The sequence below is a fragment of the Hevea brasiliensis genome, chromosome 13 (assembly GCF_030052815.1).
Source record: "Hevea brasiliensis isolate MT/VB/25A 57/8 chromosome 13, ASM3005281v1, whole genome shotgun sequence".
Lineage (NCBI taxonomy): Eukaryota > Viridiplantae > Streptophyta > Magnoliopsida > Malpighiales > Euphorbiaceae > Hevea > Hevea brasiliensis.
In genome coordinates, this window is record NC_079505.1 from 78,007,239 (window position 1) to 78,079,327 (window position 72,089).

At 32.8% G+C, this 72,089-nt stretch overlaps 6 protein-coding genes across 10 annotated transcripts; 3 read left to right on the forward strand and 3 right to left on the reverse strand.

The window, feature by feature from the left end:
• Positions 1 to 1,039: 1,039 nt before the first annotated feature.
• LOC110642253 (AP2/ERF and B3 domain-containing transcription factor RAV1) lies at positions 1,040 to 2,563 on the reverse strand. The gene has a single exon (XM_021794236.2). It carries the CDS (start codon positions 2,344 to 2,346, stop codon positions 1,249 to 1,251), a length of 1,098 nt encoding a protein of 365 aa, XP_021649928.1. The 5' UTR covers positions 2,347 to 2,563; the 3' UTR covers positions 1,040 to 1,248.
• A 9,858-nt stretch (positions 2,564 to 12,421) lies between these two features.
• Positions 12,422 to 23,011, reverse strand: LOC110642249 (receptor-like protein 4). Of its 2 annotated transcripts, none has more exons than XM_058132315.1 (9): positions 22,595 to 23,000; positions 21,450 to 22,493; positions 20,792 to 20,942; positions 20,552 to 20,623; positions 19,824 to 19,892; positions 19,321 to 19,389; positions 16,941 to 17,018; positions 15,305 to 15,510; positions 12,422 to 13,038 (listed from the first exon to the last, which is right to left on the reverse strand). In XM_058132315.1, exons 1-9 carry the CDS (start codon positions 22,659 to 22,661, stop codon positions 12,932 to 12,934), a joined length of 1,863 nt encoding a protein of 620 aa, XP_057988298.1. In that variant the 5' UTR covers positions 22,662 to 23,000; the 3' UTR covers positions 12,422 to 12,931. The 2 variants fall into 2 exon arrangements, with proteins under 2 accessions (XP_057988298.1, XP_057988299.1); XM_058132316.1 differs by lacking the exon at positions 12,422 to 13,038 and adding an exon at positions 14,230 to 15,048 and having other exon boundaries at positions 22,595 to 23,011.
• Positions 23,012 to 24,081: 1,070 nt separating this feature from the next.
• On the forward strand, positions 24,082 to 25,907 carry LOC110642251 (probable galacturonosyltransferase-like 3). Its single transcript, XM_058132317.1, has one exon. It carries the CDS (start codon positions 24,192 to 24,194, stop codon positions 25,257 to 25,259), a length of 1,068 nt encoding a protein of 355 aa, XP_057988300.1. The 5' UTR covers positions 24,082 to 24,191; the 3' UTR covers positions 25,260 to 25,907.
• A 3,485-nt stretch (positions 25,908 to 29,392) lies between these two features.
• On the forward strand, positions 29,393 to 34,907 carry LOC110642250 (serine/threonine-protein kinase STN7, chloroplastic). 4 transcript variants are annotated; one of them, XM_058132318.1, is made up of 11 exons: positions 29,393 to 30,001; positions 30,084 to 30,170; positions 30,932 to 31,054; positions 31,202 to 31,300; positions 31,646 to 31,814; positions 31,910 to 32,003; positions 32,777 to 32,870; positions 32,969 to 33,025; positions 33,754 to 34,167; positions 34,255 to 34,424; positions 34,647 to 34,907. In XM_058132318.1, exons 1-10 carry the CDS (start codon positions 29,582 to 29,584, stop codon positions 34,417 to 34,419), a joined length of 1,722 nt encoding a protein of 573 aa, XP_057988301.1. In that variant the 5' UTR covers positions 29,393 to 29,581; the 3' UTR covers positions 34,420 to 34,424; positions 34,647 to 34,907. The 4 variants fall into 4 exon arrangements, with proteins under 4 accessions (XP_057988301.1, XP_057988302.1, XP_021649919.2 ...); XM_058132319.1 differs by having other exon boundaries at positions 34,650 to 34,907; XM_021794227.2 differs by lacking the exon at positions 34,647 to 34,907 and having other exon boundaries at positions 34,255 to 34,629.
• Positions 34,908 to 37,855: 2,948 nt separating this feature from the next.
• LOC110642244 (small polypeptide DEVIL 4-like) lies at positions 37,856 to 38,249 on the forward strand. The gene has a single exon (XM_058132320.1). It carries the CDS (start codon positions 37,927 to 37,929, stop codon positions 38,071 to 38,073), a length of 147 nt encoding a protein of 48 aa, XP_057988303.1. The 5' UTR covers positions 37,856 to 37,926; the 3' UTR covers positions 38,074 to 38,249.
• Positions 38,250 to 41,276: 3,027 nt separating this feature from the next.
• Positions 41,277 to 48,700, reverse strand: LOC110642252 (SUPPRESSOR OF GAMMA RESPONSE 1). Its single transcript, XM_058132321.1, has 6 exons — positions 48,435 to 48,700; positions 46,808 to 46,940; positions 43,013 to 43,199; positions 42,421 to 42,926; positions 41,775 to 42,176; positions 41,277 to 41,671 (listed from the first exon to the last, which is right to left on the reverse strand). The coding sequence occupies exons 1-6, from the start codon at positions 48,440 to 48,442 to the stop codon at positions 41,612 to 41,614; spliced, it is 1,296 nt and encodes a 431-aa protein (XP_057988304.1). The 5' UTR covers positions 48,443 to 48,700; the 3' UTR covers positions 41,277 to 41,611.
• Between the last annotated feature and the right edge of the window lie 23,389 nt (positions 48,701 to 72,089).

Sequence of the window (72,089 nt, forward strand, 5' to 3'; positions counted from 1 at the left end):
ATGTATTATCATCATTTACCATTCAAAATTAATGGATGTGTTAGGTTGTTGTTGTTGAGAGCACAGATCAATAATTGATATATACTGGTTCCTAATTAAATAAAATTTGTGATTTATTTCTTTTTTAATGGATTTATTCAACTCGATTTTACTTATTAAATAATATGCCTTTAGGCAGTCTAATTAGATGAAGTTACACTAATTGATCAATCAATTACACCTATTTGTGTATATATATATATATATAAAAAGACACCTATTTATGTAACTATGAATAATATTTTTCACTGAATTTGCCTTGCCCACTTGCCAGCTTGCAGTGTACTTGGTGAGCAAACCTTATTGGCCAAAACCCAGTGACCTCTAACGTCATTTGATCAAAGATAGCTCACCTTCCCCTAGTTAGTGACACCAATCTCATCACATCTACATCAACCCATCTCACATGGTTTAAATCAGGCCAAAAAGTAGAGTTGAGGAACTAAATTAAATTAAATTAAATAATTATAATTAAATTTATAAATGTTAATAATTAAATTAAAATGATAAGAAAATTAAACTGATTTAATTAAATTTAGTTTGAATCAATCTATTTAAGTTTTTAATAATTTTTTTTATTTAAAAATGATTCTTATCTTATTTCGTGATTTTTATTTAATTTGAACTTAATTTTTACTTAATTTTTTTTAAGTCAAAATAATAAAAAATCTTAAAAATTAAAAGCAAACCTAATAAAATTAGCCAATTAAATTTGTCAGAATAGAACCTATAGTGCTCAGCCCTACCAAAAAAAGTGTGCCAACATGCAATGAAGCATAATGCACTTCCTTATTTAGACAATGGACAAGTGACGACCATAATCCAATTAACGTAAACACGTTTTTGAAAAATATATATGGTTTAGTGTCCTTCCATCCATACCTACCCCTCACACTCTCCCTCTCTCTCACACGAGGATAAATTTGTCAACTTAAGAGGTATTTGGGGGAACATGAGGATATGAAACAAGTGATCTCAAAGTACATATGAACAGAACAAATTGACAGTTAATTATTTTTTCTATTTTTTTCATTTAAATTGTTGCACCTAATTTTTCAGCTTTTTTAGTTGTCTTGTAATATACAATTCACCTTTTGCAACTTGCAGCCAACACCACCTGCCTGCCTGCCCGCCCTTCTCTCATCCTCCGTCTGGAAACCCTTTAACAAAATACCCAAAAAAAAAAAAAAAAAGGAAAATTACAAAATGTTACAAAGCCCCAATTATCCTCTGTTTCTTAATACATTCTAATGATAACAGTTCCATTTCCCTCGTTCTCTTCCCATTACACCCACCAGCTCCTTCCGCCACACCACTGTTTCCAGGTACTTTAAAAATGTTGACCCCGAACAATCTCAGTATCTGAACCGGTTTGACCGAGCAAACCAACGAGTTCGACCCGGTTTTCACTTTCCAATCTATGTAAAGCTGCTTATCTGGTCCGGTCGACCTTTGAAAGCTGACAATGTCACCGGCTTTTAAGTTCTTCTCTTTGACGAACCGGCTCCACCCTTTTGTTAATACGTAGCTCTGGCTACTGTTCCAATAAGAGTAGCGAAATCTCCACACTTTGCCTGTAATATCCTCGAAATTTAACAGCACCCCTTTTGTGCTATTGCTTCCGCTCTGTAAAGGGAAGTATTTTTCTGCGTGTTGTTTGGGTATAACCAAGCGGTTCAGTTTCCCAACGTCGCTCGGGGTCACCGCTTTCTCGAAAAGCTGTTCACGTTCTTTCAGAACGCGTCCCGACCCAGAGAGTGCAACATTATTGGCGCCTGGGTTTCGATGCTGCTTTCCTTGCCCATCAATTCTGTAGTTTCGCTTGCTCTGTTCCAGTTCATCGTTGTACGTGTGTTTCCTGAGCATATCAACGACTTCAGCTTTGGAATGGGAGTTCAAGAAGGCGGTTTCGATATCGTCGTCCTCGATTTCGGCACCTTGAGGCTTGAAGTTAGTGATGGCATCGCGGCCACGGAATCTCTGGGCAGCGATGTCATAGGCTCTGGCAGCCTCGTCTTCCTCATTGAAAGTACCAAGCCAGACACGCTGATGCTTCTCGTAAATCTGGGCACCCCAGCGGCCGTTGGGTTGAGGGACAACGCCTTTATATTTAGAGGAGGGGAGTTTACGGGACTCAGCTTCGACGCCGGATTCAGAGTCGAGAATAACGCTAGAGCCGCTGCCAACACGGCAAAGAGGAGACTCGGGAAATTTAGTTGGCGGAGGAAAGGGAGAGACGGCGGACGTGGGGGAAATGGATATGGAGTCACTAGTAGCAGTACTCTCATCTGTGCAGCTTCCGTCCATATTTTTCTTTTCTGTTCTCTTCTCGTAGCTGATGCGGTTGGTTTAAAAGAAGAAGAAGGAGATGAGGTGTGTTTGTTGACCAATATCGTACAAGAACAAGAAAGAGAGGTATGAATTGGGTTGTGTTTGAGGAACGGGAGACTTACATATATATAAATAGATAGACAGTAGATAGGTATATAGAGGAAAACTAGGCCAAGTTGATGATGAAATATATAATTAAAATATATATATATATATATATACACATAAAAATAATATGTGGTTTTTAAAAAAAAATGGTAAAATATTAATGTAGAAGAGAAGGAAAGATATGGGGATGTGGGAGTGGTGGGTCAACCCAAAGAGGAAGGAAAGGGGGGATGGTAAGTAACTAGGAAGATTCACGGAGTGGGAAGGGTTGAGGTTGAGGGTCATAGTATGCGTGAGTTGTGGGCTGTGTATGTGAGGTGGGACCCATAACCAAAACAAGTTGATGGGGTTCACATGACTGTGGACCGTGTTTTAGTTAAGTTCATCCCCCCTGAGCTTTGCTGCTACTGCTGACCACCAGCAGGCCCTCATCTTCCGTCTCTCTCTTTACATTTGTCACAACATAACCCCAACCCAACTGTTTGTGAATAATTTAATAATATTATTTTTTTTACACGGAATATGTAAGGTCTTATCATCAAAATCTACTCTATTGTTTGTTGTCGCTTTTATCACTCCAATTAGAATCCAGATAAACATTGAGATACATATAGGGTAGGTGTTTGTGTTTCACTTCCCACTGGGGATGGGTAGTGGGGCCTTATAAGGAAGGAGATTTAATTAGAGGGCCAACGCCAAGGTCATGGATAGACATCAAAGATAGAGCCATGTCCAACTAGGAAAATTCCCGGATCATACCTGGCTTCATTTCATTCGTCCTCCTCTCACTCCCACCTTAGTTAATTTGTCTTTTTGGCCAGGTTCACGTTCGTTTCTCCCCAATCAATTCATTTCAATATTAATCCATTTTTTTTTCCCCTTAAATATCATCATTTCATTATTTTGCCCAACCAGCATTTGACAATTTCTGTCCCCCTCAAGTGGGTATTCCATTCCATCTCTTGTTTTTTTAACCTCTCGAGAATCTACTCATTCATGCACTCAACCCATTTCTAATTAATAGTAACACTTGCCCATGTTTTAATCTACACCATTGGATCACCCAAGGGTTTGTTCGGATTAGTTTCTCTCCATATCTTTTTGTGAGACCCAGATCTTTAAAAACAATCTCTACTATTTTCTTTTGTGGGCAGGAGAATCTAGTTAGCATTATCCTCCCTCTCTATATATCGTACACAACGGCGGGGGAAAAAAGAAAAACATGCAGTGATATTATAATAGTAGGTGAATTTGTACGGACGAGTCCTCGGTCTTTGAAGGGCCCACATGCCATGTTGTTCAAAAAACCCGGGCGTTCCTCAAAACGCGGTTTAGCCTTCTCTTTATTTCTTTGCATTGGCCTGTGGGTTTTTGGTTTCTTGCTTAGTACGTGGGTCCCTTTCAGAGATTCTACATTTTCACTTTTTTTTTTCCTTTTATTTTATTATTTACTAATAGTAATCAAATTTTATTTGTGAAATTAAATCTATTGTTAAATTTTAATTATAGATTATATATTATTTTTTCTATTCTAAAAAAGAAAAAACAAAGTAGATGCACGTTATTAGTGTATACGGCAAAGCTGTCTATATTGCCAATCCTTACAAGTGGGAACGCGTGATATTTTACTTTTATTTGTAGCAGAGAGAAATAGATAATTAATTGTTAATTAAATAAATTTAAATGGCTTTGATAATATTTGAGTAATGATATTTAAATTTAAAAAATATATTTCATTTATGATAAATTTCAATTGAAATTTAAAACGATTAGAAATTTAATTAATTTTAAATTTAAATGAAGTGATTTTCGCTTATATACACCAACTCTGTCATACATGCCATTATCCCAAATTTTTTTTAATTTCAAATATAAATATTTATTTTTTAAAAAAAAATAAATTTCTATTGTTAGGTCACCATTCAATACATTGATCCAATAAATGGTAATGGTGTGGTCTCTTCGATCCATAGTTGCCTAAACAATGACATGATTGCTTGTAAAATTTCAAAGACAAATGAATTCATTTCTTGGAGTTGGATAAACATAACAAAAAAAAAAAAAAAAAGTAAGAAGGTTCATTAATTTGCATGATTGACAGTGGCATACCCTCACTCCATGATGTTGCAATTTCAATAGAACTCTGGCATGATTAACTACTTGTCGTCTAGCTAACAAACTATTCAATCTCATATTATATGGTATCTCAAAATTTCATAAAAATTTGGTGCATTTTCAGGTTTTATTTCCTTGTTTTTATTAATAATGGAAATTTTCTTGATTATTATATTCAAATTTACAGCCACCCCACTTCTTGAAAAATAATCAAGATTAGCTTATAATTTGCTAAAACCTTTTTTTTTTTTTAATAGAAGCGACAGAGAAAGTTTTAATATGATGACTTTACTTATTTGTAACAAATTAATAATTAAGAATTTGAACCCCGTGATTAACAAGTGGCTAATTCATTAATTATGATTTATGCATTTAAACAATACTATATTCTGAAATCTTTATCTCTTAATTATATTCGTCATCTCCAAGATACATATCCAGATTGATTTTGTTTATTGACGTTTGTGATCTTACATTATCTCCATTCCACAAATACGATCAGCTGCCTTACTCAAAGAAAGACTACTTGCCAAAATGATGTAAAATATATACATATAAACAAAGATCTATATAGACACAAAATGCCCATCAACATACATTATACATACATACTATCATGTTAACCTGTTGAGATTAATCTATGTTATCTTGGATTAATAATACAATAAAATAATTGAATGGTGAATTTTTCTATCATGTATTATCTCTTAGGTTATGCGGCCGTCATACTTGTCCCTTTCTTTTCACTTGGATAAGCTAGCATGCATTCCAATTCTTTATAATTAATTACGTGTTAATTAATTCCCTAAGTCATATGCATTTTTTCACTCTTTCCACTAAAGAAACTTAAATTAATCATTTTTAAAAGATATTGCTAATTGCTTTCTTTGTATACGTCACATCCTTATCCTAAAATAACCAAATATAATTTGTCGAGGTTAATTAAATTAATGATAATGAAGAGAATTAAGGCAAGCAATTAAATTTGAGATGATACATGTCAGCAATCCCAATTTTATGAGTTAGTGCTTTGTTCTGTGCATCTCAAAGGCAAAAGCATGTGTTTATCTTTTCTTTTCCCACTAATATATAAAATAAATTTTAAAAAAAATAAAAATAAAAATAAAAAGGCAATACACAGATAGATGTGGTGATGTACATGATTTTCCCACTCTCCAGGGCAGTTAGTTGGAGATGACTTAACCTGTGACTTAAGATTGTGTATGCCACGTCGCACCCACCGACGCGATGCCATGTCACATTTACCATAATTAAAAAATAAAAAAAAATAAAAAATAAAGAAAGATGATACACGCTTGTGACGAAATTGGAATCTTTAATTTGGAAGGGTCTTGGTTTGGAGATTTGGGATTACATTAATAAAATAATTTGTTTTATAAGATTGGCTTTCAATAGCCATTCATTTCAGATCTTATAAAGCTAAAGATCAGCAAGGCTTCACTTTTGTATCGCTTTAAGAAGATTTCTTTCTAGTATTTTTATGACCCTACCACCTCCCATCGCCTTTCAAAATTTATGTCATTTGTTTTTTTTTTTTTAATATTTTATTTAATAATATTAATTATTTTAATAACTATCAATAATTTTATTAATTATTAACTATTTGTATAGTAATTTAATTCATTTTTCAACATTTATTTTTATTTAATTAAACAATACAATTAGTTATAAATATTAAAAAATAGGATTAAGATAGAGAAAGATTAATTAGGAGATAATTAAGTAGGTATGGGCGGACAAATTGCAAGAGAATAATTTTTGTTAATGTGGGATAGTGGAGAAGAAAAGTAGGTAAAAATATAATGTTAGTACTAAGATTCCAGCTCCAGGTGGAGGCGTCTGCTTTTATAAGAGGATAAGATAAGTTTAGTGTAGGTGAAACAATATGACTTGATGCATACGTGTGTGATATATATTTCCACGTTGCATTAGAGCCTGGTGGGTCTCTCTCTGGATCCAACAACTCTCTCTTACTCTAATCCAACTTCTTTTTTTTTATCCCACATCCTTAAAAATAAAAAATATATATATAATAATAATAATTTAAAATTATAATTGTATTATTAAAAAAATTAAATTATTAATTTTTTATATAATCATTAATTACCATCAAATGTATCATTGTCATGTGATGTGCCTAAAAGTGAATGAAGTAATGGAATGGGCATTTGGAAGTGTGGAAGTTTCTGCTATGTGAACAACACGCATAATTCCTTTCCTTAGCTCTTTTTTGTTTGTTTCTTATCCTCCAACTGCTTTCTTCAAACTTTCACACGCAACCACGTACCCACCAAATTGTTTTATTTTTATTTTTTATTAATTTATAAAAAAAAACCTTAATTGAAACGTAAATCCCTAATTTTTAGAAATTTTTCAATTTTTTTTATTTTTTAAATCATTTTATAAACATTTTTTTATAATTTAAAAATAAATTATTTTATGAAAAATAAGTTTATTAAATACATTTATATCATATTTTGACTGTGGCTCCATCTTCTACGTTCTTCCGACGTGGACAGTGACCTGTGACCCTTCCTTTCGCGTCAAACCACGTGACTAAATCAACCCTACCATTTATTTTATTATTGTGATTATTTGTTTTTTTTTAATATAAAAATCAATTATTAACAACCAAAACAAATACTAATCATAATTTTAACAAAAAATTATTTAATTTCAATACCGTTTCAGATCTCTTAGTTAACTTTTTTTTTTAAATAAATAAATTAATAAATAAAATTATAAGAATATCAATTTTTAATATGTGCAATCTAAATATTTTCAAAATAATTTGTTTAGTATTATTTAAATTTGTTTTTTAAAAGTCAAAATATATAAGGTGGATAACAAAACAAGAGCCAGCGCCTAACATGAATTGGTCAAAAACGTATTTATTCAATTATTCCAAGACTTCATTTGTCGTTGTAGTTAGGAAGCCAAAATTAAAAAATATATATATTAAAAAAATAATATAATAAAAATATTTAATTATTTTAAAATTTTATAATTGAAATAGTCAATTAATTTTATTGAAATTATGTCAAATAGAAATTAATTCTGCAGACTTATTCTAGAGAGAATAAATGAAAAGATTCTAGTGCACTAATTAAGTAAAACCAAACAACAAGTAGTGAGCGAAAACAAAGAAGCCCAAAATAAATAAAATATATATAATAGCAGCAGCTAGCTAAGATGGGCTGGAAAGTAGGGTCATCCACACCAGAAGCTGCTTTTGTTGACCATATTACACAGCCATCCCTCCAATTGGTCACCCCCTATGGGACCCACCATCTTCTGCTTGCCACATAGCTCTTCCAGTTGGTTGAGATGTGGTCGCCGCCTGGAGTGGGGAATATTGTAACATTGTTTCAGACTCTTTTATTAAAAAACACATGCTCTTTTGCAACACAGCAAAGAATACATCTTACATGATTGGTGCATGCACACACACACTTAGGATATTTAAGTTTAACTTGTGATTATTAGAGTTTATAAATTTTAAATTAAAATATTTTATAAATAATTTATATATCTAATAAAAATTAATTTTTAAGTATATTTATTTTTAATATAATTAAAAATTATTAAATTGTTTTTTAAATAATAAATTATATTAACTCAATATTTTATTATACTATTATTAAAATTTGAATTGCATTGCAATATAATTAATTTAAAAATTATTAAACAAATATTTTATTAAAATTAATAAAAAAATATTTTTAAATTTATGCAAAGTATAATTTATTTAAATTATAATAGAATAATGATTTTTTTAATGTGAATATGAGAATAAATACAATAAAAATATATAATGAAATTATAAAATTATATGAAAATAATATAATAAGATTCTTTTTCAATTTAAAATCTCAGCTCATAAGTATCAAATTGAAAACCTTCCACTCTTTTTTTTTTCCTTGTAAGCAAATTTATAAGTTTTAAAAATATTTTAAACAAATATGTCAATTTAAAATTATAATTTATAAATTAATTTAATTATTCAATAATTTAATGATTCTATGTATGAAGAACATTTGAAATGATGAACCATTGAACATACAGGTCAACATAGTTATTAGAAAACAAAAATTATTAGGTACTTTTTTCTCTTGGTTTTCACTTTCTTATTTACAAACTCTCATATTTATAAAAAAATATATATATATTATTTACTTATTTCGTTTAAGTACTATTATTTTAATAATCTTAGAATTATTTTTAAAACTATTTAAATTTTGATTAGACTCACAATGTTTATTTAGTATTATTATTAAAATTATTATCAAAAAAATTAATTTTATAATTATATTAATTAAAGAGTATTAAAAATAATTTAAAATTATATTTAATAAATTTTAATTATAAAAATATTAAAATAATAAAATAATTTTTTAAAATAATTTTTTAATAATATTTAAAATAATATTTCTATTTAAAAAAATAATTTAAACCGTCAAATCTCAATGCAAAATAAGCTCTAAGACAAAAAGGAAAGGCCATTATTAGCAATTGGCAAGTTGTGTTGGATTAATAATAATAATAATGCGAAACAGTTAACGTTGTTAAGCAGGATTATTAATCACATGCATAAAAACGAAGCAGTGATGTGATGGTAAGCTAATTACGCAATCTCCAACGCAAAAATGGGTCCCATCCCAGTGGAAAATTCAACCATTCTATGGATATGTTGCCGACATGGCACGCATAAACTGTGCATGTATTTCAAAGTCACAATTTCTTTTTTCTTTTTTTTTTTTTGAAAAAAGAAAAATAATTAGACCACTTAGAGTGTTGTTGTTGGCTACCAATAGCAATAGCGAAGACTTATTATTAGTATTATTATTATTATTTTTTTTTTCTTTTCTTCTGTTGGAGATAAGCATTTATCTTCCTCACCCAATACTCAATTGCCACATCCCATCACTATCAACTATATCTATATAATTAAATTTAAAAATATATAATTTATATATAGCATATTTCATAATTATAAGTATTATTTATTTTTTATTAATTATCATATAAATTCAGATTTGAGTCTAATTAAAATAAAAAAAAATCATTTTTTTTTAAATTGAGTTGTGATTTTATATGTATGTAAGATAATAAGAAAATTAAGTAATGAATAGGGAGAAGATTTGATGCATGGATTTGGAGGTCAACCAAGTCAATGAATTAGCCTGTAAATTTGTTAAAGGTTGACAAAGACCTGTTGATGGGCTAGAGTTCACACTGCAAAAATTAAAGGAAAAGCAATGAGATGGCAGTTGGAAATTGGATTAAAATCCATGATTTTATCTTTTAATTAATATAAACCAATTACAGTAATTAATATTCTAAACGTACTTGTGGCCAATATAAATTTTAATTAATAGAGAAAAAAAAGAGGAAGTGACGTGGCTTATGTTATCTTTAAGCAACAGAACAATCAAAAGGTAATGGAGGTATGTGAGGATCTAGGCAACCAGTGGGACGGTGACTGGTGGTGGTGAGGGGGCTTCGTCATCATATGGGCCCATGCCTTTTTGTTGTTATTTTAATTTTTTTAAAGTTAATTAATTAAAATGTTCTTATTTTACTTGCGATCAGGAATTTTACAGAGTTTTTTCATTTAATTTTCATGGATTATTGGGGGGCTCACCAAATACATAGAGGTTTGCTATATTCAATGTGCTTAGCAACTGGTATTTGCAATTTGCAAAAAGATTAAGTGAACCCAAGTTGTCTTTTGTATTAATTTTTATTATTATTTTGGTTAAATAAAGTGGAAAGTTGCAGAGTGACTTGCCATGCCAATGAACAAGATTGGTTCGAATCAAGATAAGGATTTAGAGCTTCTCAAAGGAAATGTTTTGTCACACTAAAAATGGCTAATTCAATTAGGTTTAAATCAAATCAATTTAATTTTTATAGGGTAATTTCATTTTTAAAAAACAGAGATGCAGACAGTGAGAAAATATTTGATTATGGAACCAGAAGCAGCTTATCCATAATAAATCTTGATTGAGGCTGTAACCAAGATAATTAGTTTCTCTAATTAGTGTTCTAAAAGCCTACGTGGCTCCACTTAGGCCCTGTATTAAACATATATATATTAGTAACTTTATATCCATCATAACTTGAAACTTCGTTACTAATCAAGAGATTAAAGATCAATAAATTCAAGTTCGAGTTTTTCTCTATAAATTTTTTATTAAATAAAAAAATTATAATAATTAAACAAATTAAATTTTAGCATTTTTTAGAACTTAGTTTCTGAACTGAGTTAACTAAACAAGGATTTTAATTTCGATGGAAACTGTTTATATTAATTTAGAAAAATTAAATAAATAAGAAAAAGGAGAGATCTCATCATCTGGGTCTGTTTGAATTATTTGAGGGGATTGCATCTAGAAACATTTTGAGGCAGATAATTAAGCTGTTTTGAAGCAGTCAAGAAAAAGGAACTGTGATGGAAATTGACAAGCAAGTGAACACTATGTTGTGGCTCACTAGATCAAGATTTCAAAGACATGGGGGGTCTTGGTTTTTGGCCATATGATTGATAATTCACCATTCCGTGTTGGAGATGGTACAAAAGAAATTTTTACTTTGTGAAATTTTCAAAGTCAAGAGTTAGGGCTTTTTGACATTTATAGGCAAACCAGATGTGAAACCATTGAATAATGATTTTCAACAACACACCCACCGCAACAGCAGCACGACTTCTGCTGTCACAGACTTCCAACAGAGCTCAAGTTAATTAATGACCACCGACGCTTTTGAATAACTACAGTGATTTCAACCCAAATCCATGGTTATATATGATCAATTTAGAGAGTGGGGACATTTTTTTTTATCAAAGAGGAGAAATATTTTTCCTTTTCCACCGCTTTAAGGACAATTTTTCTTTTAATATCGTTAAACAGAGTAGGAAAAGAAATGAGAATGGAAAAAGAAAGTGGTCTAAAATAACAAAAGTAAAATATTTACAAGTTTTTGATATTGATACAGGTTTAGCATCTAATAGAGCTAAACGGTGAAAAAAAAAATATATATTTAATGGATTTCAAGTAGTTTGAAATGATGGTTTAATATTTTTAAATATAAAATTATAAAAAATAATTAGTTTTTTTATTTTCATGAAAATGGCCTAAATCGACTATAAAATAAAAGATATTTTGAAATTAAGTAAAATTAAAAGTTTTTTTTAAGGCAATTTTGAACTAATTTTAGTCTTTATTGCTCCAATTTGAGAAATTATGAGAAGTAGACTATCCAGTACAAGGACAACATTCCAGTTGCTTACCTCAATTTTTGAAATGGTCATAAAATTCAAATTTTCAGTAAGGGTTTTCCAGATTCGACAATAATGGAACAGGTGTGTTTCATGACTAGTGCTTAATTACTTTTCGAAATAAATCCCACCTTTATTACACTACCATGCACTTTTTTTATATGATTATTTTTTTAATGTCAAAATCATATGAAACATTAATTAATTTTGACTCCATAGTCAGCAAAAATATGGTGTGAAAACTTTGAGGTCGGAATTTGCAATTATTGGCAGACAAGTAACATGATCTCAGTTTGAAGAACAGATAAAGCCTGGTGAAAGAGGAGTGTGGATTATGCCACTCGCATTTCACAATGTGTGCAAATTATTCCTTTTAAGCCCTGTAAGATAAAACTACCATTAACAACAGTGGTTTTTAAGGGGAAAGAGTACGCATTTGTTTTAAGTTTTCTAGTAGATGTACAGCAAGAAAACAATTAAAATGAGGCAAGCATTAATATCCCATGAAAAAAGTATGAAGAAAGAGCCTTGGAGAATACTTACGAATAGTTTCATGAAATTTTGTTTTAGATAGTACAGAAAACCTACAAGTAAAGAAATCATAGCAAAGTGTTTTGAAATAATCAGCCAAACGTTTAGCATACATCAATAATGGACCTGGGACCGCAGTGCCGAAATGCAAAAATGCCCCTTTTTATAAACTGAGGTGAATTCACAGGATATATTCATAAAATGCCACATAATGAGTATGATACATCAGGAAGGCTGGCTAATCCTGTTTCTTTGTCAGTGAGAATAAACATGTGATACATTGCATTTTCTATAGACAGTGTGACTTCTGAAGACCCCATCTTTGTTTTGATTATCAAAAGATTCCAAATCCATTTAGTCTCTATCTTTGCGAAGCACTTATGCAGCTCACATCCTATCTATGCATATTGTGTTAAGTCACATTACGTGTCCCCTCTCTATGCAGCTATGCCCTCTCGGTGCAATGAAGACTATCAAGATTAGTACTATACTTTTTCAAGAAGACTGTCAATGGGGACCAGAAGATGATGGCAATGCTTTCGCATGTTGGCTCTCCATTTCAAGAAGCATCAAGGACTTCTGCCTCTGATATCTGTTTCTCTTAGCAGCCATTGCTGATCAAAATATAATTACACACTAAGATTGCAATTCAATAAATACTTCCACACAATATTAACGTATGAATCATGGTTGTACATCAAAAGAACATCCAAACAAGTCCAAAGAAGATTGAGACAAGCACAGAAACCTAGGATGATGTGAACTGCAACAACAGAACAATTAATAATAATAATAATAATAAAGCAGAAAGTAGGATAGATTCTTGAAATGCAATTGCTTTGTATTTAAGGCTTGCTTGTTTCACAGAAAGTACATTGCCAGTGAATATTTAGGCTCTGTTTCACAGAAAATATTTTCTTGGAAGATATTTCTTGTATTTTCTAGTGTTGGGGCATTCAGAAAAATTAATTAATGAAAAATATTTTCCTGATCAAAGAGAAAACGAATTCATTTTTAAGGAAAATAACTTCTATTTTTCAACAGAAGAAGTCATTTTTCATTTTTAAACTTTGATAATCTTATTAAATTGTAAATACACTTATATTTACATGAAATAAATACATATAATTAATTTAATATTACAATCAAACAAAGGAAAATATTTTTATTTCCATATACATGTTATTTTCTGTAAAATAAACGAAGCCTTAACGTAAAAATAATCTTTTGAAAAAAATTATTTTCTATTGCGTGGTTGCAACACTCGATATCAAAAGGAAATTACTTAGAATTTTAGATTATATTTAAAAGTTAATTTCTTTCTATAAACTAGGCTCTGGTTGGACCTATTTCTTTCTCTTTTTTTATTATTTTTTATTTTTTTATTTATAGTTGAATAAAGGAGAAAATTACATTGAAAAGGGTCAAATGTGGTGGTCACGGGCATTTGGCAAGGAATGACAGTGTGCAGCCATGACAGCCCACTGCTGCCAGTGAACCAGCTGTTAAGTATTTGCATGATTTCTTTTATAGATTCCTTCCCCGTGTGAGTTTCTGAAGATCAGAAATGGCTTGGGAAATGATTTCCATTTTTAAAAGGGAAGCTATTTTTCCAAAATGGCAGTGATTCCTTTGATAAAAAAAGAGATCTTCATTGTCCAATTTTCCCATACACCTAAACACCAAAGAATGAAGAACAATATTTTCTAGGAAAATGCTATTTGCGCCAAAAACAATAGAGCCCAAATTCTCAAATACCACTATGACCTATTTGAAGATAACTAACTTCCATTTTTTGCCTCTCATTTCAGCTATATACGAAATTTGAATTCAAATTAAACTGTGTTTTAAATAGTGAAACGCAATGGAGAAAGGCTTCTATTACAGCTTTTACAGCCAAAGCTGAAGACACTACTAAGGAGTAACAACAGTGACTATATAAGCAAAAGATGTTTTCTACCCAGATTCGAACAGGAGCTACATGGATGCAATACAGAAACAATTTGTGTGTTGGGAAGAAACACAGATGAAGAGATAACAGATCACCAACAAGACAGACAATTTCTTCTGAGATTTATCTGGAAGAAGACTCCATATGGATTCTAATGTTGGGTGTTCTGTCTGGAATATTGGGCTTGAAAGGTTTGAAGATAAGAAGCATATGCTTTCACAAAATATTTTTGGTGAGCACAACTTTTTCACTCATCGACTCTAGGCATAAACAAATGTAACAAATATGACAACTACCACCACCATCTAGCAATGAAAATTAGTGGAGCTCAAATGCTAAACTGTTGCCGTCAATGCCAACCTTGAGCCATGACAATACTGTTGGATGATATGAGTATAACAATTGAGTGTATGCAACATTCTCCAATATGCAGGCCTGAGCGATATAATTTTACTCCCACTACTCATTAAGCACTTGTTTTTCACGTAGCATAGCTTGTATTAACCACTTCCATTTATGAAGTAGCCTCTTCTGGTTTCCAACTCTAATTTCAAGATCTTCTGGAGTTCAATTAGCCACAGTTGCTTTTAGGCATATGCACAAAGGATACAGTATTAAGCCTACACCCCAATTCTTCAAATATTCTCGCCTCCAGGGGATTAGTGTAGGAACTCTAGCAATATGTAGCATGAGGAAATGAAGATTCTAAAGGAATGGAATTACAATAAGGTCTCCCTAAAATGGTGCTCTTCCATTCAAAACTATATCTTATACAATGATATGTCAGGCGTGTGCTTTAATGCATGAATTTAAATGACATAATATTCAAGATGATAAAGCACACAAGCAGTTATCATGATATGCAGTGTAGCACAGAACTAAAACCGAAGACAAAAGACAAACTTGAACTTCTTCTAAATCATACTTACACATTAAATCATGAGGGGGAGCAAAGGCATAATCATTTCTACTCCTCTTGATGTATATGCATACCACCAATAGAAGCACAGAGACAACAACAAGACATGATAGGGCTATCACAACTTTACCACTTGTGGACAAATGCCCATTTTCCCAAAATAATGAGCATTGTGGCAAAGAGGGAACTCCACACAAACCTTTGTTACCAGAAAGGCTGCAAGACAAATGTAAAAATTTCATTAGGTAAGAAATAACAAAATGATTAAATTCCTGAAACTGTATATGCAGTAACTAGCTAATTGTTCAGCAAAGCTCATAAAATAATTATTTATTAGAATTTTTTGATGAAACAAATTGTTGATTCATTTAGTATTTATAAATCTAGAGAAGGCACATGATAGTCCCTAGGAGGATTTACTGTGGTTTTGAAACACACAAAAAAAAAAGTATATTAATACTCAAAAAGTGTTGAAGGACATGAATGGAGGGGTAACCACTAGTGTTTCAATGATTGAGGTAATATGAGAGATTTCACTATTGTAGAAAAAGAACAATGGAAACATGGAAGTGAATTAGATCTCCATAAAATTAAAGCAAGCTAAAGGAGAACTGTGAAGTCCTATGTGATTGCAAATACCAGCAAAGATGAAGGGGAAGTTGTAAAGACCATTAAACTAGCTATAATGTATGGCAATAAATGATTGCAATGAAGATATATGCTTACCAATTAGCATACAGTAACGAGGACGCTAAGATGGATATGCATAAATATAAAGACAGATCAAATAAAGCAAGGATAGAGATGGCACCCGTTAAAAAAGATTCGAGAGAAAGGCGGTTAAGATGGTTTGAATATGTGCATTTTAAACTAGCAAATGCACCAATGTGGAATGTTGAACAAATTAAAGGTGCAGTAAAGTGAGGGGTAGACCTAGTTTGATGTTGGAAAAGTAGTGAAAAAGGATTTAGAGGCTCTAGATCCTTATGAAGTTATACCTGTAAAATGGGTAAAGTAAGAGGAAAATGATCCACATTGTTGATGCCCTATCTAGTTTGCAATTAATGCTTAATTGAGTACTATTTACACTCGTGACAATACTGGCTCTTAAAATTTCCAGTCAGTTCTCTACAGCACTAAACTTGCTGCTTAGTTCTTTTTGGTTCACTACAACTTACAAGTTGTGATATTCTATCCTCCTACAAAACTTTAAGCATTGGCTTTCATGAACTTTTTCAAACCAGTATTTTACCATTGGCAACTTGGATAAATCAATTAGACAATTTTACTCTAGAAGTTGTGGGACAGGTTTATAGCATCGTAGCAAAGAAAGCAATTTGAGCAATCAGTTGGTCATCAATCTCAAAACAAAAAGGGGGGAAAACTTTTAAGTTGTCAGTTGTTTCACAAACTTTACACAGTTTCAGCCTGTAAAGTTTTGTTATTTTCGGAACTTCTCAAAAATTAGAGGATATAAATTGCTAAAGGGGTATACATACTTCAATAGAATACACAAATAGAAAAAGGAGATTGTTGCACACAATAGCTAAAAGGAAAAGAAGGTATATGTCCAAAGATTTTATGGCTCAAAAATTGAAAAAAATAAACTAAACAAAGACTTATGATAGTTAGAAGAAAGGACATACTCGATAGTCCCACCATGCACACCAATTGAATAAAGCTCCTCTTGGACTGGTCCTACCAACAAGTTATTATTCAATAACCTGAAAAATTAGAAAGGAATAAAGATATTTCTGTGAAAAGACAATAACAATCACTTATAAAAAAAAATACATATCAAGAGGAGCCCCAAAAAAATTGCTTGGAAAACAATTAAGCTATCAATGAGAATCATTAATCAATTCAAGTTTGCACTGTATGTGCAGGACTCTGCTATACTTGGGTAGTGCACCCTTGGTGTATCTTCTAAAGGATTATAATGTTCACTTTTATCAATATGCAAAATGGGTAAAATCAGTTCCTTTTGAGAATTAAGTAAGGGCAAAGTATCCAATGAGGTTCATGGAACAACTCCAATAGTTGATGCTTTTCTTCTGGTTGATTTGTTTTTCATGTATGGAATCCAGACAATAATTTTTTCCTTTTTTTTAATTTTAAAAAGAATTTAGAATTCAGTATACTCGTGCATCTATGGTTGTTAAATCTTAGTTGCAATCCTTATCATGCAATTAAGCCCCATTGTCTACCTGCTAACAACTTGCCTAAACTGGCCTGTACAGACCAAACATATGAAACTAATACAGCAAAAACAATGTTGGCATGCTATGACTATAAATGAAAGGGGGAGAAAAAGAGGCAGAAGGAGGGGGAGGGGGGGTGTAGGTGGGGGAGGAGGAGAGGATTCTGCCTTTTGATACAATGTTTACATGAATCTGTTGCTTGTTATCACAAGGTACTGTTAAGAGCTATCATCTTAGTAGCATCAGCACCTGGATAGATGGAAACATGCATCCTTTTGATAATAAGCAACGAGGAAATCAAAAGGATACCAATTCTATCATGTTTTCTAATAACTGCATCCCATCTGGGAATAAAATTGAGTGATGGCCTTTTCATTGCCAATTGCTCATTTGCATTCCCTTCCATCGTGGCCTCATTCTTTATGACCAGATGGAACTCTTAATGGCAAAGTGGATATTACACTACAAGATGATATCAAATATACAAGGAATCTAATAATATATTCAGTCTATCCATAGAAAACTAATACAATTATTTTTTACAAGAAGATATCCAATCAAAATGTTTTTCTCCATGAATACACACTTCAGTTGATGCAGAATACAGAGCAGAAATTTGCAAATATAAATGAGTTCACATGCAATGCACATGAGCATGATTTCAAGTAGGGGTTACTTGTTACAAATCATAAAGCAAAATTTTGATTGTTTCACTCAACATTAATTTAAAGAGAACTTCAAGAGTTATAATTTGATTTCTTTTTTTCTTTGTGAAAGTAGTTTCATTCAACTAGTAGAGTATAGCTTATGCAGGCATCTGTCCTTGATGTATGTTGAATGGATATTTTAAAAGTTTAATAAATTATTGTCAAAACCCAATATAACGGTAGTAGTTTTAGGAATTTCACAAATTATAAACTTAAAAGGATGTTTTACACAATCCCACAAAAAGAGAGAGAGTGAGAGAGAGAGAGAGGGAGGGAGAGAATATTTTGCAATACATTTAGATATATGGGTTACCCAAATCAATATTATGTATAAAAGTAGCTAAATATCTGACACCTTAACCCACTTTATCAAACACAATGGTCCATAAACCTCAACAAGAATTTGGATCGTAGAAAATCCATGGAAGAAACTTAGATTAAGAGGAAAATAGGAAGAACTCCGTTCAATTCCTGATACCTGATATGGTAAACAACCATATGCATACAATTCTTTTCTGCAAATCCAAGACATGCTTACATGGGGGAGTAAAAATTGGAATGGACTTAGCACGGCCAGATGCATAAATCAAAAGATTGAATCTGCAGCCCCACTTATTTCTTTAGATACACACACACACACACACACACACACACACACACACACACATATTATGTTTACCACCACTGAATTTTTTAATTTGTCCCAAAAGTAATCTTGCTCCATTAACACCATCCGTTTCTTTAGATATTTCACTTTTATGGTATTTTGTTCCACTAAAATTTAAGTTTGCCCAATTGAATTTTTAAATTTGCTCCCAAAGTAATCTTACTCCTACTAAATCCATCAATTTCTTTAGACATTTCACTTTCTTAGTATTTTATCCCACTAAAATTTTAGATTTGCCCCCACTGAATTCTAAATTATCCCAAAGTAATTGATATTATGTGAATAAATACAATCACTCGTACATATTGCTCCACTGACAAATATTTTCAAATCCGCCACTCGATTGAATGATCATAGCGAGTGCTTGTGTGCGTGAATAAATATATACCACAATTTAAATTCTAGATCTATACATCAAACAAACATATGATAATGAAAGCAAACTACTTACACAAGCTGCAGACTTGAAGATGCTAGACTTTCTGGTATAGGTCCAGAGAACTGATTGTTTGATAAATCCCTACAAGGGACAAATAAAAAAAAAATATGGTAAATAGTTACACTGTGGAATTACAACACAAAAATTTATGGATTCCTAAGTCAGAAAGCACATGGGATATTACATTTGAACTTTAAAAAAAATGGCATATTTATAGAAATCATATCAGAGCTTCCTCATGGGTGAAATTGAGATATTTATACAACAGAATAGAATGAAGGATCTCCAACCTCAAAGAATGGATTGCCAACATCTAAGTACAAAAATTTATATAGCATAAATCAAGAAAATAGAGTAAAAGCAATCGTGATGAAATCCAACACTGCTAATGCACACATCCACATCTTGTGAAAATTATCTTTTAAGCATATCATGAAATGGAAAATCTAATGCATAAAACAATTAAATCAGGGCAATAATCGACACAGTATATCAATTCCATATATAGTACTTACAGCTGCACAAGTGATTTATGACCTAGTCCTGATGGAAGTGTTCCTACTAATGAATTAGAACTCAAATTCCTGCAAATTTAAGAGAAAGTTATGCTAACTTGTAACAGCAAAAAAAAAAAAGTACAAGATTACAAGAAACTAAAGAAGCAAATACACTTTTGCAGTTGTAGCCTATATGCTGAACGATGTGTACCAAATTTTAGAGAAATTTACAAATGTAAAATAAATGATAGAATGCAAGAACAACTATGCAGGCCCAATACAGTTTTGAACATAGACAATTTATTGCTACAAATAGCATGAGGTCAACAGAAGGGGTGACAAGTGAATTCATAATTTGATCATTGAACCATGAACTCTTTGAATTGGCAACAGAAAGTGTCCCAGGACAGTAGTCCTCAAATTTACGATGGTAATTTGTTTTAATTGAAATTGGTTGGTTATATCAATGAAATCAGTTTGCAATGGCAGGAGGCATATAGTTCTAGTCAAGGGCCCAACATGGATAAATGCCAAAACAATTTGCGAAGAGTCCATGCGACATGGTGATGGTTGCCAGCAACTTAACTGCTGTGTACTGTATGCCCCAGGATATAATTGAATGGAAAGGAAGGATCCATATACTCATTCGTGGCATGCATCCAACTTAATTACAATATGTGAATCACTATCTGAAATAAAACATGAAATGTCTGTGATGCATGAAAAAAATGGCAGTTGATACTTACAGGCTTACCAAGTTTGACAGAAAACTAATCTGATCACTCAAGTAACCTTTGAAGCCTTGGCTTCCAAGATCTCTGCAAACAAAAATAAGAAATTAAATATGGTTTAAATCTCTTCTAAAAATCCAACATTCCTGAAGAAAAGATATGGTATAACACAATTTTTCTACAATGACACATTTAGAATGCAATACAAGAACAGCTTGTCCTGTATGCAAAAGAAAGGAACAAGACAGTGCTTACATTTGAGATATAACCATGGCAGTTCCATCTTTGTTGGAATGGCAGGTAATACCTTCCCAAGCATCCCATTTAGTAGGAGCACAAGGATCACCATTCCAACCCATTCTACCAGGAACATGAAGAGACTCTTTCAATGCTCTCATAGCAGCAACTGCAAAAGGAAGTATTAATTAGTGCACAGCTCCATTGTGGAAACAAGCAGCCTCATCCATCAACAACATTATTAACTTCCATTTCTTGCTTATTTCTCAACCAGAAAACACATGGGCTTCTTTGGACCAAATCATTTGCAAGAAAATAATTCAATTGAATTCTCACACAATCATGATTCATTTTATTTTTTTTTAAATGAATTTTTTGAAGTTAAAAAGAATTGAATTCTTTGGTTTCTAATTTTTAATTCGAGACTGAGAGAAAATATAAAAGACTGTAGCTCCTCTGTTTTCCAATGTGTCAAGCAAATCATAAAAGGCAGGTAATACATTAACTTCTCAAAAAAAGGCACTTTTTTTTTTCTTTTCATACAATTGCCGAAACCAAATAATGCTGAAATATCAAAAGATAGTGATTATTGGAACCCAAATAAGATAAATGCATACACATAGATAGTACATATGTGATAAAGATGGTTAAAATCACAATCCTTAATTCTGCATACCTTGCTCAGGAGCGGTGGCTATATCGTTCGAAACCAGAGCATAATTTTCAATTCCACTAATCAGTGGCGCCCCCGTTACCGGCATTAACTTCACAGTCAATGCAGTACTGCTCAGATTGTGCACCATATACTGTAAGCTATAGGCCGCGAAGCTCCCAACCTGCGCATAAATATCAACTCTACTAACGTTTTTGTCATTCACCAACACATCAAAAACTCTCTGCCCCTTCTTCGTCACTGTCGAATCAATCTCAGCGAAATGAAACCACAAGAAGTAATCCAATTTCGCATCCACCGTTAATTCGTACTCCAAAACTCCTTTTCCCGCAACCGCAGTCTGGTAAAGCTTCATTGGGAAGTAATTCGGGGCCTGACCCGTGCCGGTTATTTTTTCTCGGGTGGAGAAGGAATGGAATTTGTTTGAGGTGCTTGGAGATCGAAATTCCGAATCGGACTGCCAGGAGCGGCCGAAGTCATCGGTATCGTTGCTTAACCCTGGTCCCCATTGTTCGGAGCCGCAGGATAAACGGCCATAGTTGACGAGGATGAAATTGTTGCCGATTTTGGCAGAATCATACGACAGCGGATTGATTTGACGGATTTCGAGAGAGCCGATCACAGGAGGATCAGTGGCAATGCTGTAAAAACAGATATCCACCTCTCCATCTTTAACAAACCCGAATAAATCAGAGTAAACGCCGTCACGAGCGAGATTCTCGGGCCAGGGGGAGCGCCAGGAGAAAACAAGAGTACCTTCAACGGAGACTTCGAAACTCGGAGAATGAGACTTACCGTCGTAGTTATCATAGACGGTGAAAGTACGGATGTAGTAACGGCCATTTGGAAGTGGAAGAATGTAGCAGTTCTTCTTGCCAGAGGAGAGAGGGAAGAAACGGAGGGTCTTCTCTTGAGGGAAGCGGAAGTGGAGGGGCTCAGAGACGACGGAAGTGAGGCCGCCAGTGAAGAAGCGGTCTGAGAGCCAGGTGGTGTTGAAGTGGTCGATAGATTTAGTGGAGCCGCCGCAGTCTATGTAGTAAGAAGTATCTACAAAGAGAAGGAAAGAAAGACATGCAGTTAAATAAAGACCGTTAAAAAGTTAGTTAAATTAGTTATAGAGAAGGCGAGAAGAGGAAGAGCAGTAGTACCATATGGGAGGGAAAGAGTAGAGGAGAGAAGGAGAAAGAAGAAGAGAGAGAGGAAGAAGAAAGACATGTTTGGTCATGGAAGAACAGAGCATGCTGTACTACGGTTGTTGTGAAATCATTTTCACTTGAGCAGACAAAAATAAATTCGATGATTTTTAGTTGGATTGGGATTCAATGAGAAAAGGAAACAGAAACCGAAACTGATTGATTTTTAGTTGGCCAATAAATTTTCCTTTTGGTATCTAATTGAATGCAAAGGTTTTCTCCGGGGGACTTCCCAGCTACCTTCACAAGCACCATTGAAATTGAAATTCGTCTGCGATGAAAAGAAGGCCTCTATCAATCTGAGAGAGTGTGTGTGATGTGTACTTTGGCATTAATTAATATGGTTAAGTGAGTATTAGATTAATTAATTTAATCCTCATGGTTGATAACTAATTCTTCAATAATGGATTAAATGATAGTTTGTTTTGGCAGTGGTGGTGGTAGGTTCTTACGCCCGTGAACCTGCAAACGTTAATTTTTTTGTACGTTTGCTTTTGATCGAGTACACCATCTGACAGGGAATATAAATTATATAATTCAACCTAGAGAGACGTAGGGAGAGCATATTTTTATTTAAATAAAAAATTAGATTGAGTTGAGTTAATTAATTTAATTTTAAAATTTAATTAATTTAATTTAATTTATAATTTTTGATAAATTTAATTAATTGATTTAATTTAATTATTTTTATAAAAAATTAAATTGAATTAAAATTATTGATATATATATTAAAGAAATTGAAAAAAAAAATGAATTGAATTTTAAAATTTTTAATTTTTTATATTTTTATTATTTAAATTTAATATTAAAAATATAAAATTTTATAAAATTTCATTTAATCAGTTTAAAATTAAATCAATATTTATCGATTTAATTTTTTTTATTAATTAATTTAATTTTTAAAATTTTTAATTTTTTATTTTATCGATTCGATTTAAAATCAAATTGATCATTTACACACCCTTAAAGAGACGCACTATTTAGTCAAATTCATTACTCAAAATTTAATTTTTAAAATCAACAATTAACAAAATTCTAATTAGTGGCCAAAATAGGCACTAAGCTTTTGAGAAATTAAAAATGAAAAGTAATATTTAATATTATTATAGCAACATATTTTAAAATACATAAAAACAATTTAAAAAATGTTTTATTAGATTTTTAAAATAATTTTAGATATTATTCATTGAATAATTTGTTTTTAAACCAAACTTGAAATATAGAATTTCTAAACCTTCCAATCCAAATTAGTCAATTTCATCAACTTGTAGACTGGGTTTCGCTGTGGTGCAGCAAAAGAAGTACCGCAACACCAAATCGTCAGGTGTAATCACCGCCACACGAGCACATTCCCACATCATCCCTCGATCATCACAAACGAAAAGACACGTCTTTGCTGCCAGCCTGGCTTCCACATATTCTTTCTCTATCTCAAAAAATAAAAAATATATAAAAAAAATCCAAAAATTATTTCCGGTTTAATATTCAGCTTCTTTTTATCTTCCCCTCCTACGTAGGCTGTAATCATTAACACACTCACACCCTCCCTCCCATGCCTCCAAAATTCCGGCCTCGCTTCTTTATCATTCTACTTCTAGCCACCGCCGCCACCATTTCCGTACACAGTTTATCAAATGCGCTGAATTTTGAGCGGCTTCCGTTGTTTCGAGAAGCGCCGGCGTTTCGAAACGGCCGGGAATGTCCCCAAGTCACCTGGTCATCCATCATCAATGGACAGTCCCGCCATGACCCTTCTTCGATTATCCACATTGCAATGACTCTCGACTCCACATACCTCCGTGGCTCCGTTGCCGGCATCTTATCCGTATTGCAGCATGCCACTTGCCCCGAGAACATCGTCTTCCACTTCATCGCCACGCACCGCCGCGCCGAGCTCCGCCGCACCGTTACGGTGACGTTTCCGTACCTCAACTTCCACCTCTATCACTTCGACGCCGATTTAGTCAAAGGAAAGATCTCTTCCTCCATTCGCCGAGCTCTGGATCAACCGTTGAATTACGCGAGATTTTTCCTCGCCGATCTGTTACCCGCTAGTGTAAGTAGGATCATATACTTCGATTCTGATCTAATTGTGGTTGATGACGTGGCTAAATTATGGAACATCAATTTGGGAGCCCACGTTTTGGGTGCACCCGAGTACTGCCACGCTAACTTCACGAACTACTTCAATTCAAGATTTTGGTCGAACCCGGCGTATGCGGCGTCCTTTAGAGGGAGTAAGCCTTGTTATTTTAACACAGGGGTGATGGTGATAGACCTGGTGAAATGGCGAGATGGGAAGTACACACAGAAACTGGAATACTGGATGAGGATACAAAAGAAGTATAGAATCTATGAATTGGGTTCTTTACCGCCATTCTTGCTCGTCTTCGCTGGGAATGTGGAAGGGGTCGAGCATAGATGGAACCAACATGGGCTTGGTGGCGATAATCTTCATGGGTTGTGTAGAGATCTACATCCTGGTCCTGCTAGCTTGCTCCATTGGAGCGGGAAGGGTAAGCCTTGGCTTAGAATTGACTCCAAAAGACCGTGTCCCTTGGATTCACTATGGGCACCTTACGATCTGTATCGGCATTCTTTACTCTTCTCTGATAGTTGAAGCAGAAAAAGCTAGCTTGTTGCAGGTGGGAGTTTTCTTGTTTCACTGAAGTCACCTAAAAGGAATAAATAGGACTAAAGTGGAAATGTAAAATATCGATGCCTTCTCTCTTGACAAAGACATATGGGCGGTGGACTAGGCGGCCGAGGATACAGAGGGTGCTAGACTGCTAGTCACGGCGGTTGTAGCGGGGAAGTGCACGGTTATTGACTGCTGTGAGTTGGTGCAAATGAGTGGGTAAGAACTAAGGAAGAAGGTTAAAAGGGGAATCTGGTGGTGTAATATAAGGTGAGTGATGCTTGATTGGCTGCATGGTAAAATTATCTCCAAAACGAAAAAAAAGGTAGTGGTTGAAGGTGGAGGTGCATTTCTTGGACAATGGAAATCGCTTTCTTTTGTTTCGACAAATTGTGGAAAGTGAAAGAAAAAGGCACAACAACAACACTGTTTTAACGGATGATGACCATGGCCACTTGTTTTTTCGATTTTATTGAATTGTGGGGTCTTCTGATTGTAGTTATCTTAAGTGTATTAATGTGGTTTAGAATCTGACACTCTTTAATTTGGTATATTTTATTGGATTTTTCCCCCTTCTATGTGACTTGTAGAATCTTGCACATATATAGTTATCTATGTTCGTTGAGCCAATGTTTTCCAAATGTATGGCTGATCCCTGCAGCTTTCCTACCAAAACTTAATGCAATCCATTGCTCTAATTCTTTTCGTGCTAAAAGTTCAATACTATCAGTTTTCTTTGCCATCTCCATTTTCTCCCTTTTGGAACCAAAAAAATTTAAAATTTTATGTATTTATTTAATTATGGCAATTACTTTTGAAATCGGTAAACTTATCCAACTGTAATAATTGTAGTCGATGTTGCCTTTTCTATTCAATATGGGCATTTGTTATGAGAGCGCAATCATTTAAAAAATGGATATTTTATTATATAGTTTCTGAATATTTTAAGTAAAATATATGTGTTTTTAGAAATCTCATAATTATATTTTTAAATTTTAATTTTATTAATAATTGTTCCATTCATTCAAAATCAACTCAATTTACTATATTTAAAAAAAACCCTCAATTTATTATTAAGTAATACTTAAAAAAACAAAATTATCCTTTCATCAATTATAAAAAATTGTCTAAACGATAAATTTTAATCGGTAGAAAATTATTGTATACTCTTTATATATTTATCATTATTCATATAAATACAAGACTTACACATCATAATTTATAGAGAAATTAAATTTATATAATTATTCAATATATTATTTTTTTAATGCATTGAATACTTTCTAAAATTTACCCTAATATTTTATTTTTCATCTCCTTTCGTAGTTTAGCTCTTTCCCTCCCTTTCTTATATTTACCGCTCTCTCTTCTTCCTCCCTCAATATATTTGTGCGTGTCTTTTTGTGTGTGTGATCTCCAAAATGAAAACAAATTGTGAAAAACAAGAGAAGAATAAGAAGAGGGTAAGATGTTGGGTGTCTCTTTTGGTTCAAAATTCCACTTGCATTATATGGAATCGTCTGCAATAGCAAAACTCCAATCGTTCCCTTGAGGCTCCTCTCTCCAGAGTTGCTTTACTTCTCTTTCCCTCTTCCACTTTGCGTGATCTAACTTTCGACTTCCCATTTCAATTTTTCCCTTTTGATTTTTGATTTTTTTTTCCCTTCTCTCCCTGAACGACAATCTCTTGTAGGTAATCCAATAACGATGGGTGTCCAGCAACCTTATTGCATTATCTCGGCTTCTTCAATTGGTTGTTGTCCAGCAGCCTTATGAATTTAGATACCAATCTCAAATTTTGGATAAAAGAAAATAAAAATGAAGCACAAGGGCCAACAATCAAATTAAAGGGCCCTCAAGTACTCCGTGGCTCGTATAGAAAGCGCATATTGCTTTTCAGACGCTATCACCTGTTTTTTTCCAAAATAAATTATTTAGAGAAGTTATTATATGCGCATATATTTTTTTTTATACAAAATCATAGTTTCATCCTTATTATATAACGTATATAAAAATTTATATTTAAAGAAAAACTAAAATTTAGTCCTCTTGATTTATTATATAACTAACAAATTATTTGAATTAAACCAAAATCTGGTGATGGAATCACTGATTCCTATTCACCAAAGCACTAAAATCAACCCTTAATAGTTGATCTACGATCAAATTAATCAATCCTCACCTTATTATTATGTAATTTGAATTTTAGATGTCCTCGTGAATTTAATTTATAATTAATATGAAAATTTTTTATTATGATCTGATTTAAATATTTTATAAGATCAGTGATGTTAATAAAGAACACGTATTATTATAGATTAATAAAAATATTATATTTTTTATTTTTTATAATAATATCATAAGAAATTTGAGAGACATATTAAATTAAATTTAAGAGTTATAAATAATTATATTTTACTTTTTTCCGATCATTATAGGCATGAGGATTACAGTTGAACCACATAAAAATGGATCCTTAATTTAACCTAGGCCATTCCCACCCTGCTTTCAGGATACAGACCGACCACAGCCGAGTCTACTTCTCCAGACTTAAAATCTTATCTGTAAAATTGTTCTCCTTTTGTTCTATGATATTGTCTTCTTTCTTAATTTCTTTTAGGGGTAATTAAATAATGAGGAATTATTAAAAAATTATTCTGTGATTTTATATATTTAATTATAATTTTGAAATTAATTTTTTAACAAGAAAGTTTACGTACCATTATTAAATATGAAAAATTATCTAAAGGTCTGTTTGGTTTAACTGTTAAATATAACTGTTAGCTGATAGCTGATGATAGCTATTTTATGTTAAGTATTTGATAAAATTATATTTAGGTGTTGTTATTGATATATGAAGTGATTAATAAAGATATATATTATATAATTTATTTTATTATTAAAATAAATATATAATTATTAAATAATATATTATATCATTTATTATATTATTAAAATAAATATAAAATTATTAATTTATTATATTATATCATTTATTTTATAATAGAAATAAGAAAATAATTAAATTTTTTAAAAGTCAATTAAATAACTTTAAAAATATAAATAAAATAATAAAGTAATTATTGTTCTTGATAAAGAAAAAATTTATAATTAATTTTAAGTTTTTATATATAAATAAATATTTTATATTTTATATTATTAATAAAAAAATATTTTAATAAAATTAAAATGTGTTAATTAAAATATTAAAATTATAAATAAAAAATATAAAAGTATTAATAATATTAATTTTTGAGTTAAATAGAAAAAAATAATATGATCAAAATAAAAAAAATCAAATCAGTTATCAGCTGATGAAAAACAGTTCTAAAAATATAGCTGATACAAACTGCAGTTGATGGGTACTATATCAGTTACCCATCAGCTTTATTTTTTAAAACTAACCAAACAAATACTATAGTTCATCTGTTTGGGTGTTTATCAACTATCAGCTATACTCAACAGGTGAACCAAATACCCCTAAATGTCATTAGAATAAATTATAATTTAATCTATGAAATTTAGTAAAAATCTATATATCAGTCTCTATATTTTTTAAAACTCACTTATTTAGTTGTTGACGTCTTAATAAATCTGCATATCTGTCTCTAGCTAGACGTATATAAAAGTAAAAGTGTCCAGATTATTTTTTATTAATTATAAAGTAAAATAATATTAATAATAAATTTCCAATTAAATTCTTTTAATTCAAATATTATAATAATATAATAAATATTATAAAATTTGAAAACTATTTCATAAAAAAATTTATTATAAATTTATAACATTATTTTGATATTTTTGATATAATTAATGATAAATTACAATCTACCTTAATTTCTTTTGCCTTTTTTAATCGACCTGAAATTTAACTTCAAAATCTTACCAAATAAATGCATCAAATCACAGTGTGGTAAATTGTAATTTTCCCTAAATAATTTACTTACGATTTCAGTGTGAAATAGTGAAAGGCAGCCCAAGCCCATATGGCGATTCGCAGCAGCTCGACAATTTTGTTAGGAAGAGAAACAGCCAAGCCCGATACAATTCCATAAACAAGCATCTGCGTGTCTTTTGTGGTGCTTGTTCCTCCTCTATCCGCTTGAGCCCTTCCCCTCCACAAAAAAAACCTGTAATAACTGTCACTATAAAATCACCCCAAAAAAATCACACAAATCAATCAGAGAAAAAAATAAATAATTAAATAAAAAGTGGTGGTCTAAATTCGAAACAGATTCAAAGTGAAACCAAATCAGTTGTTTTGTACTTCTCCCCCTCAAACTGCAACTTCTTTCTGTGCTGTCATGGCCACCGTTTCACCAGGTGGAGCTGCTGTTGTCCCGATCAAACTCCATACCCACAAACCAAGACTCTCCTCCCCATTTCTTGGCAAGAAACTTAACCCCAAGCCTTCTCCCAGGACCATACTCTCAACCCACAGAACACTTTCAGTTCTTGCATCAGGAGGGGAATTCTTCGATGCCGTTCACAACTTCTTTTTGGGTGTTGGGGTTGGCCTACCATGTACTGTGATGGAGTGTGGTGATATCATATACAGAAGCACTCTGCCAAAGTCCAATGGCTTGACCATTACTGCTCCTGGTGCAGCTTTGGCTCTGGCTGCACTCTCTTATCTTTGGGCTACTCCTGGTGTGGCTCCTGGCTTCTTTGATATGTTTTTTCTGGCTTTTGTTGAGAGGTTGTTTAGACCCACTTTCAGAAAGGTAAGTGAATCCCTTGATGATTTTACTATTTGTGGTTTTTTTTTTTTTTATGTGGTTATTGGTTCTTGGAATGTGGTGACAGGATGACTTTGTTTTGGGGAAGAAGTTGGGTGAGGGAGCCTTTGGAGTCGTTTACAGAGCTTCACTGGCTAAGAAGCCTTCTTCCAAGGTTTCAAGTGTTTGATGAAATCTCATTTTGAATTTAATCTCTATGCATTTCTTATTTGTTTCTTGGTCTGTCTTGTACCTGGTGGAACCACATCATGAAGTAAAAGTTTAATATGTAAGTGATTAGATTGTAATATTAGTTTAACTAGCTATTTTGATGTGGAAAGTAATTTAATCACTCGTATAAATTTAAATTAAAATGAATTAAATTAGAATTTGACCCACATCTATAATTATTTTTAACCTCAATTTCTTAGGTCAGCAGGGCGGACTTAGTTGAATTGGTTGTCCTAATAATAGACCATGGAATTAATTTTCTTTGTGTCTCATAAAGGATCATGCGTCTATTCATCCCCTGTAATTAGGCAAACGCCTAAGATGGCAACCCCGAAAGTTTTATAGTACGAAATTTTTATGGTGATATACCATAAAAATCAATCTGTGTCGTTAATTTTATTATGTTCTCCTAATTTTGAAATGATAAATTCCAACCTTCACATGCTCCTTGAACATCAATTTCCATGGGATGACTAAAGATCCCAAAATATTGATATTTTATGCCAATTTCATTTATTCATGAGATTACCATGTAGTGAAATAATTTTTTATTCATTGTACATTTTCAGGATTTTCATGATAAGAAATTTTACAAATTCTGGATATGTATTTCAGCTTTTATTGTACAATTTACTTGAAGTAATGAATATAGCAAGTTGATTCGTGGATCTTCCCCCCCTCCCCTCTCCTCTTCTTATTTTCTAGAAGGAAGGTGACTTGGTTTTGAAAAAGGCTACTGAATATGGGGCAGTGGAAATTTGGATGAACGAGCGTGTTCGAAGGGCTTGTGCAAGCAGCTGTGCAGATTTTGTGTATGGATTTCTTGAGGTGTTGATCTATTATGACTACTACTACCATATAAATTAAGGGTATCATTATCTCAAGAGTTTAAGATATTTACTCTAATAGCTTGTCCCATTTCACATTTGGATTTTTACCTGCTGACTTGCATTGTTATCTTCAAACTTTTTTCAGAGGTCATCAAAGAAAGGTGGTGAATATTGGCTTATATGGCGTTTCGAAGGAGAGGTCACGCTTTATGATTTGATGCAGAGTAAAGACTTCCCCTACAATGTTGGTACCTTCTCTCAGTTGTTCTTCTATATTTTCATGCTATTTTATGCTTTGGAACTGCTACGGTTTCTCCAAGCCTACCATGCTAAGTTTAATAGTTGAAATTGTGATAGCCAAACATTTTATCTTTCTTGACAAGCATAGACATTTTCTTTATTTGATGAGCGAGGGACATAAATTTTGAAGTTTTCATTTGCACAATTAATGCCTCAACTGGATTGTTTGATATCATTGTACTTCTGCTTTTACCTTCTTTTGAATATGATGGGTTTCACATTTAGTTGATTCGCTTGTGTGCTTGGGTTTTAATTTGATACCAACTTTAGTGATGGCTACATAAATCAGGTAGAGGCAATGATTCTCAAAGAGGTTCCGGACTTGCCTAAGGGATTGGAAAGGGAAAACAGAATCATTCAAACTATTATGAGACAGATTCTATTTGCATTGGATGGTCTTCATTCAACTGGGATAGTGCATAGGGATATTAAGCCGCAGAATATTATTTTTTCCGAAGGTAATGAGATCAAGATAATTAGTAAATGTGAGAAAGTTAAATTCAAGTTAATCTCAGGTCAATTAATTCATGTTGGCATGTAAAAACTTGAGCAGGGTCTCGTTCATTCAAGATAATTGATCTTGGAGCTGCTGCAGATCTGCGAGTGGGAATCAACTATATTCCAAAGGAGTTTCTTTTGGACCCAAGGTATTGAGTTTTCCATTATGCAACACAAGTAATAATGATCTTTTTCAATTAAATAAGATGAAATTGCTATTTACCATTTTCAATGATGTGCATAGTCTAGTCAATCGTAGGTTATTGTTATCTGAATGCAAGCACACTCTATTCTTACCCAAAATCATCTTCATTTTTTTTTCCCCTTACATGACGTGGATCGTACTTCATGGCTAAATGGATGTAGAAGAGTCCAAGTTCTAAATGGCTGAGTGTAGTTGGCTAGGTTTTTGGTTTCTTGGCTTATCTTTTGCGAAGGATGTAATTTAAGAAAAATAAGTTTACCCAGTGTGAACGAGATATCCAAACATGCTTTTTATATTACTTAGTAAACAGAGATGTAGTTTTGCTGGTTGTCATTGGTACAACTAGCAAAACTAGAAAAATGATGTTGGAGGTCTATGGCTACTTGAGAGCATGAAATAATGGATCAGGTTAACTTTCTACTAGATTCCCAGGACCAGCTTTTGGCAATGGAAGTGTAAGACTCCTGTGTGGAAATTGCTTATTGGTTTTCTGTCCCCACCAATTCGAATTAAAGCCTACTAGCTGGATCTTTACATGTTGAAAAATTGTCTCTTAATTTTACTTAATTGTTTGATATCGAACCCAAAGGTTGAGTCACAGCATCTAAGCATCTAATATGAATTTTTCATGTGCTGTGATTTTTTCCTTAATACATCTAAAAATTTTTCTTCCCAGTCATATTTCATTCACAACCTTTTTGGTCCATTCCCTTTCAGGTATGCTGCACCAGAGCAATACATCATGAGCACACAAACTCCGTCTGCACCATCACCTCCAGTGGCAACTATACTCTCCCCGGTGCTGTGGCAGGTGAAATACTATTCTGATTTGGTTATCATGAATGTGGCATCTTTTCTATGGGAATTAATATTCTTCTTGTTATCTTCTGTGTTATTCTTGTTAAACAGATGAATTTGCCAGATAGATTTGATATTTACAGTGCTGGTCTAATTTTCCTACAAATGGTGAGTAGCAAAGAGTGCTGTGTTACTTTAGTTACCTTGTTTAAGTCTTGAATAGATTTGGTAGCATGCATCATACTTGTTTATTAACTTTAGACAAATTCATATAAACATTTCAAGAGAGGTAGAAATTTGGTTACTTAGGTCAAATCTTTCCATGCTTGCATTGAGGGATCATGGCTTTTCACGGCTCCTATAACCTGATAGCACAGAACCATACTAATCCATATAACTATATTGTAAAAAATGTTACCACCATTATAACTGATAAGAGCTAGCAGAATATAGTGGATATTGTCTCTGAGATATAAGGAAACTCTGCATGGACTATAAAAAATTAAACTTTGCATCAGCATTAACTTTGACTATTCGCAATGGTGAATTGATTTTGAAATTATATAAAATTTAAATTGAGAATTCAATTCTCTGCTGCTGGTATAAGTTTTAAAAGAAGTATCCCATTTCAATTTATTGGGAATTAGCCATTGAATAAATTTGTAGGAAAATTAAATTCTCTGCAATTTTGCAATGAATCTGAGATATGATTCTTTAGACATCAGCTCTTGAAACAGCAGAATGCTCGAGGCTTGGTTATGTCTAGTTTCTATAATGTGGTAACTCTTGCCAAACATAACTTATTTCTTGTTTAAAGCATTTTTATCTATTACAATAATCATGATGAATTTCAGTTATTTAGACCTACTGAACTTGGAACATTTTTCTTTTTACAGGCATTTCCAGGATTACACACTGACAGTAGCCTCATACAGTTCAACCGTCAGTTAAAAAGATGTGATTATGACTTAGCTGCCTGGAGAAAAAGTGTAGAGCCACGTGCTGGCCCTGAACTTCGAAGGGGCTTTGAGTTGCTGAATTTAGATGGGGGGATAGGATGGGAGCTTCTAAAATCAATGGTTCGATACAAAGCACGACAAAGAATAAGTGCGAAAGCAGCTTTAGCTCATCCCTACTTTGATCGAGAAGGACTGTTAGCTTTGTCTTTCATGCAGATTCTGAGGCTGCAACTCTTTCGTTCAACACAACAGGATTATGGGGAGGCTGCCAACTGGGTTATTCAGCGAATGGCAAAATCTGGAACAGAGAAGGATGGTGGCTTCACTGAGGCTCAGCTTCAAGATCTTCGAGTCTGTTCTCGATCTATACTGAAACACTGTTCTGCACACTCATTGTTGACAGGATAACCTTTGACCATTTGTGTTTTTATTGATCAGGAAAGTGTGGAACCCAGAAAGAAGGCAGGTGCTCAAAGGAATATTCTTGCGTCAGCTCTTCGCCTTCAAAGGAAGATAATAAAAACATTGAATGAGAGCATGGATGAGCTTAGCAGACGCAGTAAGAGTGTATGGTGGAGCAGGTGGATCCCAAGAGAGGAATGAGAATTGTATGTATATAATATTTTTCATTTGTGTAAATTCTGCGCATGCCTCCATTATTATAATATCTCGGATTGTATAGAAATGATGTTTTAAGATGGAAGAGATTAGCTGGAATCTTTTGACCTCACGAGTAAGCTTCTTTATGGTTGATATGTAATTTCATAGAAAGGAATTGAATGAAACGAAACTGTTAGGAAGAATTCTAATCAAGTCCTTGTTCTTCTCAGAAGCACTTAACATCAGGCTCGTGCGACTTTCCTTGAACCTTGATTGTCCAGAAGCCAGCTACCAATTCTAACAATCTAGCATATGCTGTTTTTGAAAAGGCAGTCTCACAGTATTTTCTAGAAAAATTTATGTATCCTTCTTCGTATCTAAGAATTATTTTCGTACATAAAATATTGCTGTGAATGAACAATGAGATTACAAGATCCAGTCAAAGCACAATAAGAGAAAAAAAAAAAAATCTTTTATAACATTTTGATGAATTTTGTTTCTGTGAGGCTTATTTTGGGGCAACTGAATCTGCTCCTGCCCACCAAATTATTTGCTTTCCCTGGTTAAATTCTGCCTAAAAATCTTCAAGAAAGAGACTCCACATTCTTTTGGCAGGCATATCCACACCATGCATGTCTCTCCTGCAACAGAGAGGCACAATCAAATACAATTTGCATCCATTTCCTGCCAACCCAAAAAGATATTTTGCATGTGGTACAACATATTCAAAATGTGTTAAAATAATTCACTCATTATTATCTCATAAGATAATTCTTTTCATAAAAAAACCACTACAAAATCCTGGAATTAACACATTTTTTCCATTTCCCCCTTTTGTATCCATAGCATTTCTCGTTATGAATGTGCTTGAATTGGTTCACCTAATTCATCATGGCACCGAACAGGCAATTGGAATTGCGTCATCTCTATAACATGCATAACAATATCTAGTATTCTATGATGGAGGGGACAACAATAACTTCGCTGGCTAATTATTAGTATCTTAATATCCGGTCCAGCCTTCTGAAAAGGAGATCTTTATTTTTTCTTTTTGCTAATAAGCTCTTAAACCGATAAAATTGTTCAAAGAGAGATTAGAATATTAATATCATAATTGTTTAGTGGAATTAGGGTTACTGGAAGTTGGTGTCCTTTGTGGAATGGAAGGAACACAGCGACCCAGCAAGCAGGGCATTGCTTTTTGGTTAAGTATAATTTTAATTCTTAATTGTCTTTAAATTAATCTATTATCAAGTTGGATATTAATCTCTTATATTAAATTTATCAAGCAGGCTTGATATGAAAAGATATATTACTCGTTTGGTAGTATCAGGTTGGAGTCTTCCCTCTTTTAATATATATATATATATAAAAGATTTCATATTTTTAGTTAATTTTTTAATAAAAATTCTTATTTTTCTTTAAAAAAAAAAATTAAAATTTCACTTTCCTTTACTAAGTGATAAATCCTTTCTTTCTTTTCATGTGTGGTAATTAAGTGACGGGAACTGGAGATTCTTGAGAGATTTTGCATTTGTCTCTTTTGATTTAATTTAATTTATTTCAATTGCAAAATGGAATCAAGTCATTTAGTCAGATGCTTATGCAAATACTTTCCATGTATAGCAAGGCTAACTCTTTCAAAGTAATATTATTTCAGCAAAATTAATTCAATGTGCATATTATTATTATTATTATTATTATTATTATTATTATTATTATTATTATTATTATTATTATTATTATTATATGTGACGGAAAGAATCAATGTGTTTAATGGGCAGATAAGAATTGGATTCACATTCCCAGCAAATCTCAAGAGTTAAAATGTCGGTGGGATCTTATTCTTATATTATATGGTCTGCTGCCAACTTTGCATATTGTACATAACATGATTTCAATAAATATATCCCAATATTAAACCAATATTTTGTATTCCCAAAATTCAATTTGTTGATAATTCTAAAGCACTAATCAAATTTCAACATTTTAATTTCAAGAAATTAACATTTTATTTCTATAAAATTATTATTTTTTATTATAATAAAATGGTGCAATATGTCATTTATATATATATATCAAAATAATAACAAGTTTTTTGTGCTTAATTTTAAAATAAATAATAAAATAAAAAGTGATTTTACTTATTAATTAAGCTAATCCTTTAATTTATCTTTTTTATCAGATCAATAGTGGATTGCTTAAACGTTTATCAGTTAAGCAAGAAATATCTACATTGGATAACATAATAAAAAGAAAATTAAAAATATTTATAAAAAATATAATTAATTGATTGTCAACAACACTACTTTGTGGCCATATCTCCACATAATTATACTATCAATTAAAGAAAAATTCATATCTAAACTCGATTTATCATAAATTAAACTCATATTTTAATATATATCTTTTATCTTGTTTTCATAATAATCTTGATTTTGATAAAAAAAATTTCTTAATTTAAAAGTATGAGTAAGAAAGAATGATTAAGGTGATATGATGAGCTTATATATAACAATAAAGATGAAAAAGTTGGTTAATATGCATTGTCATGTAGGACTCAACTCACTGGAAATTTTATTTAATTTTAATCAATTAGTCATATATAAGAAGACAATTAAAGAAAGAGTTTATGATAAATTAAAATAGAAAAAGGAAAAGATTTATGAAGTATCCTCACTCTTTATTGCCTGCTGTTTAGGTGGATCCAACAAAAATCAAACAAAAGCAATTTAGAAAGAGAAGGGAGGATGATTCATCATCTATAATCAACTTTCAACAAAAATAAACATCTAATTACATCATCTACGGATTTCGAAGGGTTGCCCATAAAACTACAGAATTAATTTTGTCACCTTATCGAAGTAATGGCCGACCCATTGTGCTGCTGGTGGGTGATGATGCCTACACTACACTGGTTTGGATATAGAATATGACAAGCCAAAGTAACCAAGAAAATGATTTTGGCTTCTTTCTATTTCTTTTCTCCAGGAAAATGATAATTCCATGCGTTCACTTCTCTTCATAACTTCCTTTGGTAGTTAATTCCACATCTTATTAATCTTAACTAAATTCTAGTCGCCAGTTATCCAAAAATTAATGAATCTTTTTTTGCGTAGCCTTGGGGCATGGTACACAAGTGGGTAAGTGGGGCCGTCTAGCTTTGGTCCAGCGACAAAAACGTAATGAACCTGTGGCAATGTTCCCGGTTCGATCTCCTCTCCATCTACCCATGGAGGAAAAAAAAAAAAAAAAGGGGGAAGTGGGCCCAGAGCGCACCGTCCGGTAGGTTTAGGGACACTGCACGCGCCCTTTCATGCCCCATCGTTGGCTCTTTACTAGGCCAACGTCAGCACGGACCACTCTCTCCTTTAATATATATCACCCTCCTCTTCTCTTCCTCCTTTTTCATTTCATTTCAACCTAACTCTGATCCAAAACTGCAACTTAATACCCACCAATAAAGAAGAAGCAAAAAAAAAAAGCAGCAGCAGCAGTTGATCACTAGAGATGAAGATGAGCAGTAATACCATCACCATGGGAGTCTCAAAGAGAAGGATTTCTAGCAGAGGTCTTGGAGCTTCGCTTAGAGAGCAAAGAGCTAGGCTTTATATTATAAGGAGATGTGTGGTCATGCTCCTTTGTTGGCATGACTAGCTACCCATGGAAGATCATTTTCATTTTCCTTCCTTTTTTTTTTCTTGGTGGAGCAGTGTAAATATCTGCAGCAGGCCCAACAAATTTTGTGATCTGTTGGCCTTATAATTTTTATACACATCGTTCGGATAGTATTAATTATTTAAAACCATTTCTATATATTATTCTAGTTACCATATTTTTTTATAATTATATTCGTGGTAATTCTTTAATTTCCTCTTTCTTTCTCTTCATTTTTCTCTATGAAAAAAAAAAGATATATTGTTGTGCATCTTCTGAATCTGATACACATTCTTCTTTTATTTCTACTAATTATTTAGCCATCATTTTGGACAACATCAGTCATCAGCCACCCACAAGAAGACTGCCAGTGTTTTCTTTTTCTTTCCATCTTGAATGTTTGCCTGAATCATTTCAGACTTCGGAGACACACGTTCATACTATATACCAAAAGAGGCTCAGAAATGGAACTTCCAGACAACTGTGTAAGATTCAGGAAGTTCATGCAAAATAATTATAATTCCACTAATCAACTCAATTAGACTATAATATATATATATAATCAAGTTATTAGAGAGAGTCACTGGTCCACATCAACTTGTCTACAGCCAAACGAAATTAGCTTATAATTAAATGATTTTGGTTTTTCTAATTAAAGACAACGGATTTGTAATAAGACGTCTTTATAAAATAAGAATGTATACAAACACAGCCTCTGCCCTAGCCTTTTGGATCATTAGCCTTTTGTTGAGTCATTGTATTGTGGTCGAAACTCAGAACTCAGCTTTGTGGACCTAACGGAACTGTAGGGTTACAACCCATATTCACGTGAGTCAAGTGTACAGTTGAAAGATGACCACTGCATGCCTTTTGCCATGGTATCCCCTTTTGTTTCTTCTTGCACGCAAGAGAGGAGAAAGTAGAGAGAAAAATTAAAGGAGCGACTCTGCTAGAAGTGACTGGATGAGTAATGTGGAGCTAACTTGCAAGCAAATCGTACCTGCTGAAAGATTTTGGTGCAGTAAGGATAGAATTGTCAGAAGCTGGATTTTGCAATTTTAAATTAATATTTATTCTGCTGTCGGCCACATAAGAAGGTGCACCTTTCACTCCGTCAACTCCTAACCCGTGAAGAAGAGGAAGGTGGAGAAGAAGAACAAGGTGTTTGGTCAAAATAGCAGCTTTTAAGAAGCCCACGTGCACTTCCTTATCCTAAACCCCACCACCACCACCACCACCTCCTGCTGCCTATGATTTGAACCGGATTGTAATCGGGTACTTCTTACAAGGGCAAATTACTATTACATGCTTATAAATTCTCAAAATTAACTATTTACTTTATATTTTTAATCCTAATTAGTTCATTAAGGTTAGATAATCACAGTATCTGTAGCTATTGTAAATGTTCTAGATCAATTATTTGGAATAAAATCAATTTTATTCCAAAGTTGATTACAATTTTGATTTATTAGAGTCAGCTAATCATTCCATGCCCACCATCAGCTAGCAAGGATTAGCTTCAATGCCTCGTGAACTGTATTTTTAGTTAATTGTCATTTTTTTTATTATTCATTATATTGTATTATTTATGGTGTACTATATATAAACATGAAATATGTCTTCTTAATATCATTATTTTTAATCTTTTCCAGAATCCTGAAGAACTTTATGATATCATAAAATATTCAAATATAAAAATATCATAAAAAAGTTTTAATTATTCAAATATGAAATTTGGGAGTGAAATCCAATAAATTTGTTCTTATAATTATATTTTATTTTTATCTTTGAGGGAAAATTAAATATTATTGTATTGACAATTTGGCATAGTCCTTAGCTGAAATTTGGATTACTTTTGTTAAATTATTCAGGATGAGATCCTAAGATGTTCGAAAAATTTATCGTCAGGACTCAATTCATCACCAATGAAGATAGTAAATTTATGGTGATATTAACTTATTTTGCATGTAAATCTCAATATATTTTCTTTCTAGTCCAAAAAAGAAAAATCAATCTGCTTTCTTTAATTGCAATAATGGCTAGAAGATAGGAGAAAGACAGGGAAAACTCTTTGAGGAATGCATGACCTATTTTGAACTCCTTTGCCTGGGAAATTTTTGTCAGCTTTTGGTTTGAGGACCAAAAAAAGGTACCCAAGTCCCTACTCAACCAGCTAAGCATGCTGCCAAGGTGCAAGCCAAGGGGAGTAACTAGGATGTGCCTTATTCCAGCTATCCCCACAAGCAATCATGCTGTTCGAGCACAGGGCATCGAACCAAAGATTGGGGGCTTTTTTAACAAAGCAAAATCGGGATTTGCCTAGTTCTCTAACTACCCTTCTTCTTCTACAATCTGTAATGCTCCCCAAGTTCATGAATTTTGGTTAGGCGTTCTCTGTGTCATGGGCCCAGTTTCAACACTCAGTTTGGACCGTGTGGCACTTAACTTGAACTCTTCAAGACAAGTCAGCCTACAAGAATCTCACAACAATTATGAGAAATCAAATACAGAGTTAGCATTAAGCCAAGTTAGGCTAATGTGAGAGGTATCACAAGCATTTTGTATAAATGGGGCAACACATAAGCAAACAACACAAGCATGAAAGGCAAAGCACATCAATATGCTGGAGTGATTACATCCCTAAAATTACATAAAAATAAAATGCAAATTATCCATTTTGCCCCTTAAAGAGGTTATCTTACACATCATTCTACTCTAACTTCCTACCCCTTAACACTCTGTCCCCCTTCATTTCTTTTAACATTTCTATGATCCACACGGCATTCTACTTTGCACCTAATGGTGATTAAAAGATCAACACACAAGATATTGCGCAAGTAGCAACCACCCAAATGCCTTATCAGATTGCCCAGCAAGACCCAGAAATTATAATTTTGCTGATTGCTTCGTTTAGTTCTCAAGCTGTTTCGAATCCATGGGCCAAATAGATTGATATTTTTCAGACTTTTATAACCCTTACATGATTGTATATGCAACACAATCGAGTCCATCTCCATTAACAAGCTACTGTTTTTAACTTCGTTGGGGGTTGGGTTGGTGGTTTGAGAAGCCTTAGCACAAAAGAAACACTCTAAAGATCAAAACTCGAGATTCAGGTAGAAGATCCCAAGACCCATATGGTCAGGGTGAGCAAGTTCCTAAAAATGTTTTCCAATTCCGAAGAATTTAACTTGCCACAAAAGTTTCAAACGATATGCACTTGACATCCATTAGCATTACATTGTGGAACCATGAGTACAACAGAATATGTCAAAAGACTCCTAAACTTTTGCTTGAAGCCCTCTAAAGACAGAAATAGACCATAATTTGATCTATTATCTGGCATTAGCATGACATGTGCATAATTACAGCTCAGGTTGTAAGAACCAGTAATTCACACTACAAATTACAGATAGAGTCATTCAGCAAAATAATAGAGTTCCAAAACCCAACCAAACAGGTCAAGCATCCAAAATTATAGGTGCACAAAATGATGTTTTCTGCCATGATGAGGGTTGAAGCTAGCCAAACCATATACTTAGTCTAATAGCTTGCTACCACCACCCCATGCAAGAAAGCTTTCCTGTGATCCAAATTCCTACAAGACCATTGAGAGGAATTGTCATGAGAGAAAATAAAGAAGCAATAACAAATTAAATATAATGCAGAAAGCAAAACAAAATGATTAAAAGACAACATACAAGTTGACTTAGTCTGAACTCTGGAGGTGTATCAAGTTCTATGTTAGCTGGATCAAGTTCCAATTTTTGACACTCCTCTAGATCCTTCTTTAAATCCTCTGGTCCTAACTGGGCATAATCAGAGAGGCATGGTTTCCCTTTAGCTCTTTCATTTCCATTTCCATACCTGCTAGGAGATTGACTTTGTAGGAGCTCATCACACAAAGATAGCCCTTCCACTAGTTGTTGTGAATCCAACAGATTCTGTGACTCGCTGTCCCACCATTTTGGTTCTTCCTCAATGACATTATCATTATTATCCACCATTTGATTAGAAAGATTTTCTGTCTTCAATTGATCATCGTTACTGGGGTACTGATATTCAGATTGAGCATGAACTTCAACATCTTCCATCTCCGGATGCTTAGGCACATAGAAGGAAAAACGCACATCAGCATCTCCTTTCATTTCTTCTTTTTTTTTTTTTTTTAATTTCATCGTTAAAATATAAATGGACATACTCTGTAACTACTACATTGAACATTCTTTTTACTACATACTGGACAAATTAGGCTTACATATTAATAACTGAACACACACATATATATAAACATGAACATATCTTTGTGCTTCTAGTGGGGAAAATAAAAGAGAAAATAGGTTTTACCTGAGTACAGAGATGCGTGCAATCATTAGTAACAGCACACTCCTTTCCTGAGTTGAAGTCTGGACATCGCCTTTCAGTACGAGGAGGTTCAGGAGTCACAGACTTGGGAGTGACTGGATCTACTTTTGCAATCACAGTATCAATATTTTCAAGCAACTCATCTTCAGTTTTGTCACCCTTATTAGTCTGTTGCTGCTGATAAAATATTTTGGAAACCACATACTCCCCCTCCCTCTCATCCTCCCCTGTTCCCAGGTGATATTGATGCATCACCCAATTTGTTTTCTCTGCTTTGCCACCCCTTACTGTGCTCATGTAAAGAACCATAATTTTCTTGCAGCCCTTCTGAACTCCATCCAATATCACTGGCTTAGTCCTGCCAGTTTTGTGCCAACGGACATCACCAAAATCATCACCTTGAATTTTACGGCGCTTTCGAGTCCCAGTATTGTAAGCCTTGATTGCTCTATGAAAGAAGTGAGATACACTTCCATCTTGCCTAACACCTAAGATTTTACAAATTCAGAACTGGAACCAATTCAAGATGATTAGATATCAAATTACCAGATAGAATTGAACTCTCGACTCTTACCTGGTAGATTCTGAGGATGGGTATAACAGATCCCATCATCCTTGTTAACAGTAGGAATGAATTCATCAATAAAAGGATGGGGATCTAAACCTCCCACACCAACTTTTGCAAGTAAATGCCAAATAATTTCTTGATCAGTTGGATCAAATTTCACCCCTCTGGGTAATCCAGGCCACTTTTGAGTAATCTGCACACAAAAAACTGTTTAAATATTTACAGGATCTATAAAAATGTTACAAGATTAAGAAATCATAAGTTTTTCCTTTAACTTTATACATTTTTGTAGGACTATGAATGATAATTTTATAAATTAAGCACTCAAACAATAAAAATTGTGGGGCCATATTGCAAATATATATAAGTAGGTAAAAATTTGAACTTGAGCCAACTTACGAAAGGTAACACATAAACAATAGAAATCTTGATATGTATATTTTACAAGCACACAGGAAGATGTGTAATGCAAAGTATCTACCAACTTGGTGACATCTAAAATCTTAGATACCATTTACCTGTATGGTAAGAATACAACAGTAAAATTACTTTTTCAATGTTGCAATGTAATATAAAGGAATGAAGGCGTCACATACAGGAGTTTCAGGGAAGCAGTTAGTGATGTCCTAAGTAGTTAGAATTGTAGCTGGAAGCAATTAGGTTCTTAAGTGGTAATAGTCGTGCTGGAGTTGTTAGCAGCAGTTAGTTTTGGCAGGAGCAGTTATTCCAGCTGGAATTAGTTGATCAGCTGTATAAATACAGCTAAGAGACTTGTAGAGAGACATTCAAGAAAATATCAAGAATCTCATTAACTCTTTCTCTCAATTTCCACTTTGTTTTCTCTCTTTCTCTCTTCCATTCTTTAAATTTTCTTCTATGAACAGAGCTGCCAGGGATTCTGTTCCTAACATTTATTATCAGAGCAAGGTAGGAGCGTTGATTCCTACTCCATCAGGGTTGCTATTCCTCCAATTTCCAGCGTCTAAGCTCTGTTTCAGGTTTCTCTTCTAATTGCTTCTCTAATCTTATCTTCTCTGTCCTTTCTTTCTGTTCTTCCTTAATTCCCTCTCTCTCTCTCTCTCTCTCTCTCTCTCTCTCTCTCTCTCTCTCTCTATATATATATATATATATATATATATATTTTTTTTCCCCTTTCTTTCTCAGCTGAAAGCCTGAAACCCTGTTTCTAGGGTTTACAGCTGACAAATTCCAGATTTCTTCTGCACTTCTCTCTATTCTTCTTCTTCTTCTTCTTCTTCTTCTTCTTCTTCTTCTTCCTCCTTGAAATTCTTCTAACTTCTTTTCTTTTTCCTTTTTTGAAATTCTTCTATCTTCTTTTCTTGTTTCCTCCTAAAAGTTCTTTTTCCCATCCATCTATTTCCTTTTCTTGAGAAACAGCACCGTCCCTATCAATTTTCTGTTCTTTGTTTCTTCTTCCCTGTTTGGTGTTGCAACCTTAACCATGCAAATACAATCTTGGGAACAAAAGATTAACAGAAGATTAAAAAGACAGGGAGAGTCAATGGATCAAAAATTAGAAAAATTGGAGAAATTGTTTCAAGAGAAAATAGAAAGGTTGGAGAAATCAATTCAAGTTGCACAACCCAAAGATCAGTCTCAAGATTTGGAGCAGAAATTCCAAATTCCAGAGGGTTAATAGAAAGTGAAAAGAATTCTCAACACACAAATGAACATCAAAGAAAAATTCAGCAAAACAATTCCAGCAGAAAGGTTGAATCAGGAAAAAAAATTGAAGATTCGCACATCAAACTGAAACCTTCAAATCAAGATGATCATGGTATTATTCTTGCCTTCAAATCTATTAAAGTTTCAGAAAAAAAATCATTTGTGGTGTCATTTAAAGAAATTGAGTTTGTACAAGTCATACGTAGGATTCTTTCATTGCTGAGATTCTTGGGAACGTTTTTCATAAAGAAAAAAATTAAGGGAGTTGAAGGAATTGGGAATATTGCAAGGAAGTGGCAGCATTGTGAGGACTGATTGTAAGTTCAGCTGCTGCGATTGTATAATTCTCATGCAAGACAAATGGCAGATATTAAGAAGATAGAAAAAATTAATTCCCTATTATACGGAGAGTTGTATAGAAGATGTTCGAAAAAATGTCAAAATGGAAAGGGAATTATTCATATATGGCATGTGTTGATTTCTCAACTAAAGATTCCTCAAGGACAAGATGAATTAGAGCTTGAAGTTCTTGATGGTTGCTGGATGAAGTTGATGAGGCTAATGATATTCATGCAGCAAATGACATCTGGGGAATGTGAAAATTTTCTTTTGGATGTTGAATTGGCTGAAAAGATTTGTGTGCATCCAGAAAAGGTGTTGCAGTCCAAAGTCATCGCTAGGAATCACCAGCAAGTCCCTCAAGCCCTCGTAGAGTGGGGGACTTTCAGTTGATGAAGCTACAAGGGAGGACACCTCTTTTCTTCTTGCCCAATTTCCTGAGTTAGCACAATCCTTGGGACAAGAATGTGCTCATGTGGGAGGTATTGTCACGTACAGGAGGTTCAGGGAAGCCATTAGGGATGTCTTGAGTAGTTAGAATCGTAGCTGGAAGCAGTTAGGTATGTCTGAAGTGGTTAGAGTTGTGCTGGAGTGGTTAGCAGCAGTTAGTTTTGAAGGGAGCAGTTATTCCAGCTGGAATTAGTTGATCAGATATATAAATACAGCAAAGGCACTTTTAGAAAGAAATTCAAGAAAATATCAAGAATCTCATTAATTCTTCTCTCAATGTCTACTCTTTTTTCTCTCTTTATCTCTTCTATTCTTCTCTAATTCTTATGTAACAGAGCTGTTAGGAATTCTGCTCCTAACAGAATCATGCAATAGAAAAATCAATAAAACAATCAGTTCATTATACACATTATGTTCTACCAAAATAGCAAGTGTGTTGACAAAGCATATTTCTAAATACATGGGTAGCATTTAGTTCACGGATTTAAACTTACCTTTTAGAATAGCTTTACAAGGAATGTGATTTCAAGGTATATGATTCCAAGAATGAGTCGTTATTGAGTTTGATTAATCATAAAAGATTACCAAGAATTTACAGTTATCGTGTTAATGTATCCTTCGAATCAAGCAGGTATTAGGTAAGAATAAGATTGCTATTATATCCTTAAAAAGGCATCTTGATTAGTTACCAATTTTCTGTTAGTTTTATTCCCTTTTTCAGCAGATTTCTTTTATAAATAAATTTTATTTTACTTTTGCTTACAATAACAAAAACAAAATTATGAATTTTACCAATAAAATGAAATTTTGCACAATTATTGACTATTAGGAGACAAGAAATGAGAAAGAAAGAGTAATGGAGAATGAGACTACGCACACACATTAAAAGTTTCAATTTCTACTAACAATCAATAAATCTTTGATGATTGCAGCCAACATGCTGGATAAATTCCAAAAAAAGGACAACAATAAGTTAAGTATACCATTTTCAAATTTATAATCCCACGGCCACTATTTATGCTGTTCATAACCCAAATGCGATAAATCATCAATTTGATTTTGCAATGGATATTTCTCACCGAGAAACATTTGAGAGAGGTTCCAACTTCTAATAATCAAGACATGAACACATACTCCCAAGTCATAACACTAGTACACCACCAGAAAAAAATATAAATCGGAAAAGAAGTCTTTGAAGCCAAAATTGCAAACAATTGGCCGGAATAACTGTAAACTCAAAAGAAGTTTCCAACTCCTAGATAAATGAATCAAATAAATGAAAATATATGAGCAGAACAGATACATAGGACAGGTTAGAAAACATACATCACTGTTGTCAATTACATGCTGGCAATTAGGGCAAGCTTTAGACGGATTGCTCTCCCATATCACCTTTTCAGGATCAGATGCACTCTTGATTTTTGTTGCAAATCTATGACCATCTACTAGCCATGATGATCTACAAAATTATACTATAAATCAACAATCTGTATAACATTGGCAAATAGTGTAAGCATCCTTCAATCTACAGACGCAAAGTAATTAACAACATTTACATAATCAGCTCTCTTTAAACTTACAAGCAAGTGCAGAGAAGATATGCCTGGTGAAACAATCATAGACACGCACAAGATTGTGAAGAGAAACACAATTGAAGCACAAGATAGACTATGCAATCAGATAATCTAAACTTATGACCATCAAGATAAATATTTCACATAAAATAGAAAATGACAACTTGCCTCTAACTTGAACTTTTAGCCTTCAGAGCCACAAGAAGCCTCACATATAAGCTACATAATAAGCATGAACTATAACTACAGTATACTTCAACTATACTATAGTTTCTCAAATGACAAAGCAAACAGCATTTAAGAGAGAATGCTATTCAAAGCTTATAAAAATATAAAGAAATGGCGACCGTGTAGAAATATCAGTTTCTTGAATCATTGATTCTAACCATACATTCTTTTTATTGAAAGTTGTGAGTTTGATTTTTTAAATTCATTTACTAAATAAGTTATCTCAATCTTATAACTTGAGCTTAGAACATCTAAATTTTTTCTATACAACAGCAGCAAGCAGGAAGACAAATTGATTAACTCCCAATTATTTCTATGTGATAGCATGTGATGTTAAGGCATAAACAAAGGCTTAAAGTTGCAAACTTCTAACTGCAATTCTGCAAATGAAGGAAACCGGCAATGCAACTAAACAAGTATCAAAGAAGAAATCTGCCATACCATAGCAGTTTAAGAGAACAATTACAACATAAACAAGACACAGCAGATTTCACACTGTTTAGCAATTTCTTATGCTCGAAAATGAGATTTCTAATTCGAGTTTGCAATGGTTAGGTGTAATCTCCACCAATTTTGGCACTTCCCACATCTCCCACGAATACTACTTATCCTAACATAAAGCACAGAAACCCAGTCCATGTTTTACACATTGCACCCAAAAAAAAACCACAACAACAAAACAGTAAAATAGTCACTGAATACCAAAAAAAGAAACCACTTTTTATGCAGATCACAACAAAAATCAACATTAAAAATTAGTTCTCATTAGCAACCACAACTAGGTTAAAATAGACAAGTAAAGATTGCCTCAATACTGTAATATTCAGTTCAAGCTATCAAATTCATCAGCTATCCTTCCCAGAAAATGACCAAATAAGCATTCCCAATTAAAAACAATAATAGTAGTAGTAGTAACAAGTATATGCTTCAAATTTGACAATTACCCAAATCATCTTTCTTGTCAAACTTAAAAAAAAAAAAATCAACGTCAGCTGAACATCAAAGGGAAACTAAAAAAGGCCAATGCATATTAAAAGTAACAGCAACCCAAACTGAGCAATGAGGATCAACATAGCAAAGAATCAATCAGGTTCTTCTATACTGTCCACAAAGAACAAGAAAAAGAAAGAACGACAGAGATAGATTCTTACCCAGCCATTAGAGAATCACACAAGCGACGATTGATCAATAATCGGAAGATTCAAAGCCCCTTACACAAATTTCCTTTTCCTAAACAACGCTTCTCGGACTCCCAAGGATACTTAGCGAGGCTAGTAAAAATGAGTATCGACCAATTATTTACCCATTTTAATTAAATATTATTTTAAGATACTGGGTTTTATTTTGAAATTTGAAACCGTGTCTCACTGTTCTTCTACACGACGACGGGAAGACACAATAATGGGAAATTGCGAAAGATTAAAAATAAAACAAAATTTATATAACAAAGGCGCCAGTTTGTGGACTGTGGCGGCAAAGACGATTCAGTGTGACTCAGTCGTAGACAAATATTTGGGAGTTGATTTTTTCGTGCGTGACCGACATCTTCAACGGTCAAGATCGCATCTTTAACGGTAGAGTGGGCCAATGCTTTTTTTCTGAGACTATAGAGAAATATACGCGTTAATAATAGCATTAGACAATCATGGCAGAGCAGGGTTGATTCGAGCCAGCTCTGCCCAGCTAAATTGAGATCAACGGTTGTGATGGTGAGTGAGATTGTGAGGGCGACTATTGCAGAACCCGAGGACCAAGCTTTCCCGATTGAAGTGATAAGTCACTTTTACAACAGTCAACAGCTTCCCCTATGTATCACTATTAATTTTTCTATGACACCGACGTTATAAAAATGATATTTTTAATTATTGATTTTTTTAATTATAATTATTTAATTAAAATATATTTTTATTTAATTTATTTAAATTTATGATATTTTTTGTAACAAAAAAAAAAGGGAGAAGTGTTACGGGACTTAGCGTGTGACAGTGAATTTTTACGATGATTGCCAATCCCCCCCCCCCCCGCCCCCCTAATTTCTCTCATCTCCTCTCCTCTCCTTCTTTCCTTCTCCGGTGACCGGCCGGCGACCTCTCAAGTAGCTTCACACTCGGCAAGCGACCTCCCAAGCGGCGGCACCAGCCCGGAATCAGGCCAACAATAGAGAGAGAGAAAAAAAAATAAAAAGGGTCTCAAACTTTGAATGCTCGTATCCGGCGATCCCGACGTCCGATTGGAGTGATTCCAGTTGCTATGGACTCCTAAGAGTGAGCCCTTTCAGATGAGACCAGCCTCGCCGGATTTGGTGGCCGTTTTCGGCGCCGACGATGAGAGAGAAAATCAGCTTTTCTTTGACTTTCTAACGAGATTTCCGACTATCCGACTGTTTGATTGACGATCCGAGACCACCTATGGACTGAGGAAGAGGAGAGGAACATGATGGTATGATCAGATCCGGCAAATGTCGCTGGCGACAGGCGGCCGGTCACCGTGTGCAGTGGTTCTGATGGTGGCTCCGGTGGGCTTTGGAGATGATTCAACTTCCAGATGCTTCCTCATAAATTTTTGGAATTTTTGAGACACAGATAAGCTTCGAGTAAGATTATTTTTATTATTTCTCTGTCTGTGGAGCATAAATGCAGTGTTCCTTAAACAGGAAAAATTTGAGAAAAATTTTAAGAAAAATAAATGATGAAAGTAAAATTATTTGGAGATATTCTATGGTGTTTGTTAAATTTTTTAGTGATTGTAGAATATTTTTGAAAAATATATATGGATTTTAGTTAGATTTTTAGCATATGGGCATATAAGATTATTTGAAATTAAGATATTTAAATTTTATATGATTGGTTGAAGCTTGAGGATGGAGGTTTAAATATGTGAATATTAAATTGGGTTGAATTAAGAATATGTTAGCTGTTGGAAACTTATGAAATTGAGTAATATTTTTGAGTAAAATATTCATGGGTGATTAGAAAATTACAATTCCTTTTGCAATAGCCTTATAATATTGTTAAGGACCGCGGGGCAAAATTTTAGAATTTTTAGAGCTTGTTTGAGTGGATTTTTATAAAATGTCAATTATAGGGACTAAAACATAATTTTTAAGGTTTTGAGTATTGCTTGGTTTGGAAGGCCCAGGAGGGGCCATATAATGATGATGAGATATGAGTTGAATTTAGAAGTGTTATTTGAGCCTTTTTGCAGGTTAGGTAAGTCCCAGGTATAAGGGAAACTCTGCCGGATTTTCGGCATGAATTAGGCTGTCTGTTGCCTCTTTAGAGTTTTATTTTGACTTAGTACTAATAAATTTATAATTTAATAATTAGGTAATCGATGTCAGCTATTTTCCTCCATCCAGCAGCCACAATAGTCATCGGTGTACTGTGAGTAAAATATTAATTTTAATTATAATTTTGATATCATTATATGTTCAAGCATGCCCATGCATCACTTATAACTATGTATTTATATAGTTAAACACTAGGTACGTTTTATGTTGCATTCATAATTGTTAAAGTGCCATGGATGTTGTTGTGGTAATTTGGAGCAGCATACGTGAGTTAGCGTGCGTGTGGTATGGTGTTGGCTATGGACAGGACAGGTAGACACGGCTTGAGATCTTCGCTGGGACCCGATCCTTCGAGGTAGACACGGCTTGAGTTCTTCGTTGGGACCCCGATTTGGTTTATTAAGTGAAAGTCCGGCTTGAGTTCTTCGCTGGCACAGTTTGGATTAAAAGGGCTATATAGGGGATCAGCTCCCATATATGTATTGTTTAACAGTGTTAGGTGTGTGAGTGCTCCAAATTGCCTTTTTGATGTGATTTATATTAAATTTGTGACAATGTTGCATTTCACTCCACAGGGTGCATTAGCTTTAGATAGCTATAAAGATTATGGTTAAAATTGATATTTTACTCTCTGAGTCGAACGCTCACTCATGTTCACCATATTTTTCCAGGCTACAGGAGGAGACCTTTTTCAGAATAACCTGTCCCTTTCCTCTCAGGTTATGAAAAGATTACTTAATTGTATTATTATTATCCAAATTTATAATTTAGGACTCCGCATGTGCTAGTAGTAGCATTAAGCCTGTCAGGGACTGCATGAATTTAAGTTTTCGTATTAATAAATGAAAATTTTTTTTATGAGTTTTAAATGGTTAAAAATGAGGTAATAGGGTTGAGCTTGGCTCCCCTAATTTTAGTTTCTAATAATTACTGGGTTAAGTTGGTCCAAAATACAATTATAACAGTTTAATTTAAATTATTTTATATGCATATTGGGCCTAAATTGTGGGCCTAGTCATGGGTTTGAGAACAGTAAGGCTTACTACGGGCCTCGGGGGCTTTATGCTGGCCCAGGTCCTAGTGCCGGTCCGGCCCATAGGTTGGGTCGTGACAAAGTTGGTATCAGAGCTTAGGCTCTAGATTCATGGGAAAGAATATACTTGGGAGTGTAAAAGGAGTCTTGTTATGATGTTACATGCAGAATATAGAATTCTGTTTTGTCTTTTCTGTAATTCTTTGTTTCTAGATTCTGCGTTATACCTTGGGAAATATAAAAGTGCCTCAGTTAGTGTCTTGATTTTCATGGAGTACATAGAAAGGTGAAATAGAGTTAGCAGACATATTGAGATCTCTCATGAGGATATGTACTCCAAGAAATGCTATGTTTCTGTCTGTATGGGTTTAAATGGTGTGCCCATTTCGTGCAAGGCATGAGTACATAAAGGTGAGTCTTGAAAGTACAGTTGCCCTAGATAAGATGAGGATACCACTGCTGGCAGTCATCAGTGGATGACCCAATCAAAATAAGTTTGTGATAATAGAAGATTCAAGAGAGATAAGAAATTAGGAGACCTAGTCGGTCAGGACGTATCGTGGTAACTATACAATATTCTCGATGTCTGCTCTGTAAGTTGCAGATTACAGTATCGACATGAGATTATTGTGTTGAGCTGCATGCATCCCTGTGGTGCTCCATAATGAGGGTGTTTGAGATGGCTTCTGTTTTGGTACAGTTATGCCAGAACAGAGTTCTATATCTGCAAAGGAGTTGGAAACTCCTGGTTAGGGGTCTAGAGTTAGAATATTGAAAGGTCACAGTTGGGTGATAACTAGAGTCAGTGACTCAGTTACCCTAGCATGAGCTATAGTTACATCAAGAGTTGCCATCAGACCAGAGGTTTCGGATTAGTTGCAAAGTAAAGATGACACTTATAGAGTGAGAATATTATACCTTTGTGTGTATCAGTAAGGTGTAAAGTACAACCCTACTACCTAGAGAATGTCGAAACTATGAATTGATGATTTATAAAGCTATGATATGATAAAAGAGTCATTAACTTGACATGGTTTTTGCAAGGTGGTGAATGTAGTACCTTTGTTGCAACAAGTTAGGGTATAGTCCTATATTTTCAGAAGAGATCGAAGGTTATTACTGATAATGATGACTTATGGAATAGTGTCCCATATGGGACTGTAGAGTGTGGTAGAGAGTAGTTGGCTCGGGTATCCTGGAGAGGATACAAGTTCCATTATAAGAATCATATATAATCAGATCATGATGGATGTAAATCCTTTGAATTGGATGACAGGTTTGGGTGCCCGGAATCTTAAGTTTTGGCGAACTGAGTAAACGTAGAAAGATAATAATAATAATAATAATAATAATAATAATAATAATAATAATAATAATAATAATAATAATAATAATAATAATAACAAATAAATAAAATTGCTACAAAATTAGTTCTCGAGGTAGTAAGAGTATTATGTAAGCTAAAGGATAAGAATAGAGATCATACAATAAAAGTATGACTGCAATTTCCTGAGTTCCTTTCTAACTTCATATTGTTCAAAACAATAGTATAATCTAATTATAACAGTATTAAGAGTAATAAATTAGCGAAGATAAATCACAGAAGGCCAATGGATAGAGAAAGTACAGAATGAAAGTTTGGACAATTGATTGCAGATGCAATATAATCTAAATGCCAGTGGAAGTACTAGCTAGAGTGGTCAAAGGACCAAATCTGAGTAGCACAGATATGTGATAACGTGGTAGAGACTCTGAAAGATATAGTTAGCAAGTACAGCTGTCATGTTAGGAAGAAGAATGGAACCAGGGATAGAATAGTCAAGTTCTATTTTGGGTAAGACAAAAGAAATAAATGAAAGGACAACCTGAAGGGCGCATAATAAAAGGAACAAAGTTAAGATATAGGGTAGGCTAAGTGTTATTCTTGGCAAGGTAAATGACAAGGACGGAGAACCCAAAATGGGACCACATTAGTGAGAATAGTGATGGAGATATGGAATCTAGTAATGTGATACTTATAGCATGATGTAGTTGAGGTAGTGCCAAGGGCTAAAATATAGATGTGATACCCCTTACCCTTCTACAGCGTAGCCGAGCAAATTATGCCACTCAGTGTGCCGGAGCACCAATTCATATTTTAATTACAATTTATCCCTTTTAATTCATTTATTTACAATTTTTGGTAAATCTGAATTTTTCCGAAATTTTTATAGAAAATCCGGCAGAGTGCCGGCTGTAAATTGGAAAAACAATTCTTCTGAACCTGTTTAAAAATATTTCCAATATAATTTCTAAATCCAAACTCCATTATACACATTTCAAGTCAATCTCAAAATCTCAATCTCAAATCACAACACTATTTTCAGAAATTTTTCTTTTCACTTCATTACTAGAAGCACATTCATAAATATTTCTCAACATAATATACAGAAAATTTCAATAATATGAAATTTCATATATTTACATCATCAAATAATTTCAAGAGTTTATAGTTACAATCCCAAAACTAATACAAAATACAAAATACAAAATGTTATCCAAAATTCTAATGTCCTACCATATGCACTGCAGAGGTGAGGTAACTCTGGACTCCGGATGCAGGTTTGAAAGTTTACCCGGTCTGATGTCTGCTAGGCTGCCCAGCTAAGTCTTCAGTACCTGTGCGTGGCAAAAGCGACACGCTAAGCAATTTTGCTTAGTGGTGACAATATAAAATAAAATAAAATAAAATAACTAAAATAAAATAATCTGCAGAATGTGTGTTTACGTTTTTGGATAGACTTAATTTCTGATATTATTTGCAGTATTATCCGTTTAAAATTTTGTAAGGTTTATTATCATTGCCCAAGTAAACCATACTAGTTGAGTGGACTGGATAAACGGGTAAACTGGCACTGGGTACTAAGTACCTCGTACCATCACACCATCTGTCACATTGTGTCTCCCGGTGTGCAACAGAACAGCTAATAAGCTGTAATAATCATCAGGGATAAAACTCGAGTGTAACAACTCAAATAACATAGCCAAAGGCTATTATGTCACAGAATGGCATGGGAAGCCATGAAACACAGAATGGCATGAAGCCATATGCAGTACTGCTAACAGAACCCTATTGGTATGCCAACCTATCCAAACCAATCTTGCTAGGTATACTAGGGCATTTTACACTTTTAAGTTTCACAATTTTTGAAATTCAAGTTTTAGGGTTACTATTTCATTAATTAGTCAATAAAAATGTTGACTTTTGTATAGGCAATAGGTATATTAGTTTTAATACTCCCAACATACCACATTTTACATTCTAAATTTGTTGGTATTGATTGCCAATACCATTTATAAACTTAATGTTAATTGGACAAAATTTTCAGTTTTCATGCTTTGTCTTTACTGTTCCATTAGTTATTTTTGCAGTGGGAATTTGGCAAAATGATCAGTATGAAAGTTGTTCCTTATTTTATCTAGTTGCATTCCTTTTTTTGAATCACTCCATTTGGAGTTTTGTAGTTCTAGTTATGGCTCAAAAACCACAACTGGCCGGATTAAAATTTTGTCCAGAATTTCTGGACTGACCAAATCTATAGTACTTAGAATAGTGACTGCAACTCACTTTTTGAATATGTTCTTGTCATAATTTGAGTTAGGTTTCTTCATGAAAGTTATTGGTCTATATCTCAGCTTGTTGTTGGTAAAATTTCAGGTCAATTGGACCTTTCTACACTGAGTTATGGCCAAATGACCAAACACTGTTCATTTGGTCATTTTGCCTAGCCAGAATGCAGGTCACCCGGATTAGGGCAATCTTTTGGTCCACTTGGTTTAGTTTTCTGGGCATGGTTTCTTCACCAAAGTTGTGCCATTATGTGTCTAGTTTCATGTTCAATTGGCCTTGCACCAATTGAACCTCTATAATTCAAGTTATTGCTGCCCAAACCTGCTGGACTCATGCCCAGTCCTGCAGGTCACCAAGGGCAGCCACACCAAACTCTAATCCCACTATACAATTCACTTCATTTTTTATTTAAACAGAACCAAACGGTCACTAATTGACCATTAAAACCTACTTCGATCATCACATGGTCTAAGTCTCAATTTCCATCCCAAAACCCTAACTCAAACATCACATACCATGCATTATCATTGCATTTCAACACTCCACTTAAGAGATGCAATTTAAGGGCAGCCATACTAGCATGTTAGCTCCATGAAACTCATCACAATCATACCCCGACCAAGGCTACCGAAATTTAGGGTTAGCATACCAATGGTATTTCATCAATTTTCTTTGTCATGTGCACTCATTCATGGTCCTTAAACATGAATTTAAAGTGAAATTTAAAGTTAGGTCACAAACCTCTATGGAGTGAGATTTCCCACTTGCTAGGGTTCTTGTTTTCTTTTTCTTTTTGCTCTCAAAAGACTCTCCAAGATGCAAGAATACTTTTTTGTATTAGGAGTATAGGATTTGGTGGGGTAGAAGCTAGTGAAATCAAGCTTTCAAAAGCTTGAAAATGGGTGGCTATGGAGGGAAGGTCACGGCAAGGAAGAAGAAGAGAAAGAGAATTTTGATTTTTTTCTATTTTTCAGCCTAATTTGTCTCTTTTAAGTAAGCTTATGCCATGTGTCAAGATTTGATTGGTTGGTAGAATCTTAATGACATCATTATGATGTCATAATTCCATTTTCTTTCATTTTCTCTCCTTTTCTTATCTATTTAATTGCAATTAAATTTTTAACAATATTTATTCATATTTTATGTTATATAAATTATTTATTTAACTGGACAAGTTGGCCAAAAAATCATCTATGAAGACGAAATGACCAAAATGCCCTTCATTTGGCTTAACGAGCCAAAATTGTGTGTACCGATAGAAAAAATTTTCTAAGCATTTTCTTGGCATTCTAATGCCATAAGAACCTCAATAACCCTTCTTTGGAGTCCCAATAATTATTTTATAATTTTTCCCCCGGGTCTAGGGTTGCTAAAGGCCTTCACCGTCACTTCCCCTTCGGGTTACTCATCCCTGGGGTTTCGGCTCGTTTAACCTTCTTGTATTTGGTTTCTAAAAGTTTTCCTTGATTTTTATGAGCATTATTTAGTTTCATTATAACTCCTCACTATAGTCTATTTATAATTTCAAATATTCTAGCTGCCCGGACCGACATTGATCACCGGAACAGTAGACTGTACAGACTAGCTAAAGTGAGGATGTTACAATAGAGCTTGGAGTTACATGGTCGGATCATACTTTATCTATTCCCTATTCCTAAAGTGAAGTGGATAGCAATGGGGTAAGATTCTTTTAACTTGTTAACAGTATCAAGAATATTAGGCGAGGAATACAATAATAATGAGCAAAAGCTAGAAGTGTGCGATGGTATTGCAGACTATCTAATTAGGCAGAGAAAAAGAAGTTAGTAAGTAGTAAGTTGAATAAAAGTCAATCTAAGGAATCAAATAGGTATGATGAGTGGAAAGAATTATAGATAATGACACATAGGTTTTAGGTTAAACTTTTGAGATAGTGAGAAGGTAGTTAGAGGTTCGTTATGAATGTCAGGCAAACATTATTAGTGTGATCAACAGAATCACTTTACAGTGAAGCAATAACGACAGAACAATAGTAGGGGTAGAACGAAAAGTGACAAATATGGGTGGTAATAAATCACTAGAAAGTTCAAGGATCAACTTATTGACCATAGATAAGGGTAGAATTAGTGTTGGAAGAATCTATTAGTAAGAGAAATCTTTCAGGATTCAAAAAAAGTTAAGGGCACAATATAAATGATGATAGATATGAATCATAGGTCGAGTATAAGTAAAGTTAATAAAATTATAAAGTATTATGTCAGGAAGGACAATGGTACGATAAAGGGTTCATGCAGATGATACCTTATAGGTAGAGCACAATTATGCTAGGAGATGATGAAATTTGAAGAGAAAGACCAAGAAACATAGGTTAAACATTATTATACGGACAATCGGCGTAGTTGAATATAAGAGGATATTTTTCTTTCTTTTCAAGTTTAGCTTGTGCTATTGGTTCTAGAGGGTTATATAAGGAACAGAGAATGAGTCAAAGAGACCTAGTTATTTGAGAGTTTGGTAGGCACCAATTCATACATAATTTCCTGATATGAGAATGACAGTAAGTGCATACCTAGTGTTAAGTATGAAAGGACGATCAGAGTAATGACAGGAGTTAAATTGAGTTAGCTACTAAGGCTTGCAACTATTTTAAACTATGAGCTGGAGGAAATACTAATTATGGATGAGTTTCAATAGATGAAATTGTTGCTGATGGGTAATTTGAGGTTGAAGTTTGGAAAGTTGTGGGTAGTATATGTGATTATATTAAGGAGAATAAACACGTGAAGTATCTTGTTTAGAATTAAGGCATGGCACACATTTCCCATAGCCGTGTTAGTTCAGATGGAGCTTATAGTTTCTGGAGCTCCTATCGATCCAGGATGAGCAATTTCCTACTAAGGCTGGTCGGGAATGATAATGTTCTGATAGGTAAGTTGGGAAAAGGAGATACAAAAAGAAATTTCTATGGGTAATTATAAGTATTACATAAGGTGAAGAATGTGCTGGTAGGAGTAAATCGTAAGTTTAGAATTCTCGAAGTAATGGAACTAGTAATCAAGATAAGACTAAGAAATTAAAAGAAAGTTAAAGTTGATGATGGGATAGACATCTTTGAAGGAAAAGGTGTAAGGGTGAGATAGGACTAAAATTAAGGAATAAGTACAGCAGGTTGAAAAGATATCAACAATACCAGAAATAGGAAAAGGGAAGTGGATAAGATGCAAAGGACAGGAAGAAAGCTCGATAGAGCCAATTGTAATGATGAGGATAAGAAGGAATAGGTATGCTAGGAACACACTAAGAGATGTTTAAAACAAGTTATTATGAGATGATAAATTAAAGGAGTAGTAGAGCCTCGATCTAAGTGCCAATGTGTCAAAAGTAGGCCACATACTAAGAAGCTTTAGGAAAAAGTCTAGATATTCTCATTCCAGAGGAGGAGTGAGAATTGATAAAGTCGCATGGATTGAGTTGTCAGGGAATATAAACACTTTTGTTACCTAGAAGGAGAGACCCAGTTCACTTTCCAATATTGATAAATGATACACTTGGCCCTTGGAGGGGACTCTACCTGACTAGTTACATAAGATGGACAGAGGTTGGTCTAAGTACCTTAGTAATGACACAAAAGAGATTAAAAATTTGAAGTATCATGGGAGTGAGAAGATTTATAGGTATTGACCACTGAGGTCATAAGAAGAGTGAAGATCTCGAACAAGATGCCTAGATTAGGTGCTACAGGAAAGCTACTCATAAGATACCATAGAATAAGGAACATAAGTTATGTCATTGGGGGAAAACAGAGATTATTGAAATAAAGGAATGAGGACTGAAGTCACCAAGAGACACGTTAGGGCGTAATAAAAGTGAGGTAAGCGCCAAAGTTGATTGAAATTATGAGTCATCAAGTCAAGAGCAGTGAGGTATAGCGAATACTTGAAATGTCAGAAAAATGGTCAATAAATAGTTACAGGATAAAAGCCCTCTAGAAAGAGATGATGACAGATAGGATACTATAGTAGAATCAGAGAGCAGTAGAATGTCATATATAATATACGAGGAGTTTGAAAAGTAAATGTTTTACTAATCTCTGCATAGCTGGAGGAGTAATGATTGTACTTGTTCTAATAATCTTCTTTTCCTTATTTTTTGTTTATTCGAAAATTCGAGGACGAATTTTTTTTAAGGGGGGAAGAATGTAACAATAAAAAAAAAAGGGAGAAGGGGGATGGGACTTGGCGTGTGACAGTGGATTTCCACTGTCACTGCCAATTAAAAAAAAAAAATTCAAAACAAAATCGGGAGGAGGCCCCCCCCCCCCCCCCAAATTTCTCTCCTATCTTCTTCTTCTTTCCTTCCCTCTCTTCTTCTTCTTTCCTTCTCCGGTGACCGGCCGATGACCTTCCAAGCGGCTCCCCACCCGGCCGGCGACTTCCCAAGCGGCAGCACCAGCCCGGAATCTGGCCAATAGTAGAGAGAGAGAGAGAGAGAGAGAGAGAGAGAGAGAGAAAAGGGTCCTAAACTTTGAATGCTCGTATCCGGCAATTTCGACGTCTGATTGGAGTAATTCCAGCGGCTATGGACTCCTAAGAGCAAGCCCTTTCAGATGAGACCAGCCTCACCAGATTTGGTGGCCGTTAGCGGCGCCGACGAGGAGAGAGAAAATCAGGTTTTCTTTGACTTTCCGACGAGATTTCCGACGATCCGACCGTTGGATTGACGATCCGAGACCACCTATGGACTGAGGGAGAGGAAAGGAACATGATGGTATGATCAGATCCGGCAAATATTGCCGGCGACAGGCGGCCGGCCACCGTGAGCGGTGGTTCCGGCGGTGGCTCCGGTGGGCTTTGGAGATGATTCAGTTTCCATATGCTTCCTCATAAATTTTTGGAATTTTTGAGACAGATAAGCTTCGGGTAAGATTATTTTCATTATTTCTCTGTCTGTAGAGTATAAATGCAGTATTCCTTAAACAGGAAAATTTTGAGAAAAATTCTAAGAAAAATATATGATGCAAGTAAAATTATTTGGAGATATTCTATGGCATTTGTTGAATTTTTGAGTGATTGTAGAATATTTTTGAAAAATATAGATGGATTTTAGTTAGATTTTTAGCATATGGACATATAAGATTATTTGAAATTAAGATATTTAAATTTTATATGATTGGTTGAAGCTTGAGGTTGGAGGTTTAAATAAGTGAATATTAAATATAGTTTAATTAATAATATGTTAGCTGTTGGAAACTTATGAAATTGAGTAATATTTTTTAGTAAAATATTCATGGGTGATTAGAAAATTACAATTCCTTTTGCAATAGCCTTATAATATTGTTAAGGACCTCGGGGCAAAATTTTAGAATTTTTATAGCTTGTTTGAGTGGATTTTTACAAAATGTCAATTATAGGGACTAAAACGTAATTTTTAAGGTTTTGAATATTGCTTGGTTTGGAAGGCCTAGGAGGGGCCATATAATGATGATGAGATATGAGTTGAATTTAGAAGTGTTATTTGAGTCTTTTTGCAGGTTGGTAGGTCCCAGGTATAGGGGAAACTCTGCCGGATTTTCGGCATGAATTAGGCTGTCTGTTGCCTCTTTAGAGTTTTATTTTGACTTAGTACTAATGAATTTATAATTTAATAATTAGGTGATCGATGTCAGCTATTTTCCTCCATCCAGCAGCCACAATAGTCCTCGATGTACTGTGAGTAAAATATTAATTTTAATTATAATTTCGATATTATTATATGTTCAAGCATGCCCATGCATCACTTATAACTATGTATTTATATAGTTAAACACTAGGCACATTTTATGTTGCATTCATAATTGTTAAAGTGCCATGGATGTTGTTGTGGTAATTTGGAGCAGTGTGCGTGAGTTGGCGTGCGTGTGGTATGGTGTTGGCTATAGACAAGACGGGTAGACATGGCTTGAGATCTTCGCTGGGACCTAGTCCTTCGGGGTAGACACGGCTTGAGTTCTTTGCTGGACCCCGATTTGGTTTATTAAGCGAAAGTCCGGCTTGAGTTTTTATTGCACGAGTTGAATTAAGAGGGTCAGATAGGGATCAGCTTCCATATATGTATTGTTTGACAGTGTTGGGTGTGTGAGTGCTCCAAATTGCCTTTTTGATATGATTTATATGAAATTTGTGACAATGTTGCATTTCACACTAGGCACATTTTATGTTGCATTCATAATTGTTAAAGTGCCATGGATGTTGTTGTGGTAATTTGGAGCAGTGTGCGTGAGTTGGCGTGCGTGTGGTATGGTGTTGGCTATAGACAAGACGGGTAGACATGGCTTGAGATCTTCGCTGGGACCTAGTCCTTCGGGGTAGACACGGCTTGAGTTCTTTGCTGGGACCCCGATTTGGTTTATTAAGCGAAAGTCCGGCTTGAGTTTTTCGCTGGCACAGGTTGAATTAAGAGGGCTGTATAGGGGATCAGCTTCCATATATGTATTGTTTGACAGTGTTGGGTGTGTGAGTGCTCCAAATTGCCTTTTTGATATGATTTATATGAAATTTGTGACAATGTTGCATTTCACTCCACATGGTGCATTAGTTTTAGTCGAACACACTCTTGTTAAAATTTTAGTCGAAGTTTTAGTCGAAGAGGGCTGTATGGTTAAAATTTATATTTTACTCTCTGAGTCGAACGCTCACTCTTGTTTACCATATTTTTCCAGGCTATAGGAGGAGAGCTTTTTCAGAATAACATGTTCCTTTCCTCTCAGATTATGAAAAGATTACTTAATTGTATTATTATTATCCAAATTTGTAATTTAGGACTCCGCATGTGCTAGTAGTAGCATTAAGCCTGTCAGGGACCGCATGAATTTAAGTTTTCGTATTAATAAATGAAAATTTTTTTTATGAGTTTTAAATGGTTATAAATGAGGTAACAAGGTTGAGCTGGGCTCCCCTAATTTTAGTTTCTGATAATTACTAGGTTAAGTTGGCCCAAAATACAATTATAACAGTTTAATTTAAATTATTTTATATGCATATTGGGTCTAAATTGTAGGCCTAGTCATGGGTTTGAGAACAATAAGATTTCCTACGGACCTCGGTAGCTTTATGCTGGCTCAGGTCCTAGTGCCGGTCCGGCCCATAGATTGAGTCGTGACATTATTTTTTAAATAAAATTTATAATTATAAAATATTTATGTATTCAGAATGAACTTTTATGCTTTAGAAATTTCTAAAAGTCAAAAATTTTTTTCTCTCAATTCTGAATTCCGAAAATAAAACTAACACTTTATGTCACAGTATTGAGATATCATTGTATACGATAATTTTAATGAATAACTATAATTAAAATATTTAAAAATATATAATATTAAAATTAGAATTTAATTATTATAAAATTCAAATTATAGTATAATTTATATAATGTAATATGCAAATATCTGAAACGTTTTCATAATTATTATTTCATTGCTTTAGTAAGCTTTTCCACAGGTATCATTTCATTTATTAACTCAAGTTTTTAAGCATATTAATTTATATATTTATAAATAATTATAACATACCATTAATGTCAAATAATTTCACCATATTATTAGTTATAGTATTAATTATTTTTTCCTCTTTAAAAAGATTTCTAAATTTTTTCACTACAATAATAAATATTAAGGTTAATTTTAATTTTTTTAAAAAATAAAATAAATGTTAACTGGGCAGAGCTTAAGAAGGACATGGCCCCCAAAATTTTCAAAAAATTACTAATATATAATATATTATATTATTATATAATTATTTTTATTATATCCTTATTGATTGGCACCTTCAAAATAAGTATTAAAAATATTATTATTGCAGCTTATTAATTTTTAAATTTCTATTTATTTTTTATTTTAAAATAAGAAAAATTACAAATATTTATATTATAAAATGTGCATTAATATAAAAACTACAATTTTAAATTAAAGCACTCTAGCTCAATTTATATATATATATATATATATATATATATATATATATATATATATATATATATATATATATATATATATATATATATATATATATTAGTAATATTTTAATTTATTTTATTAGTTATTTATTAATTAATTTAAAATTTATTCATTGGAAAATTTTTTATTATATATTACTATAATCACATTATATTTTTTATTTGGCCCCAAAAATAACATCCTTGCTCCGCACTAAATGCTAATCAATTATATTAATGTAAAACTTATAAATTACAAACTATATTATTTATTTCTTGTTTGATTATCTATTAAAATGTTTTGTTTGTCCATTTTATAAGAAATTGAGAACTTTTGTGAACGAAAAAGTTTAAAATGAAGTAAGGTAGACATTTGAATGAGGAAGGTGGAAATTAAGTTGGTTATTAAAAAAAATATAGATATCCAATTTAGTTAATTAATTAGTTTATATTAAATTTTTAGGTATTAAATAGGAATTTAAATTAACATTTGGTTATTTTTTACTTCTAAAAAATATTACGTTTATTTGACATTAAAATTTTAATTGAATTGAGTTATATTTCTTGGATATATGTATATATACGCACACGCACGCGCCTGTTCGACATAGTTAACTCCACAACAAATTTATTATAAAATAATAATAATAATAATTTTACAGTAATGAATTTCTCCCTCAATTGCTCACGTGAACTTTGACCATAAAAGAATTCAAACTCTCAATTTATTTTCATAACATTTAGAAAAATTTTATTTATATATAAATATTTGATTAATAAAAAATTATATGCATATATTTTTATATAAAATTTATTATAATCTTAGTCAAAGTAATAATTATTGATTACTTGAATATATATAACGGATGTCGGTATGAAATACTCCATTATATAGACACGCGAGAACTCGCACTCAATTTCGTGGCCCACTGGATGCTCTCCCTCAACTTGATTTTAGGCCATATTCACCCATACATTTATAGGCCCCAAATTAGAGTCCAGATTTGGACTTTTGATGTAATCCAAGTCCCACTTTTAGTTGGATATTCGTTTAACCATCGGCAATCTTTCTTTTCTTTTTAATAAAAAAAATCGTCCTAATTTAAATTGTAACTCGTATTCCTAATTCTATTTAGACTTTAATTCTAACAATTTTTATCTTTAAGTCAAATAAAATTAATTTTATAATTTTTGTAAAAATTAATTTTATCCCGAATACTTCTTTGTATTATTAATTATTGATATTGCTCATTGCCTTAACTTGCATATTTTAATTAATGTTTTTTCTTTCAATTTATAGAAATTTTTTGCATTAAGCTTCTTGCCCTTCATGATTTTGAGAGCACCTCGATTAACTCTCATAATTTTACCATGAATAAAACACTCATGACCTAAAAAATATAATTTTATCCAAATAATTTAAATTCCTCTCAAATTTAGGAAACCTTATACTTTCACACAATCACCATGCGATTTAATCTTTATTTTACAAACACCTTCAACTTTCATCTTTTTTTTATTGACTAGCTTGACTTGTTCTCGTTTCTTTTCTTCAATTATATCAAACCACTTCTCCTCATTTGAGCATATAGAGAATAGGCAAGCAGAACTTATTAACCACTCATGTTACCATGGATCATTTGCCTTTTTCTCACCATTATCCACATTCATCATCATCACTTGTAATTGCAGCAATCCCTTCACTCTTGAGACTCTTCTTGAATTATTTTAACTCTACAAGATATTTCTTCATCTTCTCATAAATGTATTGAATGTGACTCTTCTTATGATAATAGCAGTATTCCATATCCACAAGGTCTACTAATGGTCTCAAGCTCGATCTACTATTTTTCTCGAATTATTTTTACATTGATTACTTTTACTACAACTAGAACTAACAACAAATGCTCTACCATCATTGCTATTACTTAGCTTTTTAAACTTATTATCCGTAAGTGTAGTAATTTCCTCCACTTTTAAAGTCTCATTCTCAATGCTAGGGCTGACACTAAACTCTTATAAGACTATGGGAAAGTGGTTATAAGCAAAAGGGTTTTATCTTGATCGTTTATTTTCACATTAATACTAGCCAATTGAGTAATTAATTTATTGAAAGTATTGAGATAAACTTTCACATCAATTATTTACTCCATTTTGAGTTGGTACAACTCTTTCTTCAAGTACAAAACAACTTGTGAATGACTTTGACATGTGTAAGCTCTCTAATTTCCTCCACAAAGCAATTAGTGAAATATCTTCAAAGACATTGTATTTCATACCAGGGGTTAACGTTAATCGAATCAAACTCACTACCTTTTATTGAAGTTTCTCCGAATGGTCATTTTTTATGGTAGCCAACTGCTTCTTGTTTAAAGTTTTAATTAATCATTGCTGCACGAGAAAATTTTTATTGTGCTTTACTATAAACTAAAATATTTTTACCATTAAAGACTCACTCTGAATTTTTTACTCACCATTTTTGAATCTCAAACCTACACTTTGATACTAATTATTGTGAAAAACCATACATAAGCTACTTCATAATAAATTCACCGTAAAAAAAAATAATTTTGCAATTACTAATTATTTTTCTCCCTCAAGCAGTCGCAAATCACTTACAAAATGGTGGCCTTAAAAGACTTCAACTCTCAATTTATTTTGGTAGCATCATTATAAATATGTCGATAGACACTCAATTTCGTGGCCTACTAGATGCTTTTCCTAACTTTATTTTTTGGCAACATTTTCCTATATTTATGGGCCACAAATTTGGGCTTTTGATATATGATATTTTTTAAAGAAGAAAAAATTCTCTCTATTTTTACAATTCCATTTTCTTCTCTCAATAAGGCCAAGCTTCAGCCCTCTGTGGGCCTTCCTTTTCCCTCTTCAGGAAGGGGAGGGCCTTCCCCACCTTTAGACGTGATGTATATATTTTTGTTTTGGTGGTTTTGGCATATCGCTATGCTTAAAACAAAAGTTTTGTTACCTATCTATATTGTGGTTTTGCCAATCTATGTTGTGGCCTTAGATCTAAGGTGTCTTATCTTGTATGGAGAGTTAGAGCGTCCTTAAGGTATTAGGATGGCATCTGATTGGGAGGGGGGGGGGGGGTTAAAAACATTATGGGAGGTAGGTCTCGTTATGTCATCAATCGCTCGTTGTTGTCCCTGTTGGTAGTGCCTCACTCAGGGCTTTTAGTGCAGGAAGCTTGATCTAAGGTTTGGGCTTGTCGTTCCCTTAAGCGACAAAGGAGGGGGTGACGTTGGGCTATTGGAGTGTTTTGCCTTTGTTTTTTGGAATTTTCTGTTTTGAATCTCTATTCTTAGATTTGTTTGGGGCTTTAGTATGTGTTACATGTGTTTTTGTTCTACAATGCTAAGATTAGGGTGGTGGTGACTTTGGTGCCTGTGGCGGGATGAGCATTCGGTTCAAACCAAACCGAACCAAATTAAATAATAAAAACCGAATTACATATTTTAAAAATCAAACCGAATCGAAATAGATGAAAAATCAAATCAAATCGAATCACTCTTTTCAATTCAGTTCAAACCGATCGATTTTGATTTTTAATTAATTTTTTAATTCAGACTTAATTTTTAAGTTATTTAGTCTAATTTTGACTTTGGTTTGAATCTAATAACCATTAATCAATGAAATTAAACAATTTATATATATATATATATATATATATATATATAATTCATAAATTCCCCATAAAAATAAATCAATTCAAAAATTGATTCTGTGGGAGGTAGTTCTCGTTATGTCATCAATCGCTCGTTGTTGTCCCTGTTGGTAGTGCCTTACTCAGGGCTTTTAGTGCAGGAAGCTTGATCTAAGGTTTGGGCTTGTCGTTCCCTTAAGCGACAAAGGAGGGGGTGACGTTGGGCTATTAGAGTGTTTTGCCTTTGTTTTTTGGAATTTTCTGTTTTGAATCTCTATTCTTAGATTTGTTTGGGGCTTTAGTATGTGTTACATGTGTTCTTGTTCTACAATGCTAAGATTAGGGTGGTGGTGACTTTGGTGCTTGTGGCGGGATGAGCATTCGGTTCAAACTAAACCGAACCAAATTAAATCATAAAAATCGAATTACATATTTTAAAAATCAAACCGAATCGAAATAGATAAAAAATCAAATCAAATCGAATCGAATCACTCTTTTCAATTCAGTTCAAACCGATCGATTTTGATTTTTAATTAATTTTTTAATTTAGACTTAATTTTTAAGTTATTTAGTCTAATTTTGACTTTGATTTGAATCTAATAACCATTAATCAATGAAATTAAACAATTTATATATATATAATTATATATAATTCATAAATTCCCCATAAAAATAAATCAATTCAAAAATTGATTCTGTAGGAGGTAGGTCTCGTTATGTCATCAATCGCTCGTTGTTGTCCCTGTTGGTAGTGCCTTACTTAGGGCTTTTAGTGCAGGAAGCTTGATCTAAGGTTTGGGCTTGTCGTTCCCTTAAGCGACAAAGGAGGGGGTGACGTTGGGCTATTGGAGTGTTTTGCCTTTGTTTTTTGGAATTTTCTGTTTTGAATCTCTATTCTTAGATTTGTTTGGGGCTTTAGTATGTGTTACATGTGTTCTTGTTCTACAATGCTAAGATTAGGGTGGTGGTGACTTTGGTGCCTGTGGCGGGATGAGCATTCGATTCAAACCAAACCGAACCAAATTAAATCATAAAAACCGAATTACATATTTTAAAAATCAAACCGAATCGAAATAGATAAAAAATCGAATCAAATCGAATCACTCTTTTCAATTCAGTTCAAACCGATCGATTTTGATTTTTAATTAATTTTTTAATTCAGACTTAATTTTTAAGTTATTTAGTCTAATTTTGACTTTGGTTTGAATCTAATAACCATTAATCAATGAAATTAAACAATTTATATATATAAAATTACATATAATTCATAAATTCCCCATAAAAATAAATCAATTCAAAAATTAATTATGTTTGATTTGAATATATAAAATTACTATTTGGTTCGATTCGGTTTAACTAATTTTTTTCTCCTCAAAACTGAAAAAAACCGAAATAACCGAAATTTTTATAATATAAAATCGAATTGAATCAAACTGAACTAAATTATTTTAAAAATCGTATTAAATTATTAAATTAAAATAATTTGATTCAATTTATTCGGTTTGAATCGAATAATGCTCTCTTGACTGTGGGGTTGAGCTTTTGCTTCCCACTGGCCTTGTGCGGCTAAACTCCGTCGAAGCAGTTTTTTGCGGGCTTGAGTCCCTTGCTTGGGTTCTAAATTTGAGGTTGTTAATGTGAGTTTTGGGCCTTAACCCAACTTTTATGTTCATCCAAAATTTAATGAAATTTCAAATTTCAATTAAAAAAAAAAAAGCACTTTTGATGCAATACAAGTCCAACTTTAAGTTGGATTTTCTTTTTAACCACCGAGAATTTTTCCTTTTTTTTATTAATTAATTTATTCCTAATCTAAACCGTAACTCCTATTTTTATTTGGACTTGGATTCAACATGTAAATACTGTATAATTGGATTTAATTTTTCTTTTTCATTAAATTTAGTGAATGACTTTGTTGGATATGTCTTTTTTATTATTAGATATCAAGTGAATGTATTTAAACTTTGAATGCTCAGTTGTGAGATTCGACAAACCCAATCCATTGCCGTGGCTAAAAAGTAATTAAAAAAATATTATTTTAAACGTTACTAAGAAATAATTGAAAATGTCATTTTATTATTTTTTTGCGTATGCTTATAATTAAAAATATTTTAAATTAAATTTTAATATTCTTTAATTAATTATATTTAAGAAAAAGTTTTTCTAACAATAATTTCAATAATCATGCTAAATAAATCCTTGTTTTTTTTTTCCTTAAAATTGATAAATCAAATAAAACCAAATTAATTTAGTTAGAATTCTCCATAACATTCAATTTGATTTAATTTTTATTTTTATAAAAATTAATTAATTTGATATTAGTGATTTATAAATTGAATTAAGTTTATGAATATTCACTCTAATCAGTGGCGGAACTAAAAGATTATCTTTGGGGATTCAAAATAAATATTGAAAAGACTGATAAAAATATAAAAATTGATATAACATATAAAATATTAAGAGAATAAAATTGAATAACATATAAAATATGAATGAATTTAATATAAAATTATTGGGGTTGAAACAAAAATAAAAATATTAAAGAACCAAACAATAATTTTTTTTTCAAAAAATACACTAAATATTATAGATAAATTTTAAATTTTAAGAATGTTTGAAGGACAAACAGTAATTTAAAAAAATTATTAAAAATGCTTGGATAAAATTTTAAACATTAACGGTTTTGATTGTTGAGAAAAACTTACAATCAAAACTACCTTTCATGGAGTTTAAAAGTTGATTTAGGTGATAAGAGCTCTCCATTTCCTCCAAATTTAGAAATAATAATTTTGTCAAATTTAACATTTAAAATTAGTTTTACCATCAAGCATAAAAATATATTAAATATTGAAAAAAAATATATAATTTTTTGTGGTGTAAAATTGTCTCTATTTATTTTATGTCAATATAGTTAAAATTCTTAGCTGTTATTTATTATAATAATTATAAATTATTATTTCAAAATATTAATTAATTTAAAAATATCTATATACACTTAAACTCTTAAAACTTAAATTTAGTTTCTCTAACACTTTAACTCTCAAATCTTAAATTAAATTCTCTAAAAATTAATTTTCTAACCAACGGCTAAAAAATAGTAAATAAATACTGATTATGATTTATGAATTTTTTTATTAAGTTTTTTTTTAATTATTTAAAAATTAATAAAACATATGATCTATAAAAATAATAAATATTAATTATTATTTGATAAAATACATTTTATAAATTTTTATCAATTATAATAATTATATAACAACTTAAATTTTTACATCTTTTATGTTTACTCATTTTTATAATAATTAAAAGTAAGTTCCTTGCACGGTAAAGCACCTCCAACCTTACAACCCATGACTGCTATATCTATTATTAGCAATCCCTATCAAATGCATGAGGCATGCTGGCATTTTGTCTAAAGATTAAGCTCTTGGAATCCATGCAATGCAAGCCTTCTAGCAAGACAATACGACACGACAACGCCCGGCCATGAAAACCAGCCATTTGCATGCATCGTTGGCCGGATTACCTACTTACCTATGATTGATTATGCAATTTACCTAACATTAATTATGCAATTTACGCTCACTAAGCGTTCTTAAAAGGAGGAAAAAAAGAAGGCATTCTACGAGCTAAATCTCAAAAGTACGATGAAATTAAGCGAACATGAGGGAACCAATTGGAAAGTTGAAAATGTTATCCATATATAGAAATTAATATTTTAATTCACCCAAAAGCTAAGAACGTAGAATCCCATGATCTTGAAGCATAATATTTTCAAAAAATGTTCCAATTATTTTTGGCTAGGAGACATATTTTTGAGCATTGTCAAAAAGAGTTAGAGTAGTGGTTAGTGGTCATATATGTGAATTACTTGTCCCACCAAAAGATGCAAGCCATCCACAAATCATTTTGCAAGAATTTCTTTACCCATATGCACACCCGTGATTTATTTAGTTTTAGTATGTAATATAATATGATTTCAGTCAACTTAATCATTGATTTGGGTAATTAGAATCTTCCATCCATGCCTTTCTCTCCCAAGTACCTCCACCAAATTTTCTGATTAGGGATTTAGTTTTCCTTTTTTATATATAATTATTAGTATAAATTAAGCATCCTTTAAATTTTCTGTCTTTTCTCTCTCAGAAATTATAAAATAAAAAGATAAATTTATAAATATAAGATGTTCTACATGAAATAAAAAGCTAATAAAATATAAACAGTTATATATAAATAATCTCATTAAATAATAATTATTATCTAATAATGAATTAAAAAAACTCAATAATTTTTAATATTTATTTATATATAATTAATTTACTATTTCATATAAATTATACACATGCAATCACGTCTTCCCCGTAAAATTACACCTTATCTTCCCACCTGAAAGTCTTTCACGTGGCAATGGCAAATGGCATTCAGACAAGTTAAAGATCTTCGTTTTATTCACTGTCGTACGTACATTTGGGGTCAAAAGATAACCAATTACATAAATCAATCGAGAATATGATCCAAGGGCACTCTTTTTTTTTTTTTTTTTTTGCAAGAATGCCAACCTAATAAGTTAATATTTTTTCTTAAATTTTTATTTTGTGATTTTTTTTTATCAAATCTTACTCTGGTGAGTGGTGCCTCCGAAATTAAGAATTTTTTTTTTTATTTGAATCTGTGACATGATTGATAATGCTAAATTTTTTCATTTTGATAAGTTAATCCATTTATATAATTTAATAGTGTGTAAGAAATTTAAACATAAAATCCATATACATCTTAAAAGGTTAGGAAATCAATCAAATTAAACTTGATTAGCTCATAAAAGATAATATGCTTATATATACGTAATTAACAAATTTTTTATACAATTAATGAATAAAACATGCCCCCTTTATTATTATTATTATTATTATTATTATTATTATTATTATTATTATTATATATTGATCGTCAAACCCATCTCTCTATATATATATATATTAAAATTAAAAAATTTCAGATAATTTTAATAGCCTATTTTACCATGTTGACTTAAAGTATTTAAAATTATTACCTTTCTTTAATAGAAAATTTGATAATTATCATAAATATGTTAGATTCATATATTTAATACATAAATTTTATTATATATTTTGTGTTTAAATATACGATGGAACGATTTAGATAAGAAAATCTTTATTAATAGATAGTTTTTATCTATACTCAATCCATAAAAAGAAGTATAATATAATCTTCTTATAGAAGGAAAAAAAATACAAATATATAT

Coding starts and splice junctions, on each gene's coding strand:
- LOC110642253 (XM_021794236.2), bottom strand. CDS start 2,346: ATGGACGGAAGCTGCACAGATGAGAGTACTGCTACTAGTGACTCCATA.
- LOC110642249 (XM_058132315.1), bottom strand. CDS start 22,661: ATGTCTTTCTTCTTCCTCTCTCTCTTCTTCTTTCTCCTTCTCTCCTCT. Junction 20,624..20,791: donor GCCATGGTTATATCTCAAAT/GTAAGCACTGTC, acceptor TTTTGTTTGCAG/AGATCTTGGAAGCCAAGGCT. Junction 15,511..16,940: donor GTGCATGGTGGGACTATCGA/GTATGTCCTTTC, acceptor TTTGTCTTGCAG/CCTTTCTGGTAACAAAGGTT.
- LOC110642251 (XM_058132317.1), top strand. CDS start 24,192: ATGCCTCCAAAATTCCGGCCTCGCTTCTTTATCATTCTACTTCTAGCC.
- LOC110642250 (XM_058132318.1), top strand. CDS start 29,582: ATGGCCACCGTTTCACCAGGTGGAGCTGCTGTTGTCCCGATCAAACTC. Junction 30,002..30,083: donor TTAGACCCACTTTCAGAAAG/GTAAGTGAATCC, acceptor ATGTGGTGACAG/GATGACTTTGTTTTGGGGAA. Junction 32,004..32,776: donor GAGTTTCTTTTGGACCCAAG/GTATTGAGTTTT, acceptor ATTCCCTTTCAG/GTATGCTGCACCAGAGCAAT.
- LOC110642244 (XM_058132320.1), top strand. CDS start 37,927: ATGAAGATGAGCAGTAATACCATCACCATGGGAGTCTCAAAGAGAAGG.
- LOC110642252 (XM_058132321.1), bottom strand. Junction 42,927..43,012: donor CCATCCTCAGAATCTACCAG/GTAAGAGTCGAG, acceptor GTAAAATCTTAG/GTGTTAGGCAAGATGGAAGT. Junction 42,177..42,420: donor GCACGCATCTCTGTACTCAG/GTAAAACCTATT, acceptor TATGTGCCTAAG/CATCCGGAGATGGAAGATGT.